General features: G+C 21.3%; 2 protein-coding genes across 2 annotated transcripts; both read left to right on the forward strand.

Moving 5' to 3' along the window:
• Positions 1–15,675: 15,675 nt before the first annotated feature.
• Positions 15,676–16,569, forward strand: HO133_000018 (uncharacterized protein; the record flags this gene model as incomplete). Its single annotated transcript, XM_037290958.1, has 2 exons — positions 15,676–16,110; positions 16,189–16,569. 2 exons carry the CDS (start codon positions 15,676–15,678, stop codon positions 16,567–16,569), a joined length of 816 nt encoding a protein of 271 aa, XP_037157832.1.
• A 24,634-nt stretch (positions 16,570–41,203) lies between these two features.
• On the forward strand, positions 41,204–42,316 carry HO133_000019 (uncharacterized protein; the record flags this gene model as incomplete). The annotated part of the gene is made up of 2 exons (XM_037290959.1): positions 41,204–41,351; positions 41,433–42,316. 2 exons carry the CDS (start codon positions 41,204–41,206, stop codon positions 42,314–42,316), a joined length of 1,032 nt encoding a protein of 343 aa, XP_037157833.1.
• Between the last annotated feature and the right edge of the window lie 29,773 nt (positions 42,317–72,089).

Raw genomic sequence — 72,089 nt, forward strand, 5'->3', positions numbered from 1 at the left:
AAAGAAGAAGCTTAAGAGCCTTTATTAATATATAGAGAACGTCGATAAGTACTAACTAGAAAATTATATTTTAATTATCTTCTTATTAAAATAATAAATTAATAAACTTAATTTAAAATTTAATATTAAGATAATAAAAATATTTAAATAATAATCTTTTTTTAGTAATAACGCTAGTATAATGTTCTTAGATAATTCTTTAATAGCTATTTTAGATAAAAATACGCTTATATTAATAATATATATTTTAATATAATATAATTTCTCTATAGTAGAGTTTAATAGATAGCTAAATAATATAATTATTTAATTAATTTATATCTTAATAATAGTAAGTATAAAGAAATACGTATATAATATAAGTATTATTTAGAAATATATTTAATCTAATCGATATTTATATCTTATTTTATTATATTTATTTACTCGTCGTTAGCTTATATAATTAAATAAACTCTTTAATAATAAGAGATTTAATATTATCTATTATTTAATACTTTCACTTATTATTTATTTATTTATAGATTTAAATTAGCTCGCTAATGATAATAAGTTTATTATTTAATAACTATTAATTATACTCTTTATTCTAATTAATTTATTTAACTTTATATTAAATACCTTTCTTATACTTAACTTTATTAACGATTATTTCGATTTTTTAAAGCTTATTACAATTAATAAGCTTAAAAATCTATATAAAGATATTTATTATATTATTATAATCGCGATTATAATAAGACTTAAATAACGATATATAAAAGATATTATAAATTTTATATATTAAGAATAAAAGTAGATAATATATCTACGCTTCTATCTTATCTATAATCTAAAATAATCTTATAAATTTATAAAATGAATTTTTATTTAGATATTTTTACTTTAGATTCTTAATCGCTAATATTATTAAATTATTTATCTTATAATTTTAAGATTAATATATTTTATTATAATATTTAAACTAAGTCGTAATAGCGCTATAAAGACACTTTATTATCTTATTTCTTAATATTTATAACTTCTTTATCTTATTATTTATAGCGAGTATCTTCTTCTTAATAGAGTTATTTTTAATTTTCTAATAAATTTTAGAATAATATCTATATATTAGAAAAAACGATATCGTTTTAATAAAGAAATATTAACTATTTATATAAGCGAACTCTATTATTAATAGTTATTTTATCTAAATATTTTATTTATTATTAGCGAATATATATAAGAAGTATTCTAATATCTAATTTTAACGCTTAATCTTTTTATCGATTTACGAATAAAAGATAATATTTAAGTATCTCTTAATTTTAAAATAAAAGTAAAAAGTAAATTAGAAGCTATTAACAAATATAGAATCTCTATTATTAATAATATCGTTTAATATATTATAGCGATATATTATTTTGAAATAAAATACTTTCATTAGCTAAGTAATATCAATTATAATAAATAAAAATATATCTTATTATTTTTATAAATTAATTTACTACAATTAGAATAGTATTATTCTTATACTTACTCGCTAATAAGTCGATAATAAAGTTTATAAAAAAATTCTTTTATAGCTTAATAGCGATAGAAAGCGAATTTAATTCGTTATATAGATAATATCGCGAAGTCTTAATTTATAAATAAATATTATATATCTTAATATAGTTAATAATTTATTTTAAGCTTTTATTTTAAAAGTATTTATAAATAAATAGTTTATATATCTTTATAGCGCTAAAGTATTTAAATAATAAACTATTATAGTATTTATTAATAAGCTCTTTTTTTAAAACTTTATCTCTAGAAATATAAAGATAAATATTATATCTTAATAATTTCTTAAAATCTAACATTTATATTTAACTACGTATATAATTTTTAATTATTAATTTATTAATATTAATTTAAAAAGAGTTTATCTAATTATTATAGATTTATAGATTTTAAATTAATATTTTTATTAGTCTTTAAAATATATTATAAGTAATCTCTTATATAGTCTTAAACTTTCTTCTAAAAATAATTATTTAAATATTAATAATATAAAATATAGATATTATTATCGCTATAATCTTCTTATCTCTTTATAATTATTTATTATTAATTTAAAGTATAAATTTATTCTATAGTATTAATAATAGTTTAATATTTAATAGCGAAGTTCTTTTATAATTAAAGCGTCGCGATAGCGAGTTAATAGAGTTTAATTTATTTATTTAATAAAAAAATCTAAAGTTATAAGTAGCTAACTTTAATATCTAACGAATTTATTTAAAATTTAATTTTTTCTATTTTATAAAGTCTTTAAGATTAATATAATTTATTAAAATTTTAATATAAAACGTATTATCTTCTAGATAGTAATATTATTATTTTATAAATACTATAATAGCGAGTAGCTCTTAGTTATAAGTCTTATAATTTTACTTTATAAATTTTTTTTTTAAATTAAAATATTATTAATCGTTAATAACTATTTTTATTTATATATAAAAATATAATTTTTATATTAAAATTAAAAGCGTCGATTTTAAGATATAATTTTACTTTTAAATTATAATAATATAAAATTAGTGTAATTATAAAAGTACTTTAAAGCTATTAAAACGCTAGCTTAGCGCTATCTATTTACTCTAATAATTTAAATTTTTTATTATTTTTATTTTTTTTAAATAAGTTAGTAAATAATATTATTATATTAAAATAATTATAGATAAATTATTAATAGAAATTAATAAAGTTTAAAAACATTTATATATCTTAATAACTTTCTAATTTTAGCTACTTTTTAATAATAATAATATATTTTTAATTTATTATAATATCTTCAATAGATATAATAAACTTTAGAAATTTAATTTATTTAATATAAAATTATTATTTTTTAAAATTAGTATATAATTAAAACTAGTATAAACGCTTAAGTATTTATTTAATATATCGCTAATATTTCGCTAAATTAATATTATAAATTAGAATATTATTTAAATATATTATATATATTATATTTATTAAATTTATAAAAGCTTTATTAATATATATTTAAAAAATTATTAGTATATTAATAAGTTTAAAAAATATAATTAAATATTTAAAGTAATTATAGCGATTACGAAACGCTATTTTCCACTTATCGCCTTTTTTAATCTAAATTTAATAATAGATATTCTTAAGATTTAGCTTCGTAAAGATTTTAAACTTATATAAGCGATTTAAAATCTTAATAATTAGAGATAGCGAGTATTAATTTTTAATAATTATTATATTTAGATCTCGATAATTATTATAAAGATAAAGTCTTTTATTCTTTTTAGAAATAAAAAAGATTAATATTTTAATTAAAGAAGTCGAGTAGTAAATCTAGTCTTTCTAAAGAGAGTTCTTTAAATAATATTATAGTTTCGCTAATTTCGTTTAAGATAGATTATATAAAGAGCTATATAGCGATTTTTTATCGCTCTTAATTTTAATAATATAATCTCTTTATTTAAGCGTAAATAAGATCTTTATTTTTTTATTAAAAAAATATTACTAAATTTTAATAACTTCTAAAAGAGTTTTAAATTACGCTTATTTTCTAGTTCGCTTTATATTATCGCGATATATATAATTATAAATATATTTAGCTTCTATTTAATAGTTTAAATAAATTTAATTAATTTTTTAATTTTTAATTTATTAATATTAATTTTAAATTATTATTACTTTATCGCTAGATTTAATAGTATTTATAATTAATTTAATTTAGATATATCTAATATAATATTAAAATCTTTTTAATTAATAATATAAAAAAGTATATTATACTTTTTACTTTAATTTTAATTATTTACTAAATAATAATTTAGCTAATATACGCTATAATAATATATATTTTAATTACTTAGCGCTTTTAATTATAATAAGATAGCGTTATAAAATTTTAAGTCTTATTAAATTATAAATTTTTATAAAATTAAATTAATATATACTTTAGTATTAAGTAAAGTAATAAATTATCTCTATTCGCCTTAAAGCTTTATCTATCTCTTTATAAAAATAAAAAAAATTATCTCTATTAATTGTTATTCTTATCTTACTTTTAAAACGATTATAAGATCTAATTTTTTTTTATTAATACTATATCGATATTAATAATAGATAATTTATTAAGATTTAAATATTTAAATATTTAATAATTCTATTTATTATAATAAAAATAATTTTTTTTTATAATTAAAATTAAAGAATTTAATTTTATATTTTACGCTATTCTCTTAAATACGCGCTACTTTAATATCGTTATTTAAAATTAATTTAAGCTTCGAAATTCGCTTCTTTAAGAGCTTATTCTTAGTAGATTTCTCTAAAAATTTTAAATAAAAATTATCGCTAAAGCGTATATATTCTAAAATCTTTTTCTATATAATAATCTAGATAAGAATTTCTTTCCATTATCTCGATATACTATTAATATTTAAAATCTTATTTTTAAGCTCTAGTCTAAGCTTAATTAAGAAGAAATTAATTTAATATTTTTTAGAAAATAGAGATAAATAAACCTTTAGCTTCTTTAAATAGATTTTAAAAATAAATATCTTCTAGTGAAAGTAATATTTAATTTTTTCTATTTTTATAAATAAAAAGATAACGATTTACTAGATTTATAACTAAATTAAATAAAAACTACTTAAAAAATTTAAAGATTATATCTTTTAGATTATAGATTTAATAATATCTATATTATTAAATATTAGAGTCGTCTTCTAAAAACTATATATAATAAATAATTCTAACTTAGTCGATAATAAAATACTTAGAATTTATAAGAAATTTAATTTCGACTTCGCGGAATTAGCGTAAATACTCCCCCTTACTAATACTCTTATAAAAATATATTCTTTTAAAACGAAGTATTTTCGTTTTAATTAATATATTTATTAAAGATACGATAATAATTAATATAAATAGTCTTCGCTAGTTATAGACGATGAGCTAGCGTTATAAAGCTCGCGATTATAGACCTTTAATATAGTTAACTCTTATTCTTATTCTAAATAATAATTTTCGATTTTAATAATTATAAGATATTATTTTATAATAAGATTTTTTATTAATAAAAAACTTTCGAATTAATTATCGACGCTATAGCGATTATTAATATTATTTTTATTATTTATTATATAATTTAGAGATAAATTTAATATTATAATAATAATAAGTCTTTTTTTTTAAAAGATAAAGAGATTAGAATTATAAGAATATAATTTATTAATAATTAGCTAGTAAATATAGACTATAAAAGATATAAAGTTATTATAAAATTTAATAATATATTTAATAGTAAAACTAATTTCTAAAAAATATTAAAACTTCGAGATATATAAAGTAGACTTATATCTATTAAGTCTCTAGATATATAGAGTATATTATTAAAACTAAATTCTAAAAGAGACTTTAATATAATATATGCGATATCGAAATCTTAACGTAAGTAGCGCTAAGGTCTATAATAGTATTAGATCTAATAGAAATATTTAGAAATTAATTAATAAATATAATATCTATAAATAATTATAATCGAAAAAAAAGCTTTTAAAATCTTAATATATTATAATTTTATTTTTTTATAAGAAAGAGATTATTCTTAAAATTAAATTCTTTATTAAATATTAACTTCGAAATTCCTCTCGAAAGTAATTTTAGAATTTTAGAAAACTCTAATAATCTATTATAGTTTCTTCTCTTACTTCTTTTTTTATAGATATTAAATTAAGTAGTTAACTAAGTAAATAATTAAGATCTTCGCTTATTAAGTAATAATTTAATATAGAATCATAGAGTATATATAATATGGAATCTTAAAGAGCTAAGTCGTATTCTTAACGATGGTAATCTTATTACCGCTTGATTTCTCCGTAATATTCTTCGTATTTACTTATTATAGTTTCTTCTCTTATTTCTTCTTTTATAGAGTATTAGACTAAGTAATTAATTAAGTAAAAAATTACGTAAATAACTAAGATCTTCGCTTACTAAATAATAATTTAATATAAAATCGTAGAGAGTATATAATATGAGATCTTAAAGAGCTAAGTCGTATTTTTAACGATAATAATCTTATTATTATTTAGTTTCTCCGTAGTATTCTCTATATTCATCTATTATAGTTTCTTCTCTTACTTCTTCTTTTATAGAGTATTAGACTAAATAATTAACTAAGTAAAAGCTCTTTTTAAGATCTTTTTAATATATTTATAAGTAGTAATAAATAGCTATTAAGCTCGCTTACGACCTCGATTACTAATAATAATAAATTCGCTAAAAGACGATTTAAAGACGTTAGTAAAGACTCTAAAAGATAGAAAAAAGAAGTATATATATCTTAAATATTTAGTAATCTTTAGATAAGGAGTATTAAAAATAAATATATTTATCTTAATGAAAATAAGAGAATTAATAAAGAGATATAAGAATAATAATTATATAAATAGGTGAAAGGATTATCTAGTCTCGAACGCGTTTTATATAATTATATATTATTACTACTTCGCTCTATTAATAGTAAATTAAACTTTATAATTCTTATAGCGTTAGAAAGCGTAAAGCGAGCTCTATAATTTAAGAAATTATAAAATAATTATATATATCGCAAGCTAAGTACTTTAAAGTATAAAATTTCTATATATAAATTTTTAATAAGAAAAGTATAGAAGGGCTATTAAATTAATTTAGTCGATCTAATTAAAGAGCGTAGTAAACTCGAATTAATAATTAATTATATATATAAATTTAAGATTTTTAAGCTTAGCTCTATCTTATTCTAGTATATATATTAATTAATAAATTTAATTAAATAGATATAGATTTAGAATATTAAAAAAAATCGCGATATATATAAATAGAAGAAGAGTAAAGAAATCGAGAAAAGAATAAATAAAAGATTTATTAAGTTTATTTAACGCGATAAGATAAATATATAAATAGAGTTAATTATAGAATTTTATTCTTATAACATTTAAGGATTTAAAATTTTAAAGATTTATTTATATTATAATTTAAAAAAAAGAATAAAAACGCTTATAATTTTAGTTATTATTCTAATTATTACTATTAATAAATAATTAAATAGCTATTTTAAATTACTTTTTATATTCTCTCTCTCTTAATAAAGAATAATAAATATATTCTATATATTTACTCTTTATATTCTCTCTCTCGATTAATAAAGAATAATAAATATATTCTATATATTCTAGTCGAATTATTCTATAAATATAGAAATTTCAATCGAAATAGTTTCTATATATATTATATTATAATATAATATTTTAAAGATATTATCTTATAACGAGTAAAGGCCTATAAATTAAATTCATAATCATTTTTTTAATTAGAGCTATCGAGTAAATTTTAATAAGCGATATCTAAATTTCTTATCTTTAAATATCTATAAGACTTAATTTAATAACTCCTTTTTTCTCTAGAAGCCCATATCTCGTTCTATAACTTAAAAAAAAATCTTAAAATTTTAATAGAAAATTAAAAAGTTATTCTAAAATTAAATAATATATATCTATTTTTTAATTAAGGCTATTCGGCTATCGAGCGAACTTTGATAAGCGAACTTTAATAAGCGATATTTGAATTTCTTACGCTTTAATAATTAAAAGACTAAATTTAGAAATTCTTTTTTTATCTAAAAGCCCATATTTCGTTTTATAATTTAAAAAAAAAATCTTAAAATTTTAATAGAAAATAGTAAAGTTATTAAAGGGTTAAAAGTAGATATATAGAATAAGATATTTTTAATAGTTGCGAATGCTAATTTATTTACCCGCGATAACTTAATCGATCTAATTAAAGAGCGTAGTAACTCTAAATTTATAATTAGCTATATATATAAATTTAAGATTTTTAAACTTAACTCTATCTTATTCTTTTATATATACTAATATTTATCGTTAAGATCTCGAATTTATATTAGAAGAAAATATAATATTTAACTCTATTTATATTATATTAGAGTACGATATCATATTACTTAATATAAAATATCTTATAAAATATATTATATTTTTTTAATTAATTAAAAATACTCTTTAATTTCTTAAATATATATTTTATAATATTAAGTTATAAAAATAATCTTAACTTAATATCTTTTTTACTCATTTTAAATATTCTATTAAAAAATTTATAATCTAAAAATAATAATAAATTAATTTTTAATAGAAATTTATAAATCTTAGAAAGACTTATATATTATAATAGTCTTTTTATTTTAACTACTCTTAAATTATAATTATTCTATATTTATTTATAATAATATTTATAATAAATATTATAAAATCGAGAAATTTTACTTTAATAATAAAAAATTTATATTTCTTTAAATTTATATAAAGGCTATATTATTTAAAGTAATTAAGTACTTACTTTATATAATATAAATATCTTTTCTTTATATTATAGTAAATAAGATTATTATTTAAATATATTATATAAAACTAATTAATTAGTCTAATTAAAGTCTTATTAATATAAGTTTAAAAGATTATTAAGATATTAATTAAGTTAAACGATATTATTAGATATTTAAAGTACTTATAATATATATAAAATACTATCTTTTATTTCTTATCTTTATAAACTTATAAATAATAATAAGTATTCTTTATTTTTTTAAATTAAAATTTATATATTATTTAAAGTTATTTAAGCGATTAAGCGTCTCGCTAATTAAGAATAAATAAATAATAGATATTAATTATTAATAATTATTATACTTAGTTTATAATAGTTAATATATAAATATAGATTTTTTATAGTAAATAAATAGAATTAGAGCTTATATTAGACTCGTAAAATATTTAATTTAACTCTTCGCTAAGACTTTATTAAAATCTATTTTTAATATTATAACTTTATATTAAATAAATTATATAATAAATTAAATAATAACTTCGCTATAATTTTAATAATATAATTATAATTCTTATATAATAATAATCGACTTACTTCTTTTAATAAAAATATATTTTTATATTCTTTTAATTTATTAGAAAATTTAATATTAACCTTTATACTATCTATATAAATATTATATATTTTAATTATATTAATTTTATCTTCTTTATTTATAATTATTATTTCGACTATAACTAATATATAAATAGTCTTATATATTTTAAAAATATTTATAAATTATTAAAGCGCTAGAATCTTAAGTAATTACTTTTTAATATTAAAGTACTAGATTTAATCTTTTATACTTATCTTAATTCGCTTATTAATTAAAATAGAAAGATTTAAAATTATTAAGAGACTTACTTTTCTTATTAATAGTATTAAGAAATTATTATAGTTTAACTCATATATATATATATTATAAAAGATATTAATTATCTATGTGGTCTATAGATAGATATATACGATGCCAAGCCTACGCTAGTAGCCCTATAAGTATTTCTAAGATATCTTATAATAAATACTATAGAAAATATATTTTTAACTATCTTATAAGCGATAGATAATTAAAAAGATATTATAGTAATAAATTTATATTCTATTTATTTATATAGATTTTAATAAGAAACTATTAATTTCAATTAGATTTTATTTAATTATAAAATATTAACTTAATATATTTATCTTTATATTATTATTAAAATAGATTTCGATAAAAGTTTATAAATTATTTTAAGTATTTAAAAGTACTCTATTTTTATAGATTATCGATATAATAAATACTATTTCTATCTTTATTCTCGTCGTTATAAAATTATTAATAGAAATTTCTATTTTCTTATCGAGTTAATTATATAAAGTTTATAATTATTAATTAAATTAATCGATATTCTATTAATTCTATTTTTTTCTATTTTTTTAATTTAATATAGATATTAATATAATAAGCTTTTTCTTTATAATTATAATAATTTATACTATTTAAATATAATTTATAATTTATAACTTTATTCTTAAATTTATAATCTTAAGTCTATCTATTTTTTAAATTAAAATTATTTTATCTTCGTAATAACTACGATTCGTTATATTTAGAATTTTAATTTTTTTAATATTAATTTTTTTATAAAATAGAAATATTACCTACTTCGTATTATCTAGAAAAATCTTACTTTCTTTTATTATTCTTTAAGCGTATTATAAATATAAAAAGCTTATCTAGCTTAGTTAATATAATCTAAATATTAATTAATTAATAATAAATATTTAAATAAAGCTTTATAATTAAGTTATTAATATATATAAAAGAATAAGATAAAACTAAGCTATTAAATCTTGAATTTATATATATAATTAATTATAAATTTATTAAATCTACGCTTTTTAAAAATATATCGCGAGTTAATAAATTAATATTCGTAATTATTAAAATCTCTTACTCTACTTTTAATCCTTTAATAATTTTTTATCTCTATTAAATTTTTTAATTTTCTTTTTTAAATTACAAATTATAATTTATAGTTTTTAATATTAAAAAAATTATAAAACTTAATTATATAAATTTTTAAAGATATAGAATTTAAATATCGCTTATTAAAGTTCGCTAGCTAAGTTTACTCGATAGTTCATAATTTTAATTAAAAAGTAGATATATATTATTTAATTTTAAAATAATTTTTTTATTAGTTATTAAGATTTTAGTATTATTTTTCTAAATTATAGAATATTATTTAGATTTCTAAATAAAGAACGAAATACTAAATTTAGTCTTATAAATATTTTAAAATAAAGAGTTTAAATATCGCTTATTTAAACTTATTTACTCTATTAAGAATATTCTTTAATATAAATATAGATAGTCGAGTAATAATAAATTTAATAAAATTTAAAACTATTTCGCTTCGTTTTAAATCTAAATTTATAAATCTCTCTTATTATAAAATTATAAAAATTATAAAAATCGTAAAAGTAATAAAAATTATATAAAGTAATATAAAAAAAATTTAATAGATAATAAAATTAAACTCTTATTAATTAAATCTAAATTAATTGAAAGTTAATTAGTTTTTTAGAAACTTATTATAAATATAACTTTCTCTTTTTCTATTAAAAATTTTTAATTATTTTTTAAAGCTATAAAGTATAATTTACGCTTTTAAATAAAAGTAAACTTTTTAAATTTAGTCTTATAAGTATTTAAAGATAAGATATTTAAATATTACTTATTAAAAACTTATTTACTTTATTTAGCATATCTTTTAATATAAATTTAAATAATTAATTAATAATATTTATAATAAACTTTAAAACTATTTCGCTTTATTTTACGCTATATAATAAGATAAAATAGAGTAAGATTTTAAATATCTAATATTACTTCGCTTTAAGATAAGATTTTAATAAAATAAAATTAAAATAAAATAAAGGTTTTTTATTAAGATAACGAAGTATTTCTATTATTTTTATTAAGTCTATTAATTAAATTAGCTTAAAATTATTATTATTATAAAAACTATTAATTAGATTAGCTTAAAATTATTATCTTTATAATATCTTTATAATACTCTTATAATATCTCTTTAAATATAATTTTATATATCTTTTAATTATCTTTTTAATTATTTATATCTTATACTCTAATTTAATTTATAATATTATATTTTATATTCTGTTTAGAAATATTTAAAATTTATTAAAATTATTAAAATATATCTCAAAATCGTATTTCTAGATCGAGATAAAGTTGAGATTTTAAGAAAATTCGAAATCTTAATTTAAAATCTTATCTTAATTTTAACCCCTTTTAAAATCTTATTAAGATTTCTTATCTTATTATATAGCGTACTTTATTCTTAATTTAAATATATTAATCTCTCTCGCTAAAAAATTAAAAAATTAATTAAAATTCTATAAATTTTAAAAATAAAAATAAAAATAATTAATTTAAAATAATTTTTTATTAATTCGATCTAAATTAATTTTGATCGCTGCTACGCGTATATTTTCTATATACTAGACGTATAGATTCTTTACGTTTAAATTATATCTTCGAAATTTAGTCGTTAACTCTCGATAGAGCTAGTTTATTTAAATTTCAGCGTATCGTAAGAGCGAAGAAGCGAGTATATATAGAAGAGATTTCTCGAAAAAAAAGAGAATTTTATTTACTTATAATCGCTCTATAAATAATAAGTTTATTAGCTTTAAAGCTTTTAAGATTATATATATTTAATATAAAGAAAAACTTATTATTAATATAAATTCTCTTTTTTCTATTAAAATATTTTAATTTTCTTTTTAATTTATAATTTATAATTTATACTTTTAAGTAATAAGAAAGTAAGCTTTTTAATTAGCGCTTATAAGCTCTTTAATTAAATCGAAATCGATTAAAAGACTATATATTTAAAAGCTAATTAAATCTAAGTCTATTTAAATAAAATTCGAGATTCGAAAAAACGACTTAATTAATTAATACTTAATATTATATTATTAAAAATAAGTAATACTTAAAGAAATATATAGCTTATCGCTTTTTTTATAATCTTTCTTTTTAAATAATTTTTCTATTAATAATTATAAAGCGTAATTATCTATTTATTATTTAATTCTTTTTTAATTATTCTAGAATTCTGTTATTATTAGAATCTCGAGCTTATAAATAAATACTAAATATCTAATTAATTAATCCTCCCTTCGCTACTCTTTTAATTCTTTTATTCTATAATAAATAAATCTATAAAATAAATTTATAATCTATTTTTTTAATTAGAGTTATCGAGTAAATTTAGTAAATAATATTTAATAAATAATATTTAAATATCTTATCTTTAGAGAATTATAAGATTAAATTTTAAACTTTTTTTATAATTTAAAAGCGTAAACTGCGATCTATAATTTGAAAAAAAAATATTAATAATACGAATATTAGAAATAGAATATATATTAAAGATATTTAAAGAGATATTAAAAAAATAAATTATTAAATTTTAATAGCAGATAATAAATATATTAAATAGTTAAAAATAGAAAAAGAGATTTTAATAGTTATAAATGTTTATTTATTTATATTTAAAAAGTATAAATTACTATTTATAATTTGAAAAAAAGATTATTAATAATACGAATATTAGAATTAGAATATATATTAAATACATTTAAAGATATTTTAAAGAGAAAAAATTATTAAATTTTAATAGAAGATAATAAACTTATTAAATAATTAAAAGTAAAGAAAAAGATTTTAATAATTATAAACGCTAATTTATTTATATTTAAAAAGCGTAAATTGCGATCTATAATTTGAAAAAGAAAAATTAATAATACGAATATTAAAACTAGAACGTATATTAGTTATATTTAAAGAGATTTCGAAAAAAGAAAATTATTAATAATACGAATATGAAATATTAGAATTAGAATATATATTAAATACGTTTAAAGAGATTTCAAAAAAAGAAAATTATTAATAATATGAATATGAACTATTAGAACCCGAACGTATATTAAGTACGTTTAAAGAGATTTGGAAAAAATACGAATACGAAATATTAGTACGCTGCGTAACGGGGCGAGGGACCCCGACGGATTTCGAGGGGGTTCGAGGTCGAGATGAGGTTTCAGGTCGAGGTTTCGAGTTTGTTTAAAACTTCGACCTCGTCTTAACTCGAAGTAAGATTTCGAGATATATTTTATTAACTCGATGTATCTTAAATATCTCTAAGTAACTTCTCTAAATTTTAATAAAATATATTAAAAATAGAGTAAAATAGAATATAGAATATAATATCGTAATTTAAATTAAAGTATAAGATATAAATATTTAGAAAGATAATTAGAAGATATATTTAGAGGGGTATAATAAGAATATTATAAAGATAATAATCTTAAATTAATTTAATTAATAGACTTAATAAAGATAATAAGATATTCTTATTATCTCGATAGAAAAAACTCTATCTTAATCTAATCTTACCTCGTTAAAATCTTAAAATAGAGCGAGATAGTATTAAATATCTAAAATCTCGTCTTACTTCGCTTTATTACGTAGCGTAAATGTTAGTATTTAAACGTATATTAAGTACGTTTAAAGAGACGAGAGATTATAAAAAAATACGAATACGAAATATTAGCATCCGAACGTAGATCAAGTACGTTTAAAAAGATTTCGAAAAAAATACGAATACGAAATATTAGAACTCGAACGTATATTAAGTACGTTTAAGAGCTCGTTTAAATATTATCTAATAGTTATATTTTCGATATAATTAGATTAGATTTCTAACTTTTCTTATTAAATAGCAGTATTATAACGTGCTAAGAGAATTATAAATTACGTTTCATAATCGCTTTAACGTTAAGCTTTCGATATAAGAATTTATAAATATATATTTAGAATATTTGAGAGCGTACGATCGAGAGAACTAAGTCTAGTTATTATGATTATAAAAGAGCGCAAAATTCAAATCGCTTTTGAATATAAGAGTAGGAATTTATAGAAATCCGACCTCGGATGTCGCTTTTCTTTAGTGTACATTTTAACTTAAAACTTATCTTAGAATAAGTTTTAGAAATTAGCGTACATTTTCATATTTTTTACTCTTAAGATTAAAATTTCAGCTATTAGAATTTAATCTTAACGTTAAGATTATATAATATTTTTATATCTATATTAAAGACGTAGAGCTAAAAATTAATTAAAGAAAATTATTTTAAAAATATAGCTATTAATATTGAAATTCGAATTATATAACTCTTAACGTCTTAATAATTAAATAATATAGTTACGTAATTCGTCTTAGCGTATTTATATATAGTCGCTCTTTTCTCTATAGTAACTCTATAGTAAATAATTAAGTATCTTATCTTATATTTCTATAGATTATAAATCTAAGCTTTATTCGATAACTATTATATTATAATTACTATTTATCTCTATAATTATAACTATCTTTAGACTTTTAATATCTATTTTATAATATTTAAAATCTATTATATAAAGATAGTAGTAGCTATAGAGATATTCTTTTAATCTTCTTAATAAGAGTATTTCCTTCTCTTAAAATAATTATAAATCTAAGCGAGTATAATTTATTAATAATATAAGAGATTAAAAGTCGCTTTTATCTTTACTCTAAGCGAGTTAAGATATATCGCCTTTAATTAAAATATTAAACTCGCTAAATATATTAAGTATATAATTATATTATTATATAATTAAATTATATTATTAAAATCTTTAAATTTTATTAATTTTCGCTAAGTTAGAATATTTAATTTTATTAAAAATAAAAATATTTTATATTAATTTTAATTTTAAAATTATATATTAATTATTAGATTAATAGCTATTTGTCACGGTTCCAATGACCTTACGACCTTACTTACTTGTGTTATGGCCCAATTGGGCTTAGCGTGCCAAGGCCTTTCGGCCTTTCTACCTTACTGTGAAGCCCACACTTGTAATAATCCTACATAGATAGTATTCTCTTCATACTACAATACAGAGTTACCACACACACCATTGAGTCCCTGACATAATACTATCTATCTTTCTTCTGGAGCGATAGCGACCTACTCACTAGTCATACTAAACGTGCAGCCAAGAAGAGAGTACACTACCAAGGAGTCAGTAGCCACAGCTAAAGGAGCTTACTACTCGAAAGATCATTTAAAAGAAAGCCTTTCACTTATATAAAGACCAATCTGGCTAGATTAAATAAGAACCTGAAGGAAATGGATACCTTCAGTACACCAAAAGGAATAGACCCTAGACTAAACCTCCTCCGTACTCCCACTGGCTCAACACCAGTGAACCCATCGACCCCAAATCCAGACAACACACAAAGTCAAACCGTCATGGGTGAGTCACAGACACGTCACCGTCTAGAAGAACTCGAGAACTCCGATGAGGAGGTCTTGAACACCACTACATTGTCCGCACGACGCAAGGGAAAGCGTCCTGTCTCCAGAAGATATACCATCGAACCCAGTTTAGATCACACCGGAGTGCAACTCACGGATATCACCGAAGAAGAGTCCACTGCAATCTTTGTATCCATCGCCAATTCGCAGGATTTTGTGGAAAGCGCTATCGATACTCCTGATGCTTGGTGTGATGGATTGAAGACTCTAGTAGAGAGCTTTCGAACTGCTAGTCGCAATATTGAGGTGCTTTAGTAATAAAATAAAGAACTTGGCTATAATATTGCTTAAGCTAAGACGGAGGTATTGGCAATTACCACCCAGCTAAGTAATAGTAATGGCCAATTATCCCACGAGCGAGAAATCAATGATAGACTCCGAGGTTTGCGTGATAGGTATCGCATTGACACCACGGAACTCACCAAAGAAAATGAGAAACTTAAGCAAGACTTAAAGCGTAAAGAGCAACAGCTGAAGGAGCAACAACCTCACACATTAGCTAATTTGGAAAACTCCGATGAGGAAGACGTGGAGGTCACACCTATACCTCGTCAGCCGAGTATTCCTGTCAGCAGCATCCATCGAAACTTACGCTACACCCCTGTCACGGATCGCGTAGAGGGTATAGAATTGAATAAACGATACCTTGACGTCTCGGATTTTTATGGTACTAATAATCGAACCAAGTGGGACAGCTGGCGTTAACACCTCAAAGCGAAGTTCAGACAAAGCGTCACAATCTTCCCCACTGAACTTAAGAAAATCGATTACATACGGGACCATTATAAGTCCACTACTTACGACGTCATCAAAACGAGAGTAGACGAAGATGCCTTAGACTTATACTAAACCGCCTAAGAAATGATCGACGAACTAGATAATATATTCGGAATATATGATAAGATTGCTAAATCGAATGCTAAGATATTTGATTCTAAATTTGGTATGGGAGTAATAGATAAGAAGGAATCGTTTAAGGATTTCTACGTACGATTCTCTATAGCTATCGCTCTCTTGGGATTTACTGATGTTTATAAGATATCCAACCTGAAACGACTGATCTCTATACGCCTGAGATATCGGATTTCAGGATAGCCTTTTAGTACTTTCCGAGAATTGGTTATTTTCCTACGAGCATTGAATATGGACCTCCGGGCTGTTGATAATGTATTAGGCCCAAAGAGTAAGGAAGAGACCAACAAAACTGGTAAGAATTCTACTCCCTCGAATAATCAACGTAACACTTCCTTCACTGGAAGAAATAATGGTACCACCACCGAAAATTCCAATATATGAGGATATAAGTATTTCAAGCTATTGGTGGATAGAATCCGAAAAGAAAATAGATGTTTTAAGTGTTTGAAGACTGGACACCGTTTTAGCGATAACAATGTCTTATGTAAGAATACAGACCTATTAATAAAAGAATAAGTTGATATAGTTCTAAAAGTCGTCGGCGTAGAGGAGAACGTCTTCGCCGAATTACTATAAGAATTAGAAAATTAAACGTCCCTGGTTAAGTTGCCGCTAGGGACTTGAAAGTCTTACGTATAAGAATTAAATAGTTAGAAACAGAAAGGATACTCGCTTTTGTCTCTCTATCCGCGTGTACTATCGCTACCGAAGCCTCTTTACAGAATAGACGTTAATTAGACTTTCGTGGGAAAATCATTACATTAATAGGATAGGTTAAGACTAATTGCCTCTCGGATATCGGAGCTTCAGTATTAAGCTTCATGGATGTATCTTTTGTTAAGGCAAACAAGCTACCCAAGGTAGCACTGGTACAACCCTGTAGGTTACGATTAGCCGATGATAAACCTGCCTCCGCACCCGATATTACACATATAGCCTTAGTGAAACTCGCCTTAGAAGACTATATAGAAGAACTTTGGTGCTTGATCACCTCATTGGGACGATTTGATATCATTCTAGGTATATCATAGCTAGAACAGTATAACCCTCACATATCCTTTAGATCTAGAATTATTACACTTAATTTAGATCACTGTATGTCCAACTGTTTGTTGCACAGTAAACCCGTCACTATTCAGAGTGATAACAAGTCTCCAAGAAAGGACTTGAATCATACAGCAAAGACTATGTTTAAAGAAAAGGATATAGTAGAGATCTCCGCCTATGTCTTCACTAAGATGGCTGAGAAATCAGAGAACCAAGTCATTGTCATGTGGCCTTAAGACTTCGAATAATTTTCCAATTCCATCGATGAGGAAGCAAAGTTTACCACTGACGTCGCCGCTATCACAGCGGAAGATTATGAGAAGTTCTTTCATAAGCTAAGAAAGAAACCACCAACCACGGAACAGCTACGGGAATAAGTTCCTACAGCATATCACGAATAGCTAGACGTTTGGAATCCCATCAAAGTTAACAAACTTCCCCCTCATCGCTCCATTGACCACGAAATAGATCTCAAGGAAGAAGCCATCCCACCATCGAAAAGGGCTTACGGGCTCTCCAGAGACCAGACATCAGTCGTAAAGGAATACATCGATGAGATGCTAGGAAAGGGCTATATTAGACCGAGCACTTCTCTCTACGCAGCACCCGTTCTGATCGTGAAGAAACCCGATGGGGGACTCAGGCTATGCGTGGACTACAGAGCCCTCAACGCACTTACTATTCCTAACCGAAATACTCTCCTATTAATTAAAGAGACCCTCGCTAAACTGTGCGCGGCGAGGATATATAGTAAATTCGACATTATAGCCGCTTTTAACGAAATCAGAGTGAAAAAGGGTCACGAAGAAAAAACCGCATTCCTTACCCGGTATGGCCTATTCGAATACATAGTAATGCCTTTCGGGTTGTGTAATGCCCCTGCCACTTTCCAGGCATTCATCAACGACACCTTACGCGAGTACCTGGATGTATTCTATACTGCCTATCTAGACGATATCCTTATCTATAGTAACACCGAAGATGAGTATGTTCAGCACGTAGGAAAGGTGTTGGAGAAACTTCGACAAGCTGGCCTCTACCTTGATATCAATAAATGCGACTTTTATGTCACCAGAGTTAAATATCTAGGACTGATCATTACCACGGAAGGAGTAGAAATGGATATAAAGAAAATTGAGGCTATTACTTAATGAAAGGAACTCAGATGTATTAAAGATGTACAAGCATTCCTGGGATTCGCTAATTTCTACCGGAAGTTCATTACGGGGTACTCTAAAATCGCCGTACCTCTGACGAACTTTACTCGTACTTAATAGAAGAAAGACTTTGTCTATCTATGGGCCTAAGGATATTCTAAATAACTCGCTTTCGAAATGCTTAAGAAAGCTTTCACTACTGCCTTTGTTCTTGCTCACTTCGACTTAGATAAAAAGACTTGGCTAGAAATGGACGCGTCTAATTTTATAATTACTGCTATCCTATCACAAGAAGATAAAGACGGAGTACTCAGACCTATGGTATTCCTCTTTAAGAAGATGTCTCCTATAGAGTATAACTATGACATCTATGACAAGGAACTCATAGCCATAATACGGGTCTTCGAGGAATAGCATCCTAAGCTCGCTGGTACCCCCATCGAGGATCTTATCAAAATTATTTCAGACCATAAGAACTTATAGTACTTTATGTCGTCTAAACAACTCAACTCCCGCCAAGTAAGATGAGCGGAGTTTCTTTCCGAATTCAACTTTCGTATTACCTATCGCCTGGGGAAACAAAGCATTAAACCTGATAGCCTCACCCGACGAGTGGGAGACTTATCTGAAAACGAGGACGACGATCGTATCCGTTATCGATACCGCACAATTCTCAAAGACAACAATCTTGACGGAGGTGTCAAGAACGCCGTGCACCTAGCCACTATGCTTCTGGACGATGTGAGAGAAAGTATTATCTCTCTGGCTGCAATGCTATATAAACTCAGCGAACGGAATAGTATCAATAATAAGGAGTCTAATGAAGAATCACCATTGGGGGCCTCGATAGAGACTTCTCAAGAGGAGTCCTTAGAAGAATCGAGAGAAGTCTTTACTGCTGATGCTTCTGAGTTATTGTATTAGATTAGGGACGCTTATAATCACGACGACACCGCTTAAGGAATTATTCAATCAAAGGTATCTAAACAGAGGAAGCTACCACTTGAAATAATTAAGAACAATCTCAAGCTGAAACTAGGTGATTATCACCTTTACGACGAGTTATTATACGTCAATAACAGATTATACGTATCGGACGTTCCCGAATTACGAACCAAAATCATTAGAGGTATTTATGACTCTCCACCTGGAGGTTACGCTGGTAGATCATCAACCTACGACAGAGTAAGTAGACTTTACTATTGGCTAAGAATGATGGATTCCATTGCCCGCTATGTCAAGAGCTGTCATACCTATAAAAGATCTAAGATTTACAGAGAGGGCAAATAAGGTCTTCTTAAACCCCTACCTATTCCCGAATGGTACTGACAAGACATTTCTATTGACTTTATTATATCATTATCTATTTGCCTTAGATACGGGCGCCCCTATCAACACATCATGGTAGTTGTGGATAGGCTTGGCAAGAAGAAGAAATTCGTTCCCTTGGACTCCCTGGAAGTGAAGGCAGTAGTTTAGGTCTTCATCGAATTCATATAGCGAGAGGAAGAATACTCATTCACCATTATCTCCGACCGAGGCACTCAGTTTATAACATATTTCTAAAGAAGACTATATGAAAGGATTGGGACCAAACTCAAACTCTCCACTGCGTTCCACCCCGAAACTAATAGACAAACAAAGAACGCTAATACTACCCTAAAGTAATATCTTAGAGCTTACGTCAATTATAACCAAGATAACTAAGTGAATCTATTACCAATAGCAGAGTTCGAAACTAACTCCGATAAGAACGCCTCATCGGGCGTATTACCATTCCTCCTTATTAAAGAATACATTCCCCGCTCGAGAATAGAACTCCCGACCCCTTAAGATCAGTCCGCTAGTCAAAGAGCGAAGAGAGATATTAAGTCAGCTGATGGGTTCATCGAGAAGATGGATGCCATGAGGAATTACCTGAGGAGTCAGCTCGAATGGTCACGAGCTTTGCAGAAAGAACAAGCTGACCGTCACCGGCTCCCGGTACCAGAATTTAGAGTCGAAGACATAATCATACTTAACAGAAGAAATATCAAAACCGTACGTCTCAGCAAATTACTGGACTATAAGAATTTCGAACCGTTTAGAATTACTAAAGCTTTAAACAATTTCGCTTATAAGTTAGAACTCCCGACTTCCATAAATAGTATCTACCCTATCTTTCATCTATAGCTATTACATCTCGATAATAGCGACCCACTACTAGAATAGATCGAGCCTCCGCCGCCTTCTATCGACATTAACGAAGAAGGAGAAATCTACGATGCTGAAGAAATAGTTCAATCTAAGCTGAACAAACGAAAGAATGATCCCTTAACTAGTAAGAGGGGATATCTGATATACAAAATCAGGTATAGAGGCCCTAAGACCGAGGAAAACTCATTCTAGCAACCATTCACGGATACAGTAAGATATCCGAATCTAATAGCAGATTTCTATTATTACCACCCCGAGGCCGTTGGCCCTCATTCATCATTCAAAAGACCTTCAGAATAATCTTCTCTATTAGCGCTACTAATCCATAGCAGCTACATCGACTCACGGGAAGACCCCAACACCGTAATGGAATACTAAGTCAATGCACCTAAGGATGTTACTTCGTATACGCCTAGGTATACTTCCTATAAGATCGGTGTCTACTATATAGTAGTCGTCGCCGGAGCTCCGAATTAAAGGGGGGGGTAATGTCACGGTTCCAATAACCTTACGACCTTACTTGTGTTATGGCCCAATTGGGCTTAGCGTGCCAAGGCCTTTCGGCCTTTCTACCTTACTGTGAAGCCCACACTTGTAATAATCCTACATAGATAGTATTCTCTTCATACTACAATACAGAGTTACCACATATATTATTGAGTCCCTGACACTATTAATTAAAAGTAGTTAAATATTAATATTAATAGTTTAATTATAATTTAAAGTATTTTAAAGCTAGTATTACTATCTTTTAGTATATTTATAAATCTATTAAGACTAAAATAATAAGAATATCTTATTAATATTAGCTTCTAAGTCTTTAAAAACTCTTTAAAAAAAGAGATTAGAGTTTTGCTATTAAATTCTTTTTCTATAATTATTTATATTTTATTATTATAATTATAAAGTTAAAATAATCTTCGAAATCTTATAGTAGTAGTTAGTAATATAGATATTCTAGATTTAAATCTTTAAATAAGAAATATAGTAAGAATATTAATTTTCTTTTAAGAAGAAGGTTTATATATCTATAATAATTATATTTTATATAATTTTTTTTTATATTTATAAGTTATCTTTATTATTAAGTATCTTTTATTTTAATTAAATTATTTATATCTATTATAGCTCTACGTATAAGTACTTTCTATTTTTTATATAAGAACTTAAAGTCTAAAAGCGATAGTTAACTAGTATTAATAAGAATTTTAAAAATTTTAATAACGATTAGAGTATTTATTTTACTTCTATTACTTTATTAGATAATAGTCTTATTAATCTTAAATTCGAAGTTAGTAAAGATATACGTAACTCTATAAGTAATATTAAGCGATTTAATCTTTATATTAAGATATTTATTATATTCGCTTTAAAGCTACTCTTAAAGTCTTTTTTTAATTTTATTATCTTATTTAAAATAATAATAAAATTACTATTATTATTATCGCTATCGCCTTCTTTATTAATTAGTATATATAAAAGAATAAGATAGAGCTAAACTAGAAAACCTTGAATTTATATATATAGTCAATTATAAATTCGTTAGATCTACGCTTTTTAATTAGATATCGCGGGTAAATAAATTAGTATTTATAATTATTAAAAATCTATATATAGAAGTCTTACACTCTAAAATAACTAGCTCTCTACGAATATTATTTCTTTATAATTTTATAAATTATAGAGCTTAATATACGCTTTCTAACGATATAAAAATAATAAAGTTTAGCCTACTATTAATAGATTAAATTAATATTTAAATATTATAGTTATATTAAACGTATTCGAGATCGAATAATAATTCTTTCATCTATTTATATAATTATTATTCTTTCACTATTCTATTAATTCTATTAATTCCATTAATATAAATATAATCGTCTTCGATACCCCTCGTCTAAAGGTTACTTAACGTCTTAGATATATACACCCCTTTTACTTATCTCTTAGAGCCTCTATTAACGCCCTTAGACTACTTTTTAATAAATTCGCTATTACTAGTAATCGAGGCCGTAAGTAAATCTAATAACTACTTACTATTACTTATAAACGCGTTAAAAGATTTTTAAAAAGAGCCCGAACGAATTTACAGTTATCGCGTTTCTCTATATACTTTTTTTAAACTAGGCGATATTTAACTAGTCGCTTAATTAATATTATTTACTTTATTAGCTTAATAATTTACTTAATTAAATCGTTAGCTAGTTACTTAATTATTTACTTAATTAATTACTTAGTTAATTATTTAATTTAATACTCTATAAGAGAAGAAGTAAGAGAAGAAACTATAATAGGTAAATATGAAGAATACTATGAAGAAATTAAGTGGTTATAAAGCTATTATTATTAAGAACACGGCTTAGCTCTTTAAGATTCTATATTATATTAATTATTTACTTAATTAGTTACTTAGCTAACTACTTAATTTAATACTCTATAAGAGAAGAAGTAAGAGAAGAAATTATAATAGATAAATGCGGAGAATACTATTAAGAATACTGCGGAGAATACTACGGAGAATATTACTAAGAAATTAAGCGATAATAAAGCTATTATCGTTAAGAACACGGCTTAGCTCTTTAAGATCTTATATTATTTTAATTATTCACTTAATTAGCTACTTAGCTAGTTACTTAGTTTAATATACTATAAGAGAAGAAGTAAGAAGAGAAACTATAATAGGTAAATATAAAGAATACTACGAAGAACACTACGAAGAACACTACGGAGAATACTACGGAGAATACTACGGAGAAATTAAGCGGCAATAAGACTACTATCGTTAAGAATACGGCTTAGCTCTTTAAGATCTTACGTTATATACTCTCTACGATTCTATATTAAATTATTATTTAAGAAGCGGAGAATATTACTATAACTTAATCTATTATCTCTATTATATTAATATAATATATTACTATAATAACGTTATAAGAGAAGAATCTACTACGACGATTATAGTTAATTAAGCCTCTATAGAAGAAATAGTTTAAATATATATTATTCGATATCTTACTCTAATAGCTATTTTATTATTCGAAAGATTTTACTACGATAGAAGATAATATAGAATTCACATCACTAATTAGTATATTATCTCTATTTCTTTTCGATATTTCGATACTTCTTATTATAAGAATATAATCTTTCTCTATTTTTTATAAATAATTATTACGAATTAATTCTTTATACTTAATATACCTTCCTAATTAAATCTTAGCGCGCCTCTCTTTATATATATATATCTATATATTATATAGATTAAATTAATTTTATAATAATAGAAGTAGGTTAAAAACGTATAGTAAGCGATTAGAGTTCGATTTAACTTAGGGCTAAGGCTAAATTTCGATTCAACTTAGAAAAATTTAACTCTATGAATTTAATTTATAGGCCTTTACTTATATTCTATAATTCTTTATCTAGACTATTTTTTAGTAATAATAAATTTAAATAATTAGTTATAGCGCTTTATAATTAAGATCTAATCTTAATTTAGCGAGAATAGTTTTTCTTTAATCTCTATCGCTATTCTAGAATTTAGTATAAAATATATTAGATAAAGATAAAATATTAAGAGCTAGTTAATACTTAATAATCTTTTATCTTTTATTAAAATTATTAAGCTTAAGATTTATATAACTATTTTTTAATATTTGAAATATAATAATTATTAGTTTATTAAGATTAATTATAATAATAAAAATCTTTAGATACTATTAAATACTATCGCTAAATATTATAAGTCTAAAAATTTTAAGCGCTATATAGAGCTAATTTATTAATTACTTAATATTACTCTTATTTTTAAAAAAGATATTTATTAATATAAAAAGGATTTTTATAAGATTATTATCGAAATCGCTAATTTATATAAAACGCTTATTCTATTAAAGCCTTTATTAATTTAACTCTTTTTAATAGAATTTAAAAACTTTTTTAATATCTTTATAATAATTTATATTTAGACTTATAAATTATATAATAATAAAACTATTAAATTTAATAAGATTATCTATATTACGATAAATAAAAAGATTTATCTATTATTATTTATAGATAGTAATATCGCTATATACGCTATTTATAATAATAAAAATAAAAATAAAAATAAGTAATTCGCTAAATATTATAAAATTAATAATTCGAAAATTAATCGCGAAATTTATTTTTTATATAAAATCGTTAAATATAAATTTAAATATCTCTTTATTAAATATTAAATTAAGTTCTCTTATCTAAAATTTAAAAAGTTTATATTAAATAAGAAAAAGAAGAAGAAAATTTAAATTATCGCGATTAACTCTAATAATATAGAGAAGAGTCTTAATACTAAGCGTAAACGTATTAAAGAGATATTTTTTAACGTCTCTACTCTAGAGAAGAATAAGTATCTTAATACTAATTATATCTTTCTAAAAAAACTAAATTTAACTATATATTATATAAATTTTAATTTTAATAATTTTAATATTCTCGATATAGTTAATAATATAAAAGTTATTAACTTAATAGTCGTTAATTCTAATCTAAAGTATAATTTAATAATAACTAACTTTATCGATTTATACTCTTATATAATAGTAAACTCTAATTACTCTCGCTATTTCTTTATTAATTATTTAATATTTATTATTTATAAAAAGATTTACTCTCGCTTTATTCGCGATATTAGAGATAAATAAGTTTAATTCTTTAATCGCGATATTATTAGTTTAAATTATTTTATCTAAGATAAGCGTATAAATATTATTTCATTTAATTTCTTATATATATTTAATATAAATATTAATCTTCTTTTTATTAATAAACTTTTAGATATTAATATTATAGTTATTTAATATAAAATTAATTACGCTTTAATTAAAAATAATTTAAAGCTTATAAATATTTATAATCGAGATTTATTTTTTCTTAATCTCTAAAATAGTTTAAATAATATCTTAATAATATATAGTATTTCTTTAAATCTAATTTATTAACTTTAATATACTTATATAAGCTATTTAAATTAATAGAATTTAAATAAACTTTTTACTATAGTAATAGATATAGATTTTATTAAGAATATCGCGAATAAGTATATTTATAAGTATTATATTATAGAATATTAAAAGACTATCTTCTATATTAGTCTTATTACGCTTAATATATAATTAAGCGAATTTATTTATAGCGATTTTATAAAGCTTTTATTTCTTACTAATTTTAATAATTATAAATACTTTATAATATTTAAAAATAATTTTATCTTTTATTTTAAAGTTTATTATATTCGCTATAAGAGTAAGATCTTCGCTATATTCTTATAATTTAAGATTTATCTCGAGTTATATAGCTATAAGATCTTTTAAATTTACTTTAAAAATAAGAGTAAATATATATTTAAAGTCTTTCTTAACTATCTCGCTTTATCGAGTATTAAATAAAAATCTATTATTCTTAATAACCTCTAAATAAATAATACGATTAAGCGTTTTAGATAAATTTTACTATATAAGATATATTTTATTCTTTTAAGCTTTAATCTTAATAAATCTTTAAAATTTAAAATTATTATTATTATTAATTATCTAACGATATAACTATCTAATATTAAAATTTTTAAAATTTTTATTTTTTTCTACTTATATATAAATCGATTTTATCGCTTATATAATAAAATAAATTTAGAAGAAACTTATAAATTAAAGTAAAAAGTATATATTATTAAGATATAAGAGAGAGTATATTTTTTAATTATATAATTCTATTAAAATATAGTTATTCGCGCTAATAGCGTATATTTCGTAAAAAGAATAGCCTTTAATCGTAGATTCGAAAGAAGAAATAAAGATTTATAAGCTTTCGAATAAGTAATAATTTTTAATAATATTAATATTTATTATAGAGAAAGTATTAAATAAATAGCGTATTATTAATATTTCGAAAGACGTTAAATTTAAAGAAGTATTAGAAGATATTATATTTATAATTAAAATAGTTATTAAATCTTTAATAACTTTAAGATCTTTAGTATTTATAAAATTAAGATTAAATTTTCTCTAATTAATTAATAAGCTAGCGTCTTTATAAAGATCTATATAAAAAAATTTAATACGATATATTTAATTAATTACGCGAGAGCTTTTAGCTTAAGCGCTCTTACTATAAGCTTCTTAATTTATTTAATTAAATATCTATATCTATATTAATAATTCGATCTATACTATTTATATAAGAAATTTCCTTAAACTTAAATTTACTATTTACTATTATTAAAGTTATATAAGCTATTCGCGAAGACTATAAATTAAATACTATTTAAAAAATACTATATAATTATTTAGATCTTATAATTTTAAATCTATAGAATCTATCTTCTAATCTTCTTTTAAGAATCTTTATAATATTTATTCTACTTATAAATTATAGTAATAATGTAAATATTTTTAAATCTATTATTTATAAATAAATTATATCTAATTAGCTATTTTAAATAAATTAAAAATTTTCTATAAAGAATAAATATAAATTTTTTATAAATAATAATATTTAATATCTTATTTAAGCGTTTTTGAAGGCGTATATTTTAAGAGATAGATAGTTCTATATCTTAAAATAGAGTTTTAATAAAAAAATTACTTATTATAAGATATATTAAGTTATTTAAAAATTTAAATAATAGAAAAGCTATAATTATTATAATACTTTCGTATTAATAATAAAATCTATAAATTATAAAGCGATCTTTATATTTATAATTATCTTAAATTAAAATTTAGAATAAATAGATATTAAAGTTATCTTTCTATATAATTATATTAAAAAAAAGATTTATATATATTAATTTAATAATTTTAATAAAAATAATATTAAGATTTAGAAATTAAATAAGATATTTTATAATTTAAAGTAATTCTCTTAAATTTAATATTAGTATTTCTTTAAATATATAAAGAAGCTAAATCTTCTCTCTATTAAATCGAATAATATTATATTTATAAATCTTAAAAAGAAAATTATTATAGCGCTCTATATTATAATATCTTAATTTTTAATTTAAGTAAAGTTAAAATTTAGTAATTTAAGAAGAAACTTAACGCGAAGTTTTAAATGTTAAATTTAAGATTATATATTTACTATTTAAATATAATTATTAAGAGAAATTATTATAATAATATTCTTTATCTAGAATAAAAGATTTATATTATTTAATTTTTAAACTATTTTAACTATTAAAATCTTATTCTAATATCAATATCTCTTAAAATTAATTATAAATTAATTCTCGTCGAAGAGAATTATATTATTCTAAGAAAATTATAAGAGAACTATTAATTCGCGATAAGATCTCTTATATATATTATACTTAATATTTATTCTAATATTATCTATATAATATTATTAATAAATCGCTATTTAGCTAATCTAACTTTAATATATTAGAATATAATTATTTAAATCTTCTAATATTTAAGAGAGATATAGTATACTATAAACTTATATATAAAGAGTCTTTTTAAGAATTTATTAATTATATTAATTCTAATTAAGCTAATAATACGATTTAAAGATTTATATTTAATTATCTCTTTAATATAAAAAGTAATATAATTATTTATTTATTTAAGCGTTAAGCTATTATAATATTATCTACTTATAAAATAGAGTATATTAATTAAATATAAATTATTAAAGAAGCGATCTAACTAAAAAATCTATTTAATCAACTTTTTTATTTTAATAATATACATTTTAAAGTTATTATTATTTTCGATAATAATTAAAATATAATTATTCTTATAAAGAATACTTAATTCTATACTCGTATTAAGTATATTAATATTATCTACTATTTTATATAAGAAAAGATTAATAATAGTATTATAAATATACGATATATTTTTATTAATAAATAGATAATTAATAGACTTATTAAGACTCTCTACTTAGATAAATTTATTACTTTTCGAAATACTCTTAAGATAAAAGTTATATTAATTTTTTTTCTTAATAATTATTAATTTTATTATTATCTTGAATAGTCTTAATATAATAATATCTAGTAGAGAAGTTATTCTATTATATTTATATCTAGATCTAGAAGAGTTATCTACTACTAATTACTTTAGAAAAGTTATTTTATTAGTTCTTATACTATAGATAATTTATCTAAGTCGTCTACTAAGCCGCTATTTAAATACTCTACGAATTCGATATTTTATATTAAAATAGCTATTTCCTTAGCGCTATTATCGCTATCGTTATTAAAACTTCTAAAACTCTTTCGAAAAACTTATATCTATTTATTACTAATATCTCGAATATTATATCTTTAATTTATCGTCGCTAGCTATTATTATTAAGAATTAATTATCTAAAACGACTTTATAGAGATCTTATAGTCGTCGATATATAGCTAAAAGAATTTATTTTATTTATTTTAATTATCTCTATAAATATTCTTCGATCTTAAATTAATCGATTTTTAATATATACTAGATAGTCTAGAAATAGAATTTCTAAAAGATCGCTTTTTAATAAAAAGTGAAATTTGAGTTATATTTAGATAGAGGCCATGATTTAATATAGTCGTTTTTAGATTTCGACTTTTTACTTTATCTACCCTATTTTAAACGTCGCAAATCTTAAATCTCGTATTTTTTAATTTCGTTTATATAAGAGAAGAGAGTAAAAATATAGAAGATATAAAGAGTATATTTTTACGCTAGCTACTCGATATTAACTTATCTTATCTATTTAATATTAATTCTACTTCTATTACTCGACGCTAATATACTTTAACTATTTAGTTTAAATTTTATTTTAATTACTTAATACTAACTTATTTTAATAACCCGACGAAAATCGATTAAGTTATTTTATCTTATCTACCCGGTTTTAATATTATTAGTATTAAACTTCGTATTTATTAAGTTTCGTCTATAAGAGAATATATACGAAGAGAAGTATTAAAATTCGAATTACGTAACTCTTAGCGTCTTAGCGATTACGTAATATAATTACGTAATACGTCTTAGCGTATTTATATCTAGTCGCTCTTTTCTTTATAGTAACTTTATAGTTAATAACTAAGTATCTTATCTTATATTTTCATAGTTAGATAATAGTTAAACGAGCTCTAAAGAGATTTCGAAAAAAATACGAATACGAAATATTAGTACCCGAACGTACATCAAGTACGTTTGAAAAGATTTCGAAAAAATACGAATACGAAATATCAGCACCCGAACGTACATCAAGTACGTTTGAAGAGACGAGAGATTTCGAAAAAATACGAATACGAAATATCAGCACCCGAACGTACATCAAGTACGTTTGAAGAGACGAGAGATTTCGAAAAAATACGAATACGAAATATCAGCACCCGAACGTACATCAAGTACGTTTAAAGAGACGAGAGATTTCGAAAAAATACGAATACGAAATATCAGCACTCGAACGTAGATTAAGTACGTTTGAAGAGACGAGAGATTTCGAAAAAATACGAATATGAAATATCAGCACTCGAACGTATATTAAGTATGTTTGAAGAGATTTCGATAAAAATACGAATATAAAATATTAGCACTCGAACGTACATTAAGTACGTTTAAAGAGATTTCGAAAAAATACGAATATAAAATCTTAGTATCCGAACGTACATTAAGTACGTTTAAAGAGATTTCGAAAAAATATAAATATAAAATATTAGCACCCGAACGTATATTAAGTACGTTTAAAGAGATTTCGAAAAAAATATAAATACGAAATATTAATACCCGAATGTACATTAAGTACGTTTAAAGAGATTTTAAAAAAATACGAATATAAAATATTAGTACTTAAACGTACATTAAGTACGTTTAAAGAGATTTCGAAAAAATACGAATATAAAATATTAGCACTCGAACGTACATTAAGTACGTTTAAAGAGATTTTAAAAGATAAAATTATTAATAATACGAATACGAAATATTATAATTAGAATATATATTGAGTACGTTTAAAGAGATTTCGAAATAATATAAATATAAAATATTAGAACTAGAACGTATATTAAGTAGATTTAAAGAGATTTTAAAATAATATAAATATGAAATATTAGAACTAAAACGTATATCAAGTACGTTTAAAGAGATTTTAAAATAATATAAATACGAAATATTAGAACTAAAACGTATATCAAGTACGTTTAAAGAGATTTCGAAAAAATATAAATATAAAATATTAGAACTAGAACGTATATTAAGAATATTTAAAGATATTTCGAAGAATAAAATTATTAATAATACGAATATAAAATATTAAAACTAAAACGTATATTAAGTAGATTTATAGAGATTTCGAAAAATAAAATTATTAATAATATAAATATAAAATATTAAAACTAGAACGTATATTAAGTACGTTTAAAAAGATTTCGAAAAAAGAAAATTATTAATAATACGAATATTTAAATTAAAACGTATATTAAGTATATTTAAAGAGATTTCGAAAAATAAGATTATTAATAATACGAATATTAGAATTCAAATATATATTATATACGTTTAAAGAGATTTCGAAAAATAAAATTATTAAATTTTAATAGAAGATAATAAAGTTATTAATAGATAAGAGTAGAGAAAGAGATTTTAATAGTTATAAAGACTAGTTTATTTATATTTAAAAAGCGTAAATTACGATCTATAATTTAATAAAAATTATTAATAATACGAATACTAGAATTAGAACGTATATTAAATATATTTAAAGAGACTTCGAGAAAAAAAAATTTTATTAATAATATAAATATTAGAATTAAAATGTATATTAAGTATATTTAAAGAGATTTCGAGAAAAAAAGTTATTAAATTCTAATAGAAGATAATAAAGTTATTAAATAATTAAAAGTAGAGAAATAGATTTTAATAATTAGAAATACTATTTATTTATTTGCGATATCTAATTAAAAAGCGTAGCGAACTCGAATTTATAATTAATTATATTTATAAATTTAGTATTTTTTAACTTAGCTCTATTTTATTCTATTTTATATATTAATAAGAAGACTACTTACGACTTATTAAAGACTTCGATATATCTTAACTATTAGAGCGTATATCTATTCTATAAAATAAGAGAATAATACGCGCGTTAAAAGATTTAGAGGATTATACTTAATAAGAAAATCGAGCGAGATAAATATTAGAAGTAGTAAAGATAATCTCGAAGTTTTAAAAAAGCTTAATAATCTCTAAAAAGCGAGATTATAGCTTCTATTTATAATAAAAATACGAATTATCTAAGTAAATCTCGATCTTTACTTATATTAAAACTTATTACATAATAATATAAATATTAAGCTTCTTTTATATTATCTTTTATCTTAAGCTTTTTAAACTCTTATTTAATATATAATTATAAGAGCGTAGTTTACTAACGATTAGCTAGCGGATATAACCTATAAAAGACGTAGAGTCGTTATAGAATTTAATAGTATATTCGATAGTAGAACTAATCTTCAAGAAATACTAAAACTTCGAGATATATAAAATAAATCTATATTCGCTAAGGCTCTAGATATATAGAATATATTATTAAAATTAAACTCTAAAGGAAATTTTAATATAATATATATAATATCGAAGTCTTAATATAAGTAGCTCTAAGGCTTATAATAGTATTAAATTTAATAATTATCTTTTCTTCTAAACTTTAATTCTTAAATATTTAAATAAATGAAATATTTATTAAAAAATCTTTAAACTCTAATAGAAAAATAAGAGAAAAGAATTAATTTATTATAATATCGTTTTAATAACGCGATAAAATTATATATTATATATTATAAACGCGTTATTAATATATTATATAATAACGAGTAAAGATCTATAAATTAAATTTATAATTATATTTTTAATTAGAGCTATCGAGTAAATAGATAAGCGATCTTTAATAAGCGATATTTGAATTCCTTGCGCTTTAATAATTATAAGACTAAATTTAGAAATTCTTATTTTTCTCTAAAAGCCTATATTTCGTTCTATAATGTAAAAAAAAAAATGTAAAAAATTTAATAGAAAATAAAAAAGTTATTCTATATGTTAATAACATACATCGAGAGTCGAGAATAAAAGTCATTGAACACCGATCCCCGCTAAGCCCTATCAAAGTGTCCGACGACTTTTACCCTCGATTCTCGCACATATTTTTTTAATAGTTACGAACGCTAATTTATTTATTCGTAGTAAGTTAGTCGATTTAATTAAAGAGCGTAGCGAACTCGAATTTATAATTAACTACATATACAAATTTAAGATTTTTAAGTTTAGCTCTATCTTATTCTTTTATATATATTAATATTAATATTACTCTTAAGAATAATATTACTTCTATAATATTAATTAATAATAATTTATAATAAATTAATACGCTTAATATTAGCGTTTTTATAGCGCTAATTAATAATTCTTATAGCGAATAAATATTTAATTTAAAAATTTATAATAAAGTCTTAAAACTCTAATTAATAAAAGAAGATTAAATAGTTTCTCTATAGATAATATTCTATTTATAGCGTATTACGTTAATAGCGAAATAATATAATAATAATCTCTATTATAGATATTTAAAGAAAGTAATTAATAGAGCGACGCGTTCGCGATAACGTTTTTAATTATTAATTAATAATAATAATAGTTAGATAACGCGGCTTTATAGATAATAGTAAAATATTATCGCGTCGCTAATATTTATATTACTAGATATTATTTATTAATATTAATACTATAATAAAGAATATAAAAACTCTCTTTAAATTATTTATTTTTATTCTTTATAACTTCTAATATCTCTTTTATAAGTATTTACTTTAGCGCTATAATATTAATATTAATATAAATATAATATATCTTATTATATTAATAATCTATCTCTCTTTATTATAAATATTTTATTATTATTAATTATATTAATATATAGATTAATAATTTTATAATACTCTTTTTTAATAATAATAATAACTTTAATAATAATAACTTTAATAATAAGTATATAGTCGCCTCGCAGACGCGACTATTAACTTTTAACTATTTCTATTATTATCGCTCTATATACGTAATTATTAATAAATTTTAATATCTAATTTATTATATAAAACTTACTTTTATCGAGATAACGATTTATATATTTAAGATAAAAAGCTTTTTATAATTATTATAAAGCTAAAAGACGCGATATTAGTCGCTATATTAAAATTTCTCTATATCTTTAAATATAAATAAGAAAATTAATATAGCGCTATTATCGCGCTAAATAATTTTAATAAATATCTTATTAATAAACTAAGCTCGATAAAGAGATTACTTAATAATATAAATTATAGAAATATATAATAATAATAACTTTAATTATCTCTATTATAATTATAGATTTCTAAAACTAATTTATAATAATAAATAAACGTATAACGAAGTTAAAGAATAGAAACGAATTATTAAAAAAGAAGCTTAAGAGCCTTCGTTAATATATAGCGAATATCGAAGAATATTAACTCGAAGATTATATTTTAACTAATTTCTTATTAGAGTAATAAATTAATAAATTTAACTTAGTATTTAACGCTAAGATAGCGAAGAATACTTAAATAATAATTTTTTTTTAATAATAGCGCTAATATAGAATCTTTAGATAATTCTTTAATAGCTATCTTAAATAAAAATATATCTATATTAATAATATATACCTATACGCTACGTAACGAGGCGAAGGACCTCGACGAGATTTCGGAGAGGGTCGAGATCGAAGTGGGGTTTCGGGTCGGGTAATAAACTAGAAGCTATTAATAAATATAGAGTCTTTATTATTAATAATATTATTTAATATATTATAGCGATATATTATTTTAAAATAAAATACTTTTATTAGTTAAGCGATATTAATCGTAATAAATATAGAAATATATCTTATTATCTTTATAAATTAATTTACTATAATTAAAATAATATTATAAATAATATTCTTATACTTACTCGCTAATAAGTCGATAATAAAATCTATAGAAATTTTCTTTTATAATTTAATAGCGATAAAAAGCGAACTTAATTCGCTATAGAAGTAATATCGCGAAGTCTTAATTTGCTAATAAATATTATATATCTTAATATAATCGATAATTTACTTTAAGCTTTTATTTTAATAATATTTATAAATAAATAATTTATATATCTTTATAGTATTAAAGTATCTAAATAATAGATTATTATAATATTTATTAATAAGCTTTTTTTTAAGATCTTATCTCTAATAATATAAAGGTAATTATTATATCTTAATAATCTTTTAAAATCTAAAATCTATATTTAATTATATATATAACGCTTAATTATTAATTTATTAATATTAATTTAAAAAAAGTTTATCTAATTATTATAGACTTATAAATCTTAAATTAATATTTTTATTAATTTTTAAAATATATTATAAATAATCTTTTATATAATTTTAAACTCTCTTTTAGAAATAATTATTTAAATATTAATAATATAGAATATAGACGTTATCGTCGTTATAATCTTCTTATTTCTTTATAACTACTCGCTATTAATTTAAAGTATAAGCTTATTCTATAATATTAATAAAAGTTTAATATTTAATAATAAAACTCTTTTATAATTAAAGTCTCGTGATAGCGAATTAATAGAATTTAATTTATCTATTTAATAAAAAATTTTAAAGTTATAAATAGCTAACTTTAGCGCTTAATAGATTTATCTAAATTTAATTTCTTTTATTTTATAAAGTTTTTAAAATTATTATAATTTATTAGAATTTTAATATAAAATATATTATCTTCTAGATAATAATATTATTATTTTATAAACGCTATAATAGCGAATAGCTCTTAATTATAAATCTTATAATTTTACTTTATAAAAATATTATTAATTATTAATAATTATCTTTATTCGATTATAAAAGTATAGCTTTTATATTAAAATTAAAAGCGTCGATTTTAAGATATAGCTTTAAATTTAAATTATAATAGCGTAGAAATAGCGCGATTATAAAAGTGCTTTAAAGCTATTAGAACGCTAGCTTAGCGTTATCTATTTACTCTAATAATCTAGATTTTTTACTATTTTTACTCTCTTTAAATAAATTAATAAATAATATTACTATACTAAAATAGCTATAAATAAATTATTAATAAAAATTAATAAAGTTTAAAAAGACTTATATATCTTAATAAATTTTTAATTTTAATTACTTTTTAATAATAATAATATATTCTTAATCTATTATAAGACTTTTAATAAATATAATAAACTTTAAAAATTTAATCTATTCGATATAGAATTAATACTTTTTAAAATTAATATATAATTAAAATTAATATATAAGCTTAAATACTTACTTAATATATTATTAATATTTTACTAAATCTATATTATAAATTAAAATATTATTTAAATATATTATATATATTATATTTATTAAATTTATAAAGACTCTATTAATATACGTTTAAAAAATTATTAATATATTAGCGAGTTTAAAAGATATAATTAAATATTCGAAATAATTATAATAACTATAGAACGCTATTTTCTACTTATTATCTTTTTAATCTAAATTTAATAATAGATATTTTTAAGATTTAGCTTTATAAAGATTTTAAATCTATATAAGCAATTTAGAGTTTTAATAATTAAGAATAATAAATATTAATTTTTAATAATTATCGTATTTAAATCTCGATAATTAATATAAAAATAAAATCTTTTATTCTTTTTAAGAATAAAAAGAATTAATATTTTAATTAAGAAAGTCGAATAGTAGATTTAATCTTTTTAAAAGAAATTCTTTAAATAAATATTAGACGGATTTTAATCTTATATCTCGAGTTTTTAAACTTAATTCTTTTCGAGCTAACTTAATATTCTATAATATTATTAATAAAGATTCTTAATAGATAGAGATTATTATATATATAATATACGAAGTAATAGCGAGTTAGAAGATAAATATCTTTTATATAGATTCTTATATATAAGATAAAGATAATCGCGATATATAGATAATTAGCGATAAAGAGAGAGATATCTTAATATTAATATAGTTAAACTTAAGTTAAAATTTATAATATATTAAATATAGATAAGAGCGAAGCGTAGAAGATAGATGTAAGAATAGCGATTTTAGCTAGACCTTTCTATAAAGATTTATTATAATATCGAATAATATCTTTATCGAGTATTGAAATTTAACTGTAATACTTAAAATAGTATTATTTTTTTGCGAGGGTCTATAATATACGTTTTCGCTATAAAGATTATAAATACTCTAAATAATATTCTTTCGAATAATAAAACGTTTATTAATAATTTATTTTTTAATTAATAAATTTTTTACGAAAAGCGAAGTATATTAGAATTAGTATAGAGGTATATTATATAAGTAAGATAGAATAGAATAATAAGGCTATCGAATTATATATGTGAAAAGGAGATATAATATAATAGAGGATGTCTTCGCTAAGGTACTAGGCTATAGAGCTAAGTAATATATTAAGAATACGCTTATAATACTACTTCTCCTCTTTTAATAGCTATAGCCTCTATAGTCAAGAGATTAAATATATAGACTTATTACTTATCTTATATCTTTAAATATTTATAGTCTCTATAGACCTTAATTAAAGAAGATTTATTAGAGATTCTAGAGATATAGCTATATCTTATCTACGTATTAATAAGATTCTCTAAGTTCTTCTCTTATTCAGTCTACTTTTAATAGACCTTCGAAAGAATTAAATAATTCTATCGCATAAATATATATTATACTCGCTGAAAATCTATAAAAATAAAGAACTTTTAATATCTAGAATTTTTAATATAATATTCTTCTCTAGCGACGATAGTAGTAGTAATAGACTTTATATAAATTCTTATATTAATATTATCGCTAGCTAGAGATATAGCGAGTATAAAAAGTCTAATTTAATAGAAATCGATAAAAGAATAAATAAGTAATATTTATAATTATTTTAGTAATTTATAATAACTCTCGAGTCGATATTCTAGTATAAAGAATATTAATGAAATAATATAATATAATTAATCGAGGGCTCTCGAATCGAACTAAGCCGTAGACGCTAAAACTCTAAATTAATATCAAAATTCTAATATAAGTTTCTTTATAAAATATTATTTAGTTAAGAATAATCAAGGCTATTAACGACGATAGTAAGATCTATAGACGATATATTATAATTTTGAAAGATATTTATATATATAATAATAAGAAGAGTTTAATTAATAGATTTAATATATAATATAAGATATTATTAAGTAATATAAGCCTACGGAGTCGATTTGCGAATATGAAAAAATAAGGCTATTCTAAAGATATCGGATGATTTTAATTTGTTCAAAAATACGATATCCGAGGATTTATCGATTTCCATACTAATTTCGACTATATTCTACTATATTCTTAACTATATTCGTTTATTATATTCTTATAACTATATTATTTATAGATCTAATACGTTCGCATAGCTATATCTATCGCCTATATTTCTCTAGATCAAAGCGAGAAATAATAGTATATTTATTACGTGATTTGCTTATATCCTCGAGTTTCGCCTTAGTATACTATTTGATAAATACCTTTACTTTCTTATCTGTCAACCGTTCGATATATATTAGATTATAATATTTTAATATAATAAGATATTTCTTTAGATCTAGTAATATTCACTTTCTTTTATATATAGCGTATTCGTTTTAAAGATAAAGGTTTATTCTATTCTTTAAGTCGATTATAAGATTCGACTAGATAATATTAATCTAATATTCTTTATCGTTATACTTCTATATATACGCGATATATTTTATAAACTCTATATAATACTCGAAAAATAATTAATTATTATATCTTCTAAAGATTAAATAATTATAAATATTTCTTTATCGAATAATATCTAATAAAGTCTTATAAAGATTAATTAGTTAATCTAGAAGATCGTTAACTAAGAGATAAAGATTTTTTATAATCTTTCGATATTTAGATATTATATATTTAATAGCGTTTTCTCTAAGACGCGATATTACGTAGTTTATCTAAAAAGTATTAATAAGATAATAGTTTTTATTAAGACTAAGTTTATTTATAATTCTTATTTTTTAATTCTTAAATTTAGATCTATTAATGCTATTAAATATAGATAAATTCGATAGTTTCGAGCTAAGTAGCTATCTAACTAACTATAGCGAGATTAGTCGATTTACTCTTAATACTTAAAAATCTCGTAGTTTAGATGAAGATAGAAACGGGGGTAAAAGAGTAGAGATGTTAGCCGGGTTTTAGCCTTATATCTTCTCCGAGTAATTTAATATCTTACGATATCGCTAATAAAGATTCTTAGTAGATAGAGAATACTATACTTATAGTATATAAAGTAATAACGAGTTGAAAGATAAGTATCTTCTATATAAATCGTCGTATATAAGATAAAGATAGCTATAATATCTAGATAATCGGCGATATAAAGAAAGGTATCTTAGTATTAATATAGGTGAATTTAAAGAATTTATAATGTGTTAAATATAGATAAAAATAAAGCGAAGAAGATAGATTTATATAAATTAAGAAAGATAATAGATCTTTATTAAAATAATATTATTTCTTCGCGAGAGTCTATAATACTTATTTCTTAATTAATTAAGTTATCGTAAAGACTATAAATACTCTAAATAGTAAACTTTCGAATAATAGAAAGTTCGCCGAAGATATATTAGTCGATAATAGACTTTTTACGAAGGACGAAGCGGAGAAGAATTTCTTATATTCGATATAGGGGACTCGTTTTTAAATAGATTAAACTATCGTTAATAGTATAAGTTATTTAATATAGATTCTTTCGAATAATATAGGTATTTAATAATTTAAATATATGATAAGGTTTCTATATAGTAGAAATATCTAGCGTTTTCTTTATTAAGCTTAATCGCTTACTTTAAATAAAAAGTAAAAAATATCTATTAATTCTCTTCGTCGGACTAAGAGAATATAAAGAAGCTTTATTATAATATTAGAATTAATATAAAGATATATTATATAAGTAAGATAGAATAGAATAATAAGACTATTAAATTATATATATAGAAAGAAGATATAATATAATAGAAGATATCTTCGCTAAGATACTAGGTTATAGGGCTAAGTAGTATATTAAAAGTATACTCGTAATAAAGCGAAGAAGAATTTCTTATATACGATATAAGAAACTCGATTTTTTTATAAATCGAGCTATTATTAATAATATAGATTATCTAATATAAATTCTTTTAAATAATATTAATATCTTATAATATAAATATATAATAGAGTTTCTATATAATAGAAATATCTAGCGTTTTATTTATTAGACTCGATCGCTTACTTTAAGTAAAAAGTAAAGAACTCGTTAATTTTCTTCGCTAAAAGAGATATAAAGAAGCTTTATTATAAGATTAGAACTATTATAAATACGATATTAATATAGATAAGATAGAATAAGATTAATAAGACTATTAAACTATATATATAGAAAGAAGATATAATATAATAGAAGATGTCTCCGCTAAGGCCCGCTAGTTATAGGGCTAAGTGGTGTGTTAAGGATACGCTCGTAACACCTAGCCCTAAATATTATCTTATTCAGTGACGTCGTACTGCTGTAAGGCTGACTCCCGCTTTGAATATTCCTTTTAAAGACCGTGTGTCATGAGATGCCTTAGGGACACTCATAGGGCCACTAGCGTAGGCTTGGCACCGCACATATCTGCCCTGCAGGCACATCGATTAATAAACATCTTTCCACCACACCACATTGATGAGTCACATGATATTGATTCCTTAACACCGTGGCTTAACCTTCCTACTTATTCAGATCACAACCTCTATTGTCATTTCAACTGGCAAAGTCTACAAGAAAGAGAAATCAGCTGCTTGTTGCCAAAGTTATCCATTCAAGTCTCTCCTTGTCGTAGCCTGAAGTCATTGACAGAAAAATGGCAGACCAAGATTCCTCATCATTCTTTGGCGGGATCACACTTACATCTACGCCTCAAAGTACATTTGCGGGACTACGATCCCACCCATCTCAACGGGACTCGAGTGCTAGCACTTCCAGAAGTAGCATTGACAATCAGATTAGAGGTATGAGAGACTCTATTTGAGCAAACACAATCAATGCTTATTACTAGTCTACCTTTTACTAATATTCTTAATGGCTCATAGAAGACGTCCTTGTCAACAATACATCGAATGGCATGAGGTGGCTTTTTATGGCATACAAATATCGGCTTCTTTGGGGTGTTGCTCTGATGTTGGCCGTGACACCACTCCTCCTTCGCTTTGCACTTCAACCCGGCCCTTCGAACAACGCGCGACATCCACCTAGCCCGACCGTTGATACCTGTCCCAGGCTCGCTTCAGTCATCAACTTGTCTCCAGTACATGTCTTCGATAGATCAGTATACATGTCAACAGTCGACGAGCATACACTGTTGGAGATGGAAAAGTCCTGGTCTGATATCACGCTTACTGTGATGGATACAAGTCGCCCGCTCGGATGTCTTGCGTATGCTTCCGAAAAATCTACCCGCCTCTCCAATCAAGACCAGGACAAATACCATGTCTTTCTCGACGATGTGATCGCTGTTCAAAGCCAGCTCGAATACACCAGCTTGAACATTTCACATCTTATGGACCATTACCGACTTCTTCGGCCACAATATCACGAGCACAACTCAAGTGCTGCGAGAGCTCTTGAGGTCTCTGAACGGAGTGGTTTCAAGAAAGGCCTCATAGCCGGCAAATTTGTGACCTGGGCCTACCTGGGCGTCAATTTTACGAAGTGGTATCGGGACCCTTGGGTTAAGGCACACAAAACATTCAAAGCAGCACAATTGGGTGTCGCCACTTTTGAAGGCGAAATGTCAAAACTGGAATCCATTGCGCAAGTCATTCAGGAGGTCAACCACCATCTTGACCGCTTAGCTTTTGTCGTATTTGAGGACGTGGTCAAAGGTGATTGTTATAGCTGTATGGTCAGAACGCGAGACATACTCATGCTGGTGAGGCAATTATGGGGTCGGCTACTGGCCATGGGGGAAGAATAGCAGTTTGAGAGCTTGTGGGGAAGTCTCGATTGCTTATACTAGGACTTTGCCTTCTTTACTTGGCACATTCAAAGATGGATCTATCGTCTCTGCACTCTCACTTGGTTTGACGTTTCCACAGTTGTTTGTCATCAATTCGTGAAACGCCCACCTTCGCTTAAGCGCGCTTCAAGGGGTGACCCGGTCCAGTGATCAGCACACTGACCCGCTGCGTAATTCAAAGAATCATTAAGCTGCGCAGAATTGCGCCGAGTCTCGCTCTAGACCATGAAAGCCTACGAAGTAAAGCTGTGATAGAGTAGCACTGGCAACATTTAGGAAGAGAACAGGGCAAGCTCGCGTTCCAATTTGGACTGGGTAGTAGTAAGGGTGATTGAAGTGCAATTCCATTGGTATGAAGTCGGCTTAATAAATAAAATCTTCGATTGAATTGCTACTCAATCTAGCACTCGATAAGCAATCTTTTTATCGGGAGCTAAATTCTTGCTAAGATTTATCAAATGCTTTACACTCCGGACTTCCATGATAATGAAAATTCTAATTCGTGGTTGAAGGCTGTATGAATTATCACTCGATCAATCAGATGGAAGTGATGTCTTGAGACGGGCCCCTCCCTATAGTCCCCCGTCACCAAAATTAGCCCTAGCGAAACTATCCGATAGATATGTCAGGACCAGCATAGGTGTGATACCAGTATGGGTGAGGTAGAACAAGGATAATAAGGCTACCGAACTATGTAGGTAGGAAGGAGGCATGATATAGTAATATAGTAGGATGCCTCGGGCTGAGGGCTGAGTGGTGTGTCAAGGGTACGCTCGTAACACTACCCCCCCCTCTCAAATAGCCATGGCCCCCATGGCTGGTAGACCGGAGATGCACGCCCATTGCTTGCCCTGTGTCTCCAAACATCCATAGTCCGTGTAGGCCTTGATTGGAGAAGATTTGCCGAGGTGTAGCGGTATTGCCGGGCCGCATGCTGGTCTTGACTGTGCCATACCTGCATTGTCCTTCAGAGATCCTGGAGATGTAGCCACATCTTGCCTGCGTACCAGCAAGATTCTCCGAGTTCTTCTCCTTGCCCAGTCTTCTTGCCATAATCCTTCGGTAGAATTGAAGAAAATCCAACGTATGTATTCACCTCCAACACCTTTTGGCAGCCTGGCCTGGGAGCTTCACTGTAGATTTACCCTGTGTCTCCCATGCTCTTGCCATCAAAAATCCATCCTCCGTTCCATCTCCTTCGATTCGTAGGGTCTGGTAGGGAGGTAGGAGGTTGGGAAGAATCGAATGTGTTGAATGCCATTTGGTAGCAGGCTCACTATGTGTGTTGTCGACATGCTTAGTGAAGAGGTCGATATGTGTCGTTTCGGGGCTGTTCCCGTCGCCATTGTAGTAGGCTTACTATGTGTGTTGTCGATATGCTTAGTGAAGAGGTCGTACATTTACTGCCATTGTAGCAGGCTCACTGTGTGTGAGGTTTGTGACGATTTCTTTCTACTATCAATTCGCTAGTCGTACGAATAGTCCCTATGCCTTATTTATCTCTCGCCTACTATTCTGACGAGGTCGTTCCGCTGTCTCGTTTGGGCTCTTTGAAATTGAGTTACCCGTATAGTAAGCTTACCTAGAGATATAATATTATTAAAGCCCCTATTAACGCATTTCTTCAAATTTATCTACTAATTCGAATAGAGTATACTCGAATTATATTTCTCTTTATCGAGGGATATAAAGAAGTTTTATTATAATATTAGAATTAATATAAATATAATATTAATATAAATAAGATAAAATAAAGATAATAAGATTATCGAATTTTATAGATAGAAAGAAGATATAATATAGTAGAGAATATCTTCGCTAGACTCGCTAGCTATAGAATTAAAGACTAAGTAATATATTAAGAATACGCTTATAATAAAAAGACTTACTTTACTCGTAAGTAAATAATTTAATATTAAATAATAATAATAATCTAAATAATTACTCTATAGTAAAGAACTTTCTAATTATTCGACTTATTAATTAATATTCTTCTTTTTAAATATTATTAACTTCTTATTCTTTCGCGTCGCTATCGTTCTACGCTTAAAAGTTCGCTAGATCTTTAAATTCGAGTTATACTTTTATTAAAATTTTATTCTATTCTTATTAAATAATTTAATAATAATACTTCGTCGAAGTTTAATTACTATAGAGAAGATGAGATTTTTTAGAATAATTTATACTTTCTATTAACTATAATAATTAAATTTATTTATACTTATTTATATTTCATCTTTACTTATATTACTTTACATTCGATAATTTCGATATAATATTAAAATACTTCTCTTCTTAAATATATATAATATTATTAATCTTTTATTAATATTAAGACTTTTATATTAAAAAAATAAAATTAAAATACTTTAAATTTTATCGATTTATTATATCTTAAAAAAATTATTATTCTATTATCTCTATTTCTACTATTTTTTTAATCTCTTTTATTACTTTTATATCTTTATTTTCTCTATCTTACTATTATTATTATAATAGAGTTTATAATAAAATCTTTAAATATTATATTAATAAATTAAAATCTTATAAAAAAAATCTTAAATTAAAAATTATATATAACTTATAACTTATAACTATTACGAGCGTATTCTATATCTCTATTAATATATTATTTCGTCTTATTATTTACTAAAGTCTAGTATATCTTAATATCTTCTATTTATATAATTATTCGATATCTAATTATCTTATTTAATATATCTATATTAATATTATATTTATATTAATTCTAAAACTATAATTAAATTACTCTATTTACTATATTTAAATTAATAAAAAAATTAAAAAAATTAATTAATAGAGGCTTTAATAAAATATTAACTTAAGTTATTATATTTTTAAATAAATCTATTATATAGATAATATATTATAAAGAATATCTATCGAATTTATATAAGAATTTTATAATTAATTAGAGAAATAAAATAATTATTAATCTAGTTTATTTATTTAGCTAGTAAATTTAAATAAATTATTATTTAACTTAATAATTATATAACTAATTCTATAAATAAAGTAAAAGTATTTAAAAAAACGATATTTAATTTTTTTTAACTTTGTTATAATAATTTAAATAATTAATAAATAAAAAAAAGGTTTTTATAAAATATAATATTATTTTTTCAATTTATAATAAAGTCTTATAAAAGATATTAGAAGAAGTTTTTCTTCTCTCTACTTCGCTTAATATTTATAGTATTAAAGACTTAAAAGAAATAATATAATTCTCTTTATTTTATTTTAAAACTTACTTTCTTTCTTTCTATAAATTTCGAATATATAATTAAATTAAATAAATCGAAATAGTAACTTTCTTATTTAAATATTTAATTAATAAATAAAGATTTATAAAAGCTTTAATTCTAACTTAAATCGAATTTACTTACTTTCTATACGATATATAATTTACTTCTATTACTATAAATCGCCAATTAATTATATTCTTATTTAAGAAAGAAGTCTTTACTTAATAATTATATTTTTAATATATCTTATTAATTAAGTAAGTTATCTTCTTAATAGATTATCTAAAATTATAGTTAATAAATCGATTTCACTAATAACTCGATTTAAAGTTATATATAATTAACTATAGATAAAAATTTCGAGAAAAAAATATTAACTAATATGCTACGGAGGTCGGTATCAAAAGTTCTAGACATGCCAAGATAAGGGTTCAGGTAGGGCTGAGTGCTTAGTATGCTTCCAAATTTCATAAATAGCATTATTATTCTTTATTTTAATAAGTATTAGTGCTCTATATAATAGCGACGCTGTACATACATACGGAGTACATATATACGAAGTATATATATGCGAAGTATATATATAATAGCGATATTAATAGGGTATATAATAGTAATAATATTAAAGTACTAGTTATAGCGCAGGGGAATAGGGGGAGAGTATAAAGACTTTTAATATATAAGTCTCGTTTATGTAGTATAATAGATAGAAATCTTCTTACTATTCTCTATCTTAATTATCTTTTATTAATATATCTAATACTTAGAGTATTAATTATAATAATAAGACTCGAATTTAAGTACTTACTTTAGTTGAGACTAGAATTACTATCAAAATTATTATTATAATCACTAAAATATCTCGTTAAACCATTAGTTGACTTTAGAAATAAGCTTATAATAGAGGATACGATTTCATTATATTTAAAAAGCTCTTAATATCGTATATTATAGATAAGCCTAGATTCGAACGTCCCTTAATTATTATATCTACACTTAAGAGTATAATTCTAGATACTATATAAAAAAACCGCTATAATCGTAAAAAGACTTCTTTTATACTTACTACTAAATAAGAAATCTCATTTATAATAATACTATAAGTACTTAGACGTAATAATTTCCGAGCCTATAAAATTATTAAAAAATTATCTCTTATAGAAGTTATAATAGAAGCACATTATTAATTCGCTTTACGATATAAGGACTAGATTATAGAAGACTAGAAAAGAGTAATTTAAAGTAATAAGACTAGTATAATCTTAAATTCTCGATAGAAAAGAGTATATATATAGCGTTAATCTAACGAGATCTTCGTTAAATCTAATATATAACGTCGTTTCGTAGATACTATAGAGTTTATATTCTAAAGATATTTTTTCTATAATAAAAAGAGTTTTTATTATATCTAAAAAGCCGAGATTACTACTAAAAAGAAGAAGTATATTAAGAATCTCGCTAAAATTAATATTACTCTAGAACCTAACGCTAAATAAGCTTAGGAATTTAAGATCGATATAAGACGTATAGACCTTCGAAATCCTTCTAATAAGAAGTCTATATAAAACTTCACTATTAAGATTAGAAAAGTTACTATTAAGAGAAAGAAGAGAGAAATTAATTAATATCGCTACCAGAAAAAGGTATATATTCTTATATTTCTTATATTTCTTCTTCTTATTAGATATAGATTCTTATTTTAAAGCTTCTAAAGTTCGCTTAGAAGTGTAAATAAAAAAGACTTAATATAATAATTATAAAAGATAAAGTCTTAGCACACATATCAAAGTATTAAGAAGCGATATTTATATTATTTAATATCGTTAGAATAGTCTAATACGATAACTCTCCGAATCTTAATATAATTAAGCCTTATTAACTATAAATAAAACGTCGTACTACTCGAAAAGATGTATTAAGAACTTATAAGAAAGTCGAAAGACGATAGCTACATTATTAAAATTACGAGCTTACTTAAAAGAGAATTTAAAAGTAGATAGAGCGAATACCGAGATATATTGCGAAGATAATACGTCTTAAAGATAATAACGAGTATAGAGAAGGCCGTAAGAGAGATGATATACGACTATACGACTCCGCCGAGCGAGCTAATAAGTATATACGCAATTATATAAAGCATCATCGTTAAATAAATGTAACTATACAGAAGTGCCAAGAATACCAAGAGTGCCAAGTATTTTAGCGCTGTCCAGGACTTTTGGTGCCGACCTCCGTATAATAGTTAGCTTTAAGATTAATTAATCATTATATTAAAGGCTAATTAAATTAAGAATTAGATATATTAAAAGAAAGTATATAAATCGTTTAAATTAAATAGAGCTAGAGAGATATGTAATATATAATATTATTTATTATTATATTCGCCTCTAAAAATATAATAATCGAGTATTTTAAATCTACTATATTTAATTTATAAACGTATCTTATTATATAAATCTATACGCTACTTTAAATATATTATAATTATAAATAAAATAATTAGTTTAAAATCTTATTAATAGCTATTAATATATATATAAAAGAATAAGATAGAGTTAAGCTATAAAATCTTAAATTTATATAAATAGTTAATTATAATTTTTTTAGATCTACGCTTTTTAGTTAGACTAGCTAAGTTAGCCTATAAGTTCTTTTATATCTTCTTATTAAAGATTTATACGTAGAAGACTTATACTACTAATTACTTAATATCTTTTAAATATAATTACTTTATAATTTTATAAGTTATAGATCTTATTTTACGCTTTTTAATAATATAAAAATTATAAAGTTTAATCTATTATTAATATAGTAATTTAATATTTAATAATTATATAAATCGCGTTCGAGATCGAATTTTTTTTTCTATTTATATAACTATTAATTCTCTCTTACTCTATTAATTCTATTAATTTCATTAATATAAATATATTTACCCTCTCTATCCCTCGCTCTTATATTATTAAATCTATAAGATATATATATCTCTTCTACTTTCTTTTAGTGCCCTTATTAATATCTTTAAATTATTTCTTTTCGAATTTATTATTACTAGTAATTAAGGCTATAAGCGAGCTTAATAACTACTTATTACTATTTATAAGCGCGTTAAATAACTTTTAGAAAGAACTTAAACGAATTTATAATTATTATCTTCTTCTATATAGAGATCTATATCGAAAGTTCTATATATGTGCTAAAACTCTTAATATTCTTAATATTCTTCGGTATTTAATAAATTTCTTAAATAGCTTTATTTTTTATTAATAATTTTTTATATATCTACGTATATATTTATTAGCTCGCTTATTTAAATTATATAATCGTATATCTCCTTTAAAACGATTTTCTCTATACTTATTATTATCTTTTAAATAAATAACTTTAATAATATATCTAGATATACGTTCTATTTACTTCTAAATTCTCTCTTATAAAAGCTTATATTTCTAATAATAAATTTATCGCTTTTTAGTCTCTTTTCGAGTTATTAATAAATCGTTTTAAGTAATATATCGCTTTATTTAAGATTAATATAACTTAATATAGTTTAGATTCGACGAGTTTTTATATTATAATAATCTAAGTATATCTATAAATATAAAAACTAGTTTCTAAAACTTTAAGATATAGATCGAGGCCTTATCTTTTATAACTACTATATTAAATCTATTCTCTTTATATTTCTAGATAAATTTTAAAAGTAATAAAAGAAGAATCTATATTTAATTAGCGAAAGAAGTTAAAGAATTTAGAGAAATATATATAAATAGATCTTCTTCTAATAGCGATATTAGTTAATTTTCTCTTTTTTTTCTATAATAATAACTTTTTTAGTTTCTACTATAAATCTTTATTAAGGCTTTGTATTAAAAAGATTATATAAATCTATATATCTTATATTAATCTAAAGTTCTTACTATAATTTAATTTTAAGCTTTAAGATCTTATTAATAGCAGCTAGTTTCTAAATATATTTCTTCTTTTTAATTATTATTTCAATCTTTTAAATATAATATAAACTCTTTTTATTATATAAGAAATACTCTTAAAATATAAACTTTATAGCGTTTACGAAATAATATCGAATAGCTAACTTAATATAGATCTTATCGAGCTAATATTATTATCGTATTGATTCTCGTCGAGAGTTTAAGACTATATTAATCTTATTAATCTAGATTATATTCTTTTAATCCTCTATAATTTAAACTTTATATTAGAAAGCGAATTAATAATAAACTTTTATTTAGACTATTTAAAGAGGCGGTTTTTTAATAGTTTTAATTAATCGAAAGTTATTACGTTTAAGTACTCGTAGAATTATTATTAAAGAGATTTCTTATTTAATAATTAATATAAAAGAGGTTTTTTTATAACTATAACGATTCTTTTATATAGTAATTAAAATAATACTTTTAAGCTTAAACGTAATAATAGAGAGTTATCTAAATCTAAGAATATCGAATATATACGATAATAATAGCTTTTTAGATATAATAAAGTTATATTTCTATTATAAGCTTTTTATTTTAGATAATTAATAATTTAATAGAAGACTTTTATAATAGCTATAACGATCTTCGCTATAATATTATATTTAATTAAAATAAATATCTAAAGTCTAATTTTATTATTATAATTAATACTCTAAGTATTTTATATATTAAAATTAAAGAGTAATAGAAGATATCTATTTACTATATTAAATATATATTAAAATTCTTTATATTCTCTCTTTATTTCTCTATTCTTTTATTAGCGTAAGTATATATAGTATTAATATCGCTACTATCGCTATAATATTAGTATATATAAGTAAAGGCCTATGAATTAAATTCATAGAGTTGGATTTTTCTAAGTTAAATCGAATTTTAGCCCTAGCCCTAAGTTAAATCGAACTCTAATCGCTTGCTATGCGTTTTTAACCTACTTCTACTACTATAAAATTAATTTAATCTATATAGTCTATAGATATATATATATGAAGAGAGACGCGCTAAGGCCTAATTAGGAAGGTATAGTATAGAGAATTAATTCGTAATAATTACCTATAAAAAATAGAGAAAGGCTATATTCTTATAGTAAGAAGTATCGAAATATCGGAAAGAAATGGAGATAACGTGTTAATTAGTGGTGTGAATCCCACAATATCTCCTACCGTAGTAAAATCTTTCGAATAATGGAATAGCTATAGATATCGGATGATTTTAATTCGTCTAAATATATATCGTCTAATATTTCTTCTATAGAGGCCTAATTAGCTGTGATTGTCGTAGTAGATCTTTCTCTTATAATATTATTATAATAATGTATTATATTAATGTAGTAAGAATAATAGATTAAGTTATAGTAGTATTCTCCGCTTATTAAGTAATAATTTGATATAGAATCGTAAAGAGCATATAATGTGGGATCTTGGAGAGCTAAGCTGTGTTCTTAGTGCTGGAGATCTTATTACCGCTTAGTTTCTCCGTAGTATTCTCCGTATTTACCTATTATAGTTTCTTCTCTTACGATATTATTAATATAGTGGAAATAATAGATTAAATTATAATAGTATTCTCCGCTTATTAAATAATAATTTAATATAGAATCGTAGAGAGTATATAATCTAGGATCTTGGAGAGCTAAGCCGTATTCTTGATATTAAGAGTCTTATTACCGCTTAATTTCTTCGTAATATTCTTTATAGTATTCTCCGTAATATTCTCCGCATTTATCTATTATAGTTTCTTCTCTTACTTCTTAATATAGTAAGAATAATAGATTAAATTATAGTAGTATTCTTCGCTTACTAAGTAATAATTTAATATAAAATCGTAAAGAGTATATAACGTAAGATCTTAGAGAGCTAAGTCGTATTTTTAGTATTAAAGATCTTATTACCGCTTAATTTCTTCGTAGTATTCTTCATATTTACTTACTATAATAACTTCTTTTACTCTAGCTAAATAAATTAATATAAGATTATAAAGGGTAGATCTATTATATTACTACTACTGCTAATTATATTTATAATATTCTTCGTAGTATTCTCTATATTCGCTTATTATAGTTTCTTCTCTTATTTAATTAAGTGCTTTAACTAAATAGCTAACTAAGTAGCTAATTAAATAAATAATTAAATAACTAGCTAATAATTTAATTAAGTAAATTATTAAACTAATAGAATAGATAGTATTAACTAAGCGATTAGTCGAGTATCGCTGGCTTAAAAAAAGTATATAGAGAAAGATAATGACTATAAATCCGTTTAGGCTCTTTTTAAGGGCCTTTTAACGCGTTTTTAAGTACGAATAAATAGAAGAGAAAGACGCGTCTTAGAAGATAGTATCGCTAAGTTAAAAGGTACTATCGCTGGCTTAGAAGGAGTATATAGGAGAGAACGTATTCGTTTAGACTCTTTTTAAAAATCTTTTAACGCGTTTATAAGTAGTAGTAAATAGCTATTAAACTACGATCTCGATTACTAATAATAGCGAATTTATCGAGAGATAACTTAAAGGCGTTAGTAAGAGATTTAAAAGATAGACGAAAGAAATATATATCTTAGATACTTAGTAATATTTAGACGAGGGGTATCGAGAACGAATTTATTTATAATTGATAAATTAATAGAATTATAGAAGAAGAATAATTATATAAATAGGTGAAAGAATTATTATTCGATCTCGAACGCGTCTAATATAACTATTATAACTATTATATTTAAATATCTATTTAATTTATTAATAGTAGATTAAACTTTATTATTTTTATAGCGTTAGAAAGCGTATATTAAGCTTTATAATTTACTAAATTATAAAGAAATAGTATATAACCGATAAACGCCGATGTCGAGATAACAAATTTAATCGAGATTCTTCCCCTATATTTAATTGCTTTCTTATGTTAATTATTAAATAACTTTACTATTAATAGTTTAATATGTCTTAAATTGCTACTCTATCTACTTCTAATAAGAACGAATTAGATTAGACCTTAAAGCAGCAAAAAAAAGATACGAAAACTAGTAAAAGATAGGCATTTCTTGAAAAACGTAACAATCTTCTCCATCGTATTCTATCACTTCCCGAGTATTAACTAATAATAATTGAGTATCGAGCAACTATCAGTCATCTCTTAAGTAACCTATTTCTTACTTCACGTACTATATTTAGCCTTATATAAACTACTACTATCTAGGAAATACTTCGAGATAATATTAATTTATATACCTCTACTTAAAGTTCTCGCGATTCTTATTGATACTCTATAACTATATTAGAGCTTAAAATCTTTAATCTATATGAGAATTCTTCACTTTTCTACTATTCATAATTACTGGGGGATTAATGAAATTACACCTGTGGCTTTAATAAGTTCTCCCTCTATCTCTATACTATTAAAGATATTACGAGGTAATCATAATTAATAAGACTTAAAGGCCATTCGAGCGTGCTTTATGTGTCGTAAAGACATTTAAAATCGAGGTTTTAAGCGAGAGATTAGTGGGAATAGAGATAATGCTTTCAAGATACGCGGGGAATATAAAGTATATCAGATCTTTTTATATCGCAAAGGGGATTGCGTAGGATAATTTCATGAAAGAGATAATACATTGAACTCTATATAATAGATCTAGACTATATTTATTAAATTATATTAATATAATGGGGTAGTAATCGAAATAATAGTGCGGAGAAAATAATTTATTGCCTCTCGGCGTTTATCGAATAGAAAGCTGATTATTTTAGAGGATAAGACTTCTATATATAGATTTTTATAGATTTTTGATAGTTACGGACGCTAATTTATTTACTCGCGGTGTCTAATCAAAAAGCGTAGACCTAACGAATTAATAATTAGCTATATATATAAATTCAAGGTTTTCTAGTTTAGCTCTATCTTATTCTATTATATATATTAATAATAAAATAAAATAGAGCTAAGTTTAAAAATCTTAAATTTATATATATAATTAATTATAAATTTAAGTTCTCTACGCTTTTTAATTAGATTAACTATATTATCGCGAGTAAATAAATTAGCGTTCGCAACCATCAAAATCTCGCCCTTCCGCGCCTCTCTTATTAAAAAAATAGATATATATTATTAACATATAGAATAACTTTTTTATTTTCTATTAAAATTTTAAGATTTTTTTTTAAATTATAGAACGAAATATAGACTTTCAGATAAAAAATGAATTTTTAAATTTAGTCTTATAATTATTAAAGCGTAAGAAATTTAAATATCGCTTATTAAAGTTCGCTCGACAGCCTTAATTAAAAAATAGATGTATATTATTTAATTTTAGAATAACTTTTTTATTTTCTATTAAAATTTCGAGATTTTTCTTTTAAATTATAGAACGTAATGTGAGCTTTTAGATAAAAAAAGAGTTTCTAAATTTAGTCTTAAAGATATTTAAAGATAAGAAATTTAAATATCGCTTATTAATATTTACTCGATAGCTTTAATTAAAAAAAACGATTATAAATTTATTTTATAGATCTTTACTCGTATATAATAATATCGTAATTATATATCTCGTATATATATAGTAATATCGCTATTATATATTATATATAATAAGTATTAATATCGCTATTATATAAAGTATTAATATTTAAAATATATAAGAATATTTACTAAGAATACTAAGAGCTTTAGCGTATATATAAAACTTTCGATATAGATCTCTATATACTTCTTATAATCTAGCGATATTACCTCTTAAAATATATCTTTCTTCTCTATTTATTCTTTCTTACTCTACTTTAAAAACTTTAAATATATATTATATTCTATATATTAATAAAAAGAAACTTTTAAATAAGATAAAAATGCTATAAAAAAATTCTTTTATAAAACTTACTAGTAGATTTCTTTAATAATAATTCTTTTAATAACTTGTATTCTTTTAATTTATCTTTTAATTTTTATTTAATTTTTAATAAAGCTTATAAGCTATATCACGTATTATTTATATATTATAAAGTTTATATAGTATAATTTAAGTCTTATAGATTAGATTTATAATTACTATAATATAATATTATAAAAAAATAAGATATTTATTAATAATACTATAATAGCGAATAGACTAAAATTAATATATTTAAAATAGATATTAATTAAGAAATAAATAATATAAAAGAAAGTTCTAAAAATATTAAAATAAAAATAAATAATTCAATTAATCTTAGCGAGTATATTATTAACTAAATTCTCTAATCTTTAATATTAAAGACTTTAAATCTTATTAATAATTATAAAGAATTTCGTTATTATAGCGTTTAATATAATAATATAATCTTTATAACTTTATAATAGATTATTATTAATTATTCAATTATTCAATATATATATAAAGTTTAAAAAGTAATTACTATTTATATATCTACTTTAATATTTTTAAAAAGCGAGAAATTAGTTTTTAATTAAATTTATATTATAAATAATATTTAAAATTAATTTATAATATAATATAACTTTCTTTTAATTATCTTTCTTATATTAATCTTACTAGATAGAGCTATTATAACTATATTAATTAAATACTTTATTATAAATTAATTATAATTTTTAAAATATTTATCTATATATTATCATTTTTAAATCGATATTTAAAAAATAAAGATTAATTTAAATATATAAAATTATAAGATACTTTATAAAAATCTATAAAATTATAATTTATATATTTATATCAATTTTATTTTAAATAAAACTACTATCGTCTAGAAAGATAATATTAAAAACTTATTAGATATATTTAAGATTAGAGATGAATTAATAGAGACTTAGATTAATAAAAGATTTAATATTTCATATTAATATTTAATCTATATATCTCTATATTATTTTCTTATATTCTTATTTAGCGAATAATTATAATATAATAATACGAGTAAAGGCCTATAAATTAAATTTATAATTTTTTTTAAATTAGAGCTATCGAGTAAATAGATAAGCGATCTTTAGTAAGCGATATTTGAATTCTTTACGCTTTAATAATTATAAATCTAAATTTAAGTTTTTTTTTTCTTAAAGATCTATATTTCGTTCTATAATTTAAAAAAAAAGCTTTAAATTTTAATAGAAAATAAAAAGGTTATTCTAAAATCAAATAATGTATATCTATTTTTTAATTAAGGCTGTTCGACTACATTTTTTTAATAGTTATAAACGCTAATTTATTTACTTATAATAATTTAGTCGATTTAATTAAAGAGCGTAATAACTTTAAATTTATAATTAATTACGTATATAAATTCAAGATTTTTAAGCTTAGTCTTATCTTATTCTTTTATATATTCTAATAGATATTATAGATATTATATTAAATAGAAATCTTTTTATTTAGCGAAATAAGAATAATAAAATAATTTTATAAATTAAAGAAATTATTAATTAAGATAATTCTATATAAATAATACTTATTTTATATTATAGATTTATATTATCTATTTCTTTTATTCTATTAATCGCTAATATTCTATAAATATATAATATAAAATTATTTTAATAAGTTTAATTATCTTCTTTTCTACGATAGATTATTATAATATTTTATTTTTAATATTTATATAGCTATTAAAAAAAATTAACTTTATAGTATAAAGAGAATATTATCTATATAGAATTATTATAAATATAAGCTTTATAGTAAATTAGAAAGATTAAAAGATTTTAATACGCTAAGTCTAATTAAGCTATAATATAAATTAAGTTATAAGATTATTAAAATCGTAATAATACTCTTTTCTTTAATTCGAAACTTTAATAATAACTACTATATAATAGATATTAATCTTATAAAAAGTATATTTAGATATATATAAAGTAATAATCTTAAATATCTTAACTTAATATTCTATTATAAGATTTAAGTCTTCTTATAAATTAATATAGCTATTATAAACTAATAGCGTTAATAAAATAGACTCTTCTAAAGATCTTTTAAATAATAAATAAAATTTAATAATCTTGAGATAATAATAATAAAAGTCTACTATTAGATTTAAATATCTTACTATATTTATTAATAATTATTAAAATAAGTTTTTTTTAATTTTAGAGCCTTTATATCTAATTTTATATATTAAATATCCTCTCTTACTAGTTAAGAAATTATTCTTTTATTTATCTAATACAAATTAAACTATTTCTTTAATATTATAGATTTTATTTTCTTTATTAATATCGATAGATAGCGATAAAAACTTAATCTATTCTAATAATAAATTATTACTATCGAGATATAATAGTTATAAATAAAAGATTAAGTAAATATTATTTATAAAAGTTAAGAGTTCTAACTTATAAGCGAAATTATTTAAAGCTTTAATAATTTTAAACGATTTAAAATTTTTATAATTAATAATTTACTAAGATATATAATTTTAATATTTTTTTTATTAAATATAATTATATCTTTAACTCTAAATTTTAATATTAAGAGTTAATAATAATTAATTTACTTCTTTTATAAAGTTTATAATTATTTAAGTTAACTTTTTAAATAATTTTTTATAATATTTATCTTTTTAATAAACTTATTAATTAATTTAATATCTTTCTTTACTCTTTAATTAATAAATTAATCTTAAAGAATTAAAAATTCTATTTTTAAGTAAGAAATATATTCTTTAATAAAAAGAAATAATAATATATTTAATAAAATATTCTTATTAAAGTTAATTTTAAACTTTATTATTAGTAATAGATTTATCTAATTATCTTAATTATAATTAATATAAATTTTAAAATATTACTTTAAAGTAATATTAGTATTCTTTATTTATTTATTAATTTTAAAATAAAATATAATAGAGAGTTTAAGTTTAATTCTAATTCTTTTATATAGTCTTCTTTAGAAATATATTATAAACTAAATATCTCAATTAGAGATAATAATAAATAGATATTCTTTCTCTCGCTATATAAATTCGATAAAGATCTAAATTACTACTTTTACTTTTAGAGAGTTTAAAAAAATAAATTTCTTCTTTTTATTAAGTTTATTTATAATTATTATAATATATTAATAGAAATATTAATATTTAAAGTAAATAAATAATAGTATAATAAAAGTAATAAAAATATCTTATTAATACTATTCGAGAATAGAAAGAAAGTTAAATAAATTCTATTTACTTTTTTTATAAATATAATAGCTCTTAATATAGCGAGTAATAAAATTTATTATTCTTAATTAATAGTAAAGTTTATTTAATCTATTATAGATTAATAATTTATTAATATAATCTTTAAATAAAAAGTTATAAATATCTCTAATAACTTTGATTTATAATTCGAGAATATTTAATATATATAATCTATTATTAATATATAATAATCTATTATAAAAATAATAATTACTTAATTTTAGCTTAAGATTATTCTTAATTATTTTAAATAATAATTTTCTTTATCTAAATATCTTTAATTAAATAAGTTTTTAAATAATAATATTATAATTATAAATATTTTTTATTTAATATAATAACTTAAAAGTATTAATAATAGAGACTTCTCTCGATTCTTCTAAAAACTCCTCTTAAGAAATCTCTATTAAAGCTTTTAATAATAATTCTTTATTAGACTTCTTATTATTAATATTATTTTATTTACTAAATTTATATAATATTATAATTAGAGAGATAATATTTTTTCTTATATTATTTAAAAGTATAATAATAAGATATATAACGTTCTTAATATCTTTATTAAGATTATTATTTTTAAAAACTATATAATATCAATAATAAGTATAATTATTATTATTCTTTTTAGATAAATCTCTTACTCGTTAAGTAAGACTATTAGATTTAATACTTTATTTTCTTAAACGATAGATAATATAAAAATTAAATTCGAAGAGAAACTTCGTCTATCTTAAAGAATAAGATAGAATTAAGCTTAAAAACTTTAAATTTATATATATAGCCAATTATAAATTTAGAGTTACTACGTTTTTTAATTAGATCGACTAAGTAATCGCGAGTAAATAAATTAGCATTTATAACTATTAATTATTAATAAAATAGATATACATTATTAACACATAGAATAAAAATTTTATTTTCTATTAAAAATTTTTATTTTCTATTAAAATTTTAAAATTTCTTTTTTAAATTATAGAACGAAATATAAGCTTTTAGAAAAAAAAAAATCTTAGATTTAATCTTATAATTATTAAAGCGCAAGAAATTCAAATATCGCTTATTAAAGTTCGCTTATTAAAGATCGCTCACCTATTTACTTAATAGCCCTTATTAAAAAAATTATTATAAATTTAATTTTTAAATCTTTACTCGTTTAATTATAATATATTAATAAAATAAAATAAAATAAAATTATTAAAGATAATTAAGTTTATTTTTTAGAATAAAATCTTTATATAAAATTATTATAATATCGAGTTTATTAATTATAAATTTTAATATATTTAAAAAAAATTACTTCTTTTAATAATATAATTAGATATTTCTATAATAATTTTAATTAAATTCTTTTAATTATTAAAAATATTAAGTTAAATTATATTACTTAAATTATATTAAAAATATTCTATTTTTAAAATAATATTTAAATATTTAAATTTATAGAAAATATAAAATATCGAAATTATAATTTAATTAATTAAGATTAAATTATTATAGAGAATTTTATTTAAAAGCTATTAGATATAAATAATAGTATTTTAATAAGCTTTAAAAAATAAAAAGCTATTAATTAATCTATTAAGTAATTATTAAATAACTCTATTATTTAGCTAATTAATATTATTTATAATAATTTTAATTAGTATATATAATAGAATAAGGTAGAGCTAAGCTTGAAAACCTTGAATTTATATATATAATTAATTATTAATTTAGGATTACTACGCTCTTTAATTAAACCGACTAAATCATCGCGGATAAATAAATTAGCGTTCGCAACTATCAAAATCTCGCTCTTTCGCGTCTCCTCATTAAAAATTTATATATAGAAGTTTTATACTTTAAAGTACTTAGCTTACGATATATATAGTTACTTTATAATTCCTCAAATTATAAAGCTCGCTTTACGCTTTTTAACGCTATAAAAATAATAAAGTTTAGTCTACTATTAATAAATTAAACTAATATTTAAATATTATATTTATATTAAACGCGTTCGAGATCAAATAATAATCTTTTCACCTATTTATATAACTATTATTCTTCTACTACTCTATTAATCTATCAATTTTATTAATATAAATATAATTATTCTTAATACCCCTCGCGGAAATATTACTAAACGCTTTAGGCATATATACTCCTTTTATTCGCCTTTTAGAGCCCCTATTAACGCCCTTAGATTACTTCTCGACGAATTCGCTACTACTAAAAATTAAGGCCGTAAGCGAGTCTAATAGCTATCTATTACTACTTATAAACGCGCTAAAAGACTCTTTAAAAGAGTCTAAACGAATATATTCTCCTCTATATACTTCTCTTAAGCCAGCGATAATATCTTTTAACCCAGCGATACTATTTTCTTAAAACGCGTCTTTCTCTTAAAACGCGTCTTTCTTCTTTATTTCTTCTTTATTATTCTATTTTAAAGCCTCTTAATAAAGCCCGAACGAATTTATAATTATTATCCTCCCCTATATACTTCTCTTAAGTCAGCGATACTCGAGTAACCGCTTAATTAATACTACCTACTCTATTAGCTTAGTAATTCACTCAGTCAGTTACTTAGCTAGCTACTTAGTCTAATACTCTATAAAAGAAAAAGTAAGAGAAGAAACTATAATAGACAAATGCGGAGAATACTATAAAGAATACTACGAAGAAATCAAGCGATAATAAAACTATTATCGTTAAGAATACGGCTCAACTCTTCAAGATCCCACGTTATATACTCTCTACGATTTCATATTAAATTATTACTTAATAAGCGAAGAATATTACTATAACTTAGTTTATTATTCTTATTATATTAATATAGTATATTACTATAATAACATTATAAGAGAAGAATCTACTACGATAATTATAGTTAATTAAACCTCTATAGAAGAAATATCGTAAGAGAAGAAACTATAATAGATAAATGTGAAGAATATTACGGAGAATACTACGGAGAAATTAAGTAATAATAAGATTATTATCGTCAAGAATACGGCTTAGCTCTCCAAGATCCCACATTATATACTCTCTACAGTTCTATATCAAATTATTACTTAGTAAGCGGAGAATATTACTATAACTTAGCTTATTATTTTCACTGTATTAAAGAATAAGAGGAGAATCTACTACGATGATTATAGTTAATTAGGTCTCTATAGAAGAAATATCGAACGATATATATTTAAATAAATTAAAATCATTCGATGTCTACAGCTATTTCATTATTCGAAAAATTTCACTGCGATAAGAGATATTATAGGATTCACACCACTAATTAGCACGTTGTCTTTATTTCTTTTTAATATTTCGATACTTCTTACTATAAGAATATAGCCTTTCTCTATTTTTTATAGGCAATTATTACGAATCAATTCTTTATACTTAATACACCTTCCTAATTAGACCTTAGCGCGCCTCTCTTCATATATATATATCTATATATTATATAGATTAAATTAATTTTATAGTAATAAAAGTAGATTAAAAACGCACAGCAAGCGATTAGAGTTCGATTTAACTTAGGGCTAGAGCTAAAATTCCATTTCACTTAGAAAAATCTAACTCCATAAATTTAATTCATAGGCCTTTACTTATTTATATTAAATAGTTAATTTTTATTAATTTAAAATAATTATTTTATTTTTAATAATAATATTACTTAATTTAATAATTAAACTTTTAATAAATTTTTTAAAATTAAGATTATTTATAATAATAGAGATTAAGTTATTAATAAGAAAGATAACTTTCTTATATCTATTAAAATAATAATTTTTTTAAATAAATTTTACTTTTACTTTATTATTTAAAATTAGAATAAAATTATATAATAATATTATTAAGAAATTTAAACTAGCGTATAAATCTATATAATAAAATATATTTATAAATTAAATATATTAAATCTAAGATATTTAATTATTATATTTTTAAAGATAAAAAAGTAATTATAAGAATAAAATTATTTAGAGTTTATTAATAAATCTTATTTATATAATTTATTAGATTATAAACTACGTAATTAAAGTAAATATTTAATATTAATATATATAAAAGAATAAAATAAAGTTAAGTTAGAAAATCTTAAATTTATATATATAATTAATTCTAAATTTCGATTCACTACGCTTTTAAATTAGATATTATAAATAAATAAATTAGCGTTCGTAACTATTTAAATCTTTCTTTTTATATATAATCTTTTAATAACTTAACTATCTTCTATTAAAATTTAATTTTTTTTTTAAATTATAGAGCGTAATTTACGCTTTTTAAATACGAAAAAATCTTAAAATTTAAGCTTATAGTTCTTCAAAAATAAGGAATTCAAATATCGCTTATCAAAGATCGCTTACCAAATTTACTGGACAGCCCTGATAAAAAAAAAACGGTTATGAATTTAATTTATAGATCTTTACTCGTATTTAATAAAATTCTTAAATACTCGCTAGTTCTCTTTTTTTTTTTTTTTTCTTTAGTTATTAATTTATCTTATAACTAATTTATTTATTCTTATAATTATATATCTAAATCTTATAATTATATATCTACTATATAGTATTAAAACTAGTATAGATAGAATATTAATATAAGTGAGATAGATAGATTAATAAGATTATCGAATTATATATATAGAAAGAAGATATAATATAATAGAAAATACCTTCGCTAAGACTCGCTAGCTATAGAGATAAGAAAATATATTAAGAATATATTTATAATATTATCTCTCTCTCTTAAATAGCTATAATCTCTATAGCTAATAGATTAAATATATATATCTATTACTTACTCTAAATCTCTAAATATCTATAATTTATATAAATCTTAATTAGAGAGAATTTATCGAGATATAATAGTCGAAAATATCGAATAGTTTTAATTCGTTTAAAAGTATTATATTTAAGATTTTATTAATTTATATACTAGTTTTAACTATTCTATCTATATCTATTATATCTATATTATTTTTTAGAGATTTTAGAATTCTCTAAATTCTTTTCTAATTTAATCTTATTACTATAATTCTTTAATAGAATTAAAAAACAATTAAGATATATATATTTATTACTATAATTCTTTAATAGAATTAAAAAACAATTAGTATATATATATATTATAACTTTTTTTAATATTAATTAATAATCTAATCTAAGACCTTTACTATAGATTTATCTTATATTTTCTATACTCTCATTATTAAATGTATTCTTTATTTTAATCTATAACTATCTTATTTTATAATTATCTATTATATTTATTCGCTTTATAAATCTATCGCTTCGATTATTAATTTTATATATTTACTTTAACTAATAATACTTTATAAATCTACTTATTTTAAATTATTAATTTTATATATTAATTTTAAACTATTATAGTAAGTATATAGTAATTAATAATCTAACTAATATAAAAAGCTCTTATAATTTAGATATTTAATAAATTATAAATTTATTAAATAAAGAGATAAAGAAAGAATTAAATATATAAAATTTTATTTAATAATAGACTTATTATATATATTATTAATATATTTAATAAAAAGATTAAATTATAGTCGTTTTAAGATTAATCTTATTATTATTATAAAAGATTTACTATACTATAAGATTTATAATAATTTCTTTCTACTATTAATTCGCTAATTATATAAATAATCTCTATATTTTATTTATTTCTCGCTTATAATTTTAGTAAGATCGTTTCGCTATTATATTATACTCTTTAAAATCAAGTTATTTATATAATAGATTTTCTTAAAAATATAATAGTTTACTTAATATCTTATTAAAGTCTTTATTAATATATTTCTTTAAATTTTTTCGCTAATTCGAATAAAGTATATTTAATTATATTTCTCTTTATTAAATATATAAAGAAGTTTTATTATAATATTAGAATTAGTATAAATATAAAAAAGTTTTATTATAATATTAGAATTACTATAAAAATATATTATATAAATAAAATAATAAAATAATAAGATTATTAAAATATATATATAAAAAGAAAATTTAATATAATAGAAGATATCTTCGCTAAGGCTCGCTAGCTATAGAATTAAATAATATATTAAAAATATACTTATAATACTATTTTCTTCTCTTAAATAGCTATAACCTCTACAGCTAATAGATCGAAGATATTTATTTATTACTTATTTTATATCTTTAAATATCTATAGTTTATATAAATTTTTATTAAAGGAAATTTACTAAGATATAGTAGTTAAAAATATCAAATAATTCTAATTTATTTAAAAGATTTATATTTAAGATTTTATTAAATTATATATTAATATTAATTATATTAATTATATCTACTATATCTATATTATTCTTTAAAATCTTAAAGATATAATTATATCTTATTTATATATTAATAAAATTCTTTAAATTCTTTTTTAATTTAGTTTTATTATTATAATTCTTTAATAGAATTATAGAAAATCTAATATGAATATATATTATAAAATCTTTTTAATATTAATTAATAGTCTAACTTAAGAGCTTTATTATAGATTTATCTTATATTTCCTATACTCTTATTATTAAATTTATTTTTATTTTATTTTATATTTTAATTTATAGCTATCTTATTTCGTAGCTATCTATTATATTTATTTATCTTATAAGTCTATTACTTCGACTATTAATATTATATATTTACTTTAACTATTAATATCTTATAAATTTATTTATTTTAAACTATTAATTTTATATATTAATTTTAAAATACTATAATAAGTATTTAATAATTAACGATTTAACTAATATAGAAAACTCTTATAATTTAAATATTTATTAATTTATAGATTTAGTAAATAGAGAGATAAAAAAAGAATTAAATATATTAAATACTATTTAATAGTAGATTTATTATATATATTATTAATATACTTAATAAAAAGATTAAATTATAATTATTTCGAGATTATTTCTATTATTATTAGAATAGATTTATTATAATATAAGATATATAATAATTTCTTTCTACTATTAATTCTCTAGTTATATAAATAATTCTTATATCTTATTTATCTCTTATCTATAATTTTAATAAGACTATTTCGCTATTATATTATATTTTTTAAAGTTAAATTATTTATATAATAGACTTCTCTAAAAATATAATAGCTTAATTTATTATCTTATTAAAATCTCTATTAATATATTTCTTTAAATTTTTCGCTAATTCGAATAAAGTAGATTTATCTATATTTCTCTTCGTTAAATATATAAAGAAATTTTATTATAATATTAGAATTAGTATAAGTATAATACTAGTATAAATAAGATAAAGAGAATAATAAGGCTATTAAACTATATATATAGAAAAATATATAATATAATAGAAGATATCTTCGTTAAGGCTCGCTCGCTATAAGACTAAGTAGTATATTAAGAGTACGCTCGTAATATATAGTTTTATTAAAAGAGATCTTACTATCTTATACTAAGAAATAAAAAATTAATAATATTATCTTTATTATAATTTTAGATTATATATGTTACTTTACCTATTATTTCTAATACTATTTTTATAAATCTCTTTTTTCTTACTCTTATTTATTTTAAAGAGAGAAAATTACTATTTTCTTCGTAATCGCTTAAATATTTAGCTACTATTAATTTAAGAATCTTTTTTAATATACTTAATAAGATTATTAATCTATATAATTTAAATTTTATATAATTTTCTTCTAAATTTTAAATTTTATAATATTAGTTTTCTTAAATTCTTAAAAATAATATTCTCTTTATAGATAAATTTAAATAAATTAAATAAATTATAATAATAATAACTTTATTATTATTATTTATAGAAATTAACTTAATATTCTATCGATTTTTAAGACTTTATTTGATTTTAATTAAGAAAGAATCTATAATATCTCTCTTTATATAAAAGTACTATTTATCTATTTTAAAAAAAGATATATTATTTTAATAATATTAATTAATTTTATTTAAAATAATTTAAAAAATAGTATAATTTATAGCTTTATTATTTTACTTTTAAATATAGTTATTAAACTCTTATCTAGCTTCTTTAAAGAAGAAAATTTTTAAAAAAAAATCTCGATTCTTTATTATTATTCTATTAAACTTTATTAAACTTTTTACTTTTTCTCTAATAATTATAAATTTTTATAAATTTTATTTCTAAAGTTAATAATCTTCGTTTTTTCTAGACTTTTATATCTATTTTTTCTTACTTTACTTTACTTTTTCTTATTATTAATATTATAATTTATTTAATATTTATTTATTTTTATCTTTTTCTTCTTAATAATAATATTATATTTTAAAATTTAAAAAGATCTAGCTTTTATTAATAGCTTAATTTATAATATTATAATTTTAATAATTCTTTAAAACTCTTTTAAAGTTCTTTTTAGATATTTATTAATTTATTTTAAATTCTTGATTAATAAAAGAGAGAGAGTTTATTTTAATCTTAAGATCTCTTACTTTACTTTTTTTAATTTTACTATTTTATAAACTCTTCTAAATAATAAAGTTCTCTATATATAATTCTATCTTTATTATTATTATTAAATAATTAAAGTTATATTATAAATTTAATTAAATTTAATATTTCTATATCGCTTTTATTATTTTTAATATAATTAAATTAAAATTAATAGCGCTTTTATATTTTTCTACTTTTTATAATATTATATTAGTATATATAATAAAATAAGATAGAATTTAGCTAGTAAATCTTAAATTTATATATATAACCAATTATAAACTTATTAGATCTACGCTTTTTAATTAAATATTATAAGTAAATAAATCAATATTCGTAACTATTAAAATCTCGCTCTTTCGCGCTTCTCTTATTAAAAATATAGATATATATTATTCACGTATAGAATAACTTTTTTATTTTCTATTAAATTTTTAAGATTTTTTTTTAAGTTATAGAACGAAATATAGGCTTTTAGATAAAAAAAGAATTTCTAAATTTAGTCTTATAATTATTAAAGCGTAAGAAATTTAAATATCGCTTATTAAAGTTCGCTCGACAGTCGGATAGCTCTAATTAGATATACATTATTTAATTTTAAAATAAATTTTTTATAATTTAATAATAAAATATTTATATCTTTAATTATAATTATAACTATTAATTTTTTTATCTTCTTATAGTATATATATATTTTCTAGATTATTTTAATTAAAAGAATATAGATTAAAATTATTAAATAAAATATATTCTTTTAATTATTTATTATCTCTTAATTATAAAAAATTATAAAATTTACTTCTATCGATTAATATTAAGTTTAAATTATATATATTAAATTAATTAACTTATAAGAGAGTAGTTTTATATAATATCGATAATATTTACTATTATTATAATCGTATTTTATATACAAAATAGCCTTATATATTAGTAGTACTTTACTACTATCGACGCTAGTTAATAAGCTAAGAATTATAAATAAATAAATTATCTATTAAATTAATTCTCGTTAAGACGTATTTCTTAGATATCTTCTTTATTACTATCTTAACTTTAGCCTAGCTAATTTAGATTAAGATTATATATATATCTAAATAATATCGTGTAGATATAAAGATAGTTATAAGATAGTTAACGCTAGAATAATAATAAATTATTAATTAACTCGTTAAATAATAAGAGCCTAAATAAGAATTCTATATCTTTTCGAGTTATTAAATATTTATATTACTAATTAAAACTTTTTGAAAGCTTTCTTAATTCCCTTATCTTTAATTTAGTTTATAAAATAATTATTAAATATTTATACTTCTATAAAGATATCTTCGATCTTTATAATTTTAAATACCCCCTTTTTAAATAGTCTATTTAATTCTTTTTATTAAAATATCTAGAAGTTTAATAAAGATGATTATAAGATAAACTTAGATATATAAATCGTGATATTAGCTAAACTCTAAAAATAAGTAGAAATATATTATTATTAAAGAGGATTATAATATAATAAAGCGTTCTAAAAAGAATCTTAATAGTTTTAATTATCGTTATTATTATATTAAGTATTATTTAAATTTAAAAAACTTTATTCGATAGATTTAAGAGACTTAATTAAAGTATTTATTAAAGTTTTTTTTTTAAATATAACTTAATAATAATAATTTAAAAGTCTATAGAATTATTAGATAATTCGATAATATATATCTCTCGAGAAGTAACTAGCAATTTATATAATTTAGTTTATTTCTTTTAATATATTCTCTATATTAATATTAAGAAATTAATTAAAATATTATATATTTTTATAATCTAAAGATCGTTTCGCTAATATAGAGCGTTATTAACTTATCTCTTAGCGTAAGATTTTATAACTTTAGCTATTACTATATTAATAGCTTTTATTCTCTTAATAATAAAAGAAGTTAATATATTATTACTTATAATATAAGAGAAGGTTTTAAAAACTAGTAATATAGAAATAATATTATTATATTCGACTATATCGTTAATAGCCTTAATAGTTATTTATAGATAATCTCTTTTTTAATACTCTAATTCTTTAATTTCGTAATAATTATTAAGTAGTCTTATTTTAAGAAAATATAATATTATTCTATTAGATCGATAGAATTAGCGACTTTAACTAGTATATATTTTATTTAAATATTTAAAGTTTTAGCGTTTTATCTTAACTCGATATTATTAATTTTAATTTTAATATTATATATAATAATATTAAGATATTTAATATATATATATATCTAATATAATCTAAGTTTATTTTATATATAAGAGATAATTATATTTAATAATTAGCGGTCGATTTAAAAAGGAGTTTTCTTATTAATAATTTATAGAATTAGATTATTATAAATATAGAGAATATTAATAACAATTATTTAATTAAAATAAGTATTATCTTCGTTCTTAAGTAAGAATTTAAAATAACTTAAGAATTAAAAGTATTTCTAATAGAGTATATAGAATTTAATAATTTATTTAAGTATATAACGATATTTAAAGTTATTATAACCAGCTTTCTTTAGAGTTTAAATAAATCTATTAATTTAAAAATAATTAGTTTAATAATATAGTTAATATAACTCGATATTAATTAGATAATTAACTAATATAAAACTCTATATTAAAAATAAATATTTATAAAAATAAATAATTAGAATTATAGATATATTTCTTAAAATAATCTAATTTTTAAGATTATTTAGATAGATCTCTAATTTATTTATATTTTAAACGAGTAAAGACCTATAAATTAAATTTATAATTTTTTTTTTAATTAGAGCTATCGAGTAAATAGATAAGCGATCTTTAATAAGCGATATTTGAATTTCTTACGCTTTAATAATTATAAGACTAAACTTAAAAATTCTTATTCTTTCTAAAAGCTCATATTTTATTCTATAGTTTAAAGAAAAAATGTGGAAAGTATAATAGAAAATAAAAAGGTTATTTTAAAATCAAATAATATGTATCTATTTTTTAATTAGGGCTGTCCGGCTATCGAGCGAACTTTGAGAAGCGATATTTGAATTCCTTGCGCTTTAATAATTATAAGACTAAATTCAGAGCTTTTTTTTTTTCTAAAAGCCTATATTTCGTTCTATAATTTAAAAAAAAATCTTAAAAAGTTAATAGAAAATAAAATAATTATTCTATATGTTAATATTCTATATGTTAATATTCTATATGTTAATAACGTATATCTATTTTTTAATAATTACGAACGCTAATTTATTTATCCGCGATAACTTAGTCGATCTAATTAAAAAGCGTAGATCTAATAAATTTATAATTAACTATATATATAAATTCAAGATTTTCTAATTTAGCTCTATCTTATTCTATTATATATACTAATAAGTAAAGATCTATAAATTAAATTTATAGAGTTAGATTTTTCTAAATTAAATAAAATTTTAGCTTTAGTTCTAAGTTAAATGGAACTCTAATCGCTTACTATACGTTTTTAATCTACTTCTATTATTATAAAATTAATTTAATCTATATAATATATAGATATATATATATAAAGAGAGATACGTTAAGATTTAATTAGAAAGATATATCGAGTATAAAGAATTAATTCGTAATAATTATTTATAAAAAATAGAGAAAGACTATATTCTTATAATAAGAAGTATTAAAATACTAGAAAGAAATAAATATAATATATTAATTAGTGATATGAATCCTATAATATCTTCTATCGCAGTGAAATTTTTCGAATAATAAAATAGCTATAGATATCGAATGATTTTAATTCATTTAAATATATATTATTCGATATTTCTTTTATAGAGATCTAATTAGCTATAATCGTTATAGTAGATTCTTCTCTTATAACGTTATTATAATAATATTAATATATATAAAAAAATAAGATAGAGCTAAGCTTAAAAATCTTAAATTTATATATATAACTAATTATTAATTCGAGTTCTCTACGCTTTTTAACTAGATCGGCTAACTTATTATAAGTAAATAAATTAGCGTTCGTAACTATCAAAATCTCGCCCTCTTATAATCTCTCTTATTAAAAAAATAGATATATATTATTAACATATAGAATTACTTTTTTATTTTCTATTAAAATTTTAAGATTTTTCTCTTTAAATTTTAAAGCGCTGTTTATGCTTTCCGAATTTTTAAGAATTCTAAAATTTAGTCTTATAATTATTAAAGCGCAAGGAATTCAAATATAGGTCATCAAAGTTCGCTTACTAAAGATCGCTCACCTACTTACTCGATAGCCCTAATTAAAAAAAAAATTATAAATTTAATTCATAGGCCTTTACTCGTATTATACTAATATAATAAAAATAATAGATTAAGTTATAATAGTATTCTTCGCTTATTAAATAATAATTTAATATAAAATCGTAGAGAGAGTATAACGTGAGATTTTAAAGAGCTAAGTCGTATTCTTAACGATAATAATTTTATTACCGCTTGATTTCTTTATAGTATTCTCCGTAGTATTCTTTATAGTATTCTTTATATTTATTTATTATAATTTCTTTACTTATAATATTTCTTCTATAAAGATTTAATTAACTATAATTATTATAGTAAATTCTTCTCTTATAATATTATTATAGTAATATATTATATTATTATAATAGAAATAATAAATTAAATAATAATAATATTCTTCGCTTATTAAATAATAATTTAATATAAAATCGTAGAGAGTATATAACGTGGGATCTTAAAGAGTTAAGTCGTATTCTTAAGAATAATAATCTTATTATCGCTTAATTTCTCCGTAGTATTCTCCGTAATACTCTCCGCAGTATTCTCCATATTTGTTTATTATAGTTTCTTCTTTTACGATATTATTAATATAGTAAGAATAATAGACTAAGTTATAGTAGTATTCTTCGCTTATTAAATAATAATTTAATATAAAATCATAGAGAGTATATAACGTGGGATCTTAAAGAGCTAAGCTATATTCTTAATAATAATAATCTTATTATCGCTTAATTTCTTCGTAGATTTCTTCGTAGTATTCTCTGCATTTATCTATTATAGTTTCTTCTCTTACTTTTTCTTTTATAAAGTATTAGACTAAATAACTAGCTAAGTAATTAACTAAGTAAATAACTAAATAATTAATTAACGATTTAATTAAGTAGATTATTAAGCTAATAGAGTAGATAATATTAATTAAGTAGCTAATTAAGTATTATTAACTTAAGAGAAGTTAGTAAGAAATTTAAAAGATGAGCGAAAGAGATATATATCTTAGATATCTAGTAATATTTACATAAGAAATATCGAGGGCGAATATATTTATAAATAATAAATTCATAGAATTATAGAAGAAATAGAAATAAAATAGAATAATAAAGAATAAATAGGGGGAAAAAACGCGTCTTAGAAGATAGTATTATTAAATTAAAAGATATTATTATTAGCTTAAAAGAAATCTATAGAGGAGAATATATTTATTTAAACTTTTTTTAAGAATTTTTTAATATATTTATAAGTAGTAGTAGATAGCTATTAAATTCGCTTATAACCTCGATTACTAGTAATATTAAATTTATTAAAAAGTAATTTAGAGGCGTTAATAGAGACTCTAAAAGGCGAGTAAAAGAAATATATATATCTAAAGTATTTAATAACGTTTTCGCGAGAAGTATCGAGAATAATTATATTTATATTAATAAATTAAATAAATAATAAAAAAAGAATAATTATATAAATAAATAAAAGAGTTATTATTTAATCTTAAACGCGTTTAATATAATTACTATAACTATTATATTTAAATCTTTATTTAATATATTAATAGTAGATTAA

The sequence above is a fragment of the Letharia lupina genome, assembly GCF_014066315.1.
Source record: "Letharia lupina isolate WasteWater1 chromosome Unknown contig_1, whole genome shotgun sequence".
NCBI lineage: Eukaryota > Fungi > Ascomycota > Lecanoromycetes > Lecanorales > Parmeliaceae > Letharia > Letharia lupina.